General features: G+C 43.0%; 1 protein-coding gene across 1 annotated transcript; it reads right to left on the reverse strand.

Annotated features, from left to right (window-relative positions):
- Positions 1–12,880: 12,880 nt before the first annotated feature.
- CHB3 (DNA-binding family protein) lies at positions 12,881–34,401 on the reverse strand. Its single transcript, XM_086528692.1, has 7 exons — positions 33,698–34,401; positions 32,264–32,808; positions 15,628–16,191; positions 15,378–15,550; positions 15,190–15,281; positions 14,078–14,244; positions 12,881–13,989 (listed from the first exon to the last, which is right to left on the reverse strand). The coding sequence occupies exons 1-7, from the start codon at positions 34,128–34,130 to the stop codon at positions 13,615–13,617; spliced, it is 2,349 nt and encodes a 782-aa protein (XP_086384818.1). The 5' UTR covers positions 34,131–34,401; the 3' UTR covers positions 12,881–13,614.
- Between the last annotated feature and the right edge of the window lie 37,688 nt (positions 34,402–72,089).

Genomic DNA, 72,089 nt, shown 5'->3' on the forward strand with positions numbered 1-72,089 from the left:
GGTCTTGAACTTTTCTTTTCCCACCCTTATCTGCATATTTTCGATCATCCCGGTTACCTGCATAACTCTGTGATCGGCCATCCGAACCTTAAATGGTGCTGGTTTCAAGTTTGTGATACTCATTCTTTGTTGAAGGTGTGCCCCCAGGATGTTTACACCTGCCCCTCCATCCACCAGTATGACATCGGATAGCGGTTCCCATTGTTTCCTGACTTTGTAGTCTACTTGGATTACCGACACTTCATCATCTCTGACAACTTCAAGGTCAACTTCTCTAGCATTGGCTTTAGCCTTTCTTCACAGTCAATTTTGCTTCTTCAAGCAAAGTTTTTTTGATGTCTTCTAATTCAACTGTCAGTTTCTGAATTCTTTCACAGATTTTTACATGAATTTCTTCTTTCTCTTGATTAGAGTTATTATCAAAACTTGAGGAATCGTGAGTATCTTCGCAGTGCCAATCCTCTGTTTTGGTGTTTGCTTTGCCCACTTCATTGTTTCCCATTGCAGTTAGATTTGATTTGATGTTTCCTAGATCTTCCACTAGTCCCTGGACTGCAGCCAGCATGGTCTCAGAAAGTCCAGATCCTGACTGATCTGGCTCTCTTTTCTGAGAAGATTAGGCTCGTATCTTTTGAATGACTCGAGCATCAGAACTTTTTGGGTGTCCTGGTATCTTCTTGGCTAGATCTTCTGTGATCTTAGCCGCCAGTTCTCTCTACTCCTGCCATTCATCAACTACCTTCTCTTTACCCTTTGTCTTCCATACCTCTCTTTGTTGAGTCCATTTGCTAGTTTCAAGACTGACTGGTTTTACCGGCTCATTTGGGATTTCCTCAATGACTACCTCTTTACTGCGTGTAATTGCTCATACTGGAACTGGCTCTGGGGCTTTCGCCTCAGTAGCCGCAGTACTCGGTGCCTCTAGACACTGAGCCGCAAAGTGCCCATACTTGCCACAAGTATAACAATTAAGGCTTTGATTTTAAAAATACCACGACCCCGGCCTCAGCCAATACCTCCTTGGTATCTGTCGCACGCAGTACCAGTGCCACTGGTACCTGTTTTCTCTTCTTGGGGTACCCTGGTTGTCTCTACTCTAGCTGGTTCAAGATTGGTAAATGCCACTGCAGACATATCCTTCCCCTTCTTGAAGTGATGAATGCGTATGCAACAATTGTTCTATAAATGACCATACGCTTTGCAATAGGTACATTGTGGACGTTCATTGAAAACATGATCTTTAGATTTGCACCTTGAGTATCAGGTTTCCACTCTCCTAACTGGTTGTCTGGTCTGGCTGATTTCAAGAATCTGCCGGGCCATTTCATCAATCTTCATGGACTAAGACCCCTTCTTAGCTGTGTCCTTGCTCTTTTCAACTGAGCTGCTGGAGGTCTCACTAGAATCGGAATTCTCAGTGGAAGAACTGCTACTGCTGGACCTCCTCTTCTTGTGGCTTCTCTCGTTCTTTTTTTTTTTCCTCCAGAAAAAGATCCTTCTATTAGTTAATGAAAACTGCCCATAGGGCTACATCCACCTCTGCGAGAGAGGGCTACAACAAGCATGATGGGGAGAGACTCCCAATGAAAAAACAGCATATATACAATGAGGCTAAATCAAGGGATGGGAGGAGGGAAGAGCCACACAGGTGGACAGTAGTGCCATCTGAGCACCCCCTGGACTATGGTGTAGAAAGGCCCAGGGCGCCAGAGTCGAAGAAAAGCCTCGCGGCGCTCCCGCATGCGGTCGGAGCTGCCCTGTAGTCCCTCAAGCTGTCCTCTGAGAGTATGGATCAGCTCTAGCCAAAAGTCACGAACAGTCTCTGTTGGTGGCACAGGACGAGCCTCAAAGATGCGGAAACAGCGGGCCCGCCAGATGAACCAGAGAGCTAGGCCGCTGATGAGCTCCCAACACTCCTCTCTCTCACTGCACCACTCCTGTGGAGTAATCTCTGTAGCAGGCTGGAGTGTAGGTCGCCCCCCCTGTATCACTATCATCCTGCTGGTGGAAGATAGCTCAAACTGAAGTGCTGGGCCCGTGAGGGTGGACCAAGCCGCTGCCCCCCAAGTGTACTGTCGAGCCGTGGAGAGGGCAGGCATCAGTCGAAGAACACGTAGCCACACCTGCTGGGCCGAGGGACAGTCCCAAAGACAGTGACGCTGACTCTCCACCAACTGGTCACAGGCTGCACATGCGGCCGAGAGACCACTACGCACCAGCCAGCTCCCTACTGCTGTGGCTCTGTGTGCAACCAGCCACTGGAACAAGGTGACTCGCCTCAGCTGTCTGGAGTCCCACAGCCTCTGCCAAAAAGCTGCCAAGAACTCGACTGTGAGGCCCTCCTCCTGCCAATGACGTGCTGCAGCAGGGTGGGCCTCTCTCTGTGCTACAAGTATATGACGTCCAAGCTAAACAGTGTACTAAAAGAAGGGGACTCCTGGGCGGTCGGCAGAAGAGAAGGGGTCCCTCCATAGCCACTCACCAGGATCCCACTGTACTCGTGCCAGTGGACAACACTCCCAAGCCCATAGCCTCCAGTGTCCAGTCTCAAGAGCTGCTGGGTCAGGGTCTATGACGCAAGTCCTCCCACAGATGCCCACAACTCGGATCCTCTGGAAACAGCACTCTGCTACCTGCGGGGCCTCTACTGCAACTCGTTGTAATCGTCCCCCACCCTGAAGCTCGAAGAACAGGGCTGGGACAGTCTCTGAGCAAGCCCTGACTGAAATGAGAACCTCCAGTCGTGTGAAGGCTCCCATCCACCGGGGTGCTACTGGCTCGAGAGGCGTGAGCCACTCAGCTGGAACTGACTCTGAGATGTCCTGACACATGCTCTGCACCCCTCTCATGCCCTGCAACTGGACAGCCTGCACCTCCTCTGACAAACCTGTGAACTCTAGCCAGTCACCTAGAGAACGCGTTGGACCTGCCGCCATGGGACCCCAAGAAACATGAGGCCGACTCCCAACCAAGTGGCCTCTCTGAGTGCTAACCATGGGGTTCCAAACGAGGGGCTGCCGTAGGTGCTCCTCCGTGCACGTCGGCTGTCTCTGCTCTAGGCCACACCGTAAGAGCTCCCAAGATCGAAGCAAACTCACAGCGAATCTATCCTCCAGCCTCCTGCTCAAACCAACTCGGCGCAGCTCTGAAAAGATCCATTTGGTCGAAGGTTGCCAAGGGCCTCCTGACTGAGGCACCCCGGCAAGAAGCCTCTGCAACAAGAATTCCTTCCAGGGCTCCTCGCCTGGAAGAAGTCCTCTGACGACAAACTTCCCAAGAAGGGCTCTGCTCTGCTGTGCAGGATCAATGATCTCAAGCCCTCCCTGAGAACAAGGAAGTGTAATGACCGACCAAGCCACCTTGGCTCGGGCAATCTGAGTATCGCGACCTGACCAAAGGAAGTTCCTGATCAGCCTCTCTACCTGGCTGATACAAGAACTCGAGAAGATCCAGCAAGAAGTGATGTACCACATAGTCGCCAACAACACCTGGTTGGCAACTACTACTCTACCAGCCAGCGAAAGTTGTGCTGAGCTCCAATGTAACAGCTTTCTCCTGATGGACAAGAGAAGAGGAGCAATTTGCTGCTCGGGGGACAAGTCCAGACCAACCTGACACCTCAAGTACCGAACTGCAGTCCCTGGAGGAATCCACCTGAAACCCTCTCCTGGCATCCAATCTAGCACAGGAGCACTGCCAACCGAGAAAGCCACTGTCTTTCTCCAGTTGATCAATGCACCCGATGCACAGCAGAAGGTCTCCAAACCCTGCTCACATCTGTGCAGATTGGCCTCCTGGCCCTCTAAGTACAAGGCTGAGTCGTCGGCAAACTCAGCGTCCAGAAGCTCATCTTCCCGTATAGGGAGTGCTAAGCCTCTCAAACCAACCTGCTGTGACACCAAAAATCTGCTCATCGCCTCCGCATAGAACAGAAAGAGAAAAGGGGCAAGAGGACAGCCCTGTCTAACCGAACGTGTGAGCATGAAGCGCTCACCTCTACCTCCTGCCAACAGCACTTGACTGTGAGCCTCTCTGTACAAAGTTGACACCCCTCTGATCCAAGCATCTGAGAAGCCCATCCTGCGTAGCGTGCCCTCTAGAAAGTCCCAGTCAACTCTGTCGTATGCCTTCTCAAAATCAAGAAGAAGAATCACAAGGTCCTCCCCACGGAGCCGTGCAAGGGCAGAAGCCTCCCAAAAAGTGAAGAGGTTGTCAAGGATACTGCGTTCCTTGACAAAACCTGTCTGAGTCCCATGTATAAGGCTCTCCAAAAGTGGCTGAATCCTCAAAATCAGAGCCTTGGCAAGAATTTTGTAGGCTGAGTTGAGAATGGTGATGGGGCGCCACAGTCGAATCTCATCCAAGGAGCCACCCTCCTTTGGAATGAGGTAAATCAGGCCCTCACCCTCCTTTGGAATGAGGTAAATCAGGCCCTCACTCATGCTATCCGGCATCACTCCTATGTGCAGAATGTACTGAAAGGCACTACAAAGATCTGGGCCAAGCAGGTCCCAGTACTCCAAGAAGAAGCTGGGAGTCAGCCCATCCTCACCTGGACAGCTACCACGAGGAAAGGCCCTAAGAGCCGTGTGCAGCTCCTCAAGCTGAAGAGGTATCTCTAGCTTCTAGCGCATCTCCTCAGTCACAAGACAAGGCATCTGTGCCCAAACCTGCTCCCTGCATGCATCCTGTCTCTCTGACTCGGGCTCAGCCGACAGTAGCTCACGGTAAAAGTCAGTAGCAACTGCACGCATATCCTCTGGCTCACAAACAACTGACCCATCGGGTCTCCTCAACTGATTGACCTTGGCATGCGAGTGCCGAGGTCCCACTGTCTCAAAAAAAGGACCTGTCACTCTGTCACCCACCTGAGTCCACTTTGATGCCTGTCGGTGAAAGGCAAACTCATGGCGCCTCTCCTCTGTGCAAGCAAGCTCCTGTCGAGCTTGCTGTAACTGCTCCTCCAACCATGGACTATCTGGATGTTGCTCCTGCATCCTTTGTAGTGAAGCAATGCCTCGTCTGAGACGCTGCTCCTCCTCTCTCGCTGCAGCCCGTCGAGCCAGAGACTCCTAGAGAAAGAAGTGGCTAAGCTGAGCTAGGCCTGAGGCCACTCTGTCTGCAGGTGGAGCCTGGCTGTCCATGCCCTCTGTCCATAGAGCCTCGACCCTCTCTCTGAGTGCTGAGTCCAACAAGACCCGCTCTGGGATGCGAAGCATCGTGCTCCCACTCCTCTGCCTGTCTGCCACTGTGAGGATCACCGGTGCATGGTCCGAGAAGGATGTCCCTGCCAGGATGCCCACTGATCCCCCCAAGTCACTGAAGTGGTCACTAGTGTAGAAGCGATCTATGCGCGATAGATTCACTCCTCCCACTCTGCGGTCCGATCTAGAGAAGGCAAGACTCTCTGGAGGCCTCACAAAGCCAGAATGCTGCCATGTATCCGAGACCCTCAAAGTCATACACAACCTCTCCCAAGCTGCTAACTCGACTCCATGCACAGTAGCGTGGCTGCCTCCGATCTTGTCAGAAGGGTCCTCCAACATGTTGAAGTCCCCTCCTACACACCATTGGTCAACCTGTGGCAAAGACTCAACAATCTGTGACCAAAACTCTGCACGAGCACTCGCCACATTGGGTGCATAGATGTTCAGGAAACCCACAAGGCCACCTTGAACCTGCATAGTAATCCACTGAGCCCTGCCTGGCACAATAATCCCTCTGCCCACAATGGCCTGATGCAATGAGTCCGCAATAGTCATACATACCCCTCCCTGGATGCCTCCAGGTCCAAAAGCAGCTGACCAAAAGGTATCATAGCATCCACGCAAAATCTGGCCACATCGCCGAATGCGGCTCTCAGACAAATGGTGCTCCTGAAGCGTAAGGAGATCAATCTCTCCTCCCACAAGGCAACGCTGAAGCTCCTGACGCAATCGGCCCCGCTGTCGCTGAAATTGGGGCCCACCTAGTCCCTGCACGTTCCACGAGACGATCCTCATGGGGAGCGAGAGAGAACAGATGCTGCCGCAGTAGCAAGACGAGCTATCTTCGAGGCTGGCTTGGATGGGGAGTAATCCGCATCTGAGCGTCCTCTAGATAGGCGAGACTGCAGTGAGTGCTTGGTCCAAGCCCAAGCAGAGGGAGCCGTGCGTAAAGCAACCTCCTCTGTCCAGGAGTCCTCATGAATGTATACATAGCAAGGCAAACACTGCGTATCAGCAAAAAAGTACACCACAATGTGTCTACATCCTGCTGAGTCTGGGGGTGTCACCGCAAACTTGGCCAGTGGCCACAAAATCTGCAGCAAATCTGTAACGCCAAGTTCTCCCATGTGGTGAGAGAACTCGAGAACCTGTGTATGCAACCATCCCACCACTGAGTCGAGGGACCACTCTGTCTCAGTCCTACCACAGAGGGGGAAGGAGAAACCAACTGCTGAGTCCAAGGCCTCTGTCCCCCTAGCGGCGAGGAACAAAGTGTGGACTCTGAAGCAGGCTGCCTCGTGGTCTGCTGCGGAATCGCCGAGAAAGCGAGTGAACCCGTAATCGAAGAAATCCCAGCGGCGTCGGAGGTCAATGCTCGTCAGACCACAAGGGATAGCTGCAAGAGAAGATGTCTGAATCTGCAGAGGGGGCCGCATGAAGGGCTGACCCTCTCTCGCTAGGCGACTCGTGGCAAAGGCGCTGCCAAGAGATCTCCTAGCCGCCGGCGAGGGACCAGTCTCCTTAGCCGACTGTGGTACTAAAGCAGGAGGAGGGGGAGAAGGGGCTAGGGGGGGGGGGGGGGGGGGGGGGGGGGGGGGGGGGGGGGGGGGGGGGAAGAGAAGCGGGGTGGGGCGAGGTGGGGAGTGGGCGGGAGCATAGAGCGGGGGGGGGGGATGAGGAGGAGGAGGGGAGATCGGAAGGCGGGAGATCGGAAGGCGGAGCGGCTGGCGAGGGTGAAGCGGAGGTGGAGGTTGGCGTAGGGGGCTCCTCCTGCTCAAGAGGACCACAGCGGTTCCCCGTGGGAACCCACTGCTGCTGAGTAGGCACCTGAGGGCCACTCTGAGTGCCAGGCTGTCGCTGTGGCCCCTGGCGTCGACGGCCAAGGGCCTGCTGCCACCCCTCCTCCGTTGGAGCCTCAGGCTCGGAGGGTGGCGTTGAATCTGTGCGCTGTGTCCTGGCTGTGCCTGCGGCCCAGCCTTGGCAGGTTGGGGCTGAGGCTGAGGTGCGGGTCGTAGTCTCCTCCGTGGATAGGCCTTCACTAGGTGGCCCATCTGTCTGCAAATGAAGCACTGGTTCGGGAGACCCGAGTACTCCACACTCTGTCTAAACCAACCCCCACTCACCCGAGGCAGAAGCATGACCTTCGAGAGCGTGTGGGTATCTCTGACCAAAACTCGAACTGAATGGATGCCAGCCGCCTTGGTAGCTACTGATGCTACCGTACGAGGTGTCTCCAGGACAGTCCCGATGGCGGAGCCAATCTTGGAGAGAAGTGGAAGGTACTCCCTCCGTAAACCCGGAAAGCAGATTGAGATGGGGATGTCCGCCTCCTCTACTAGCACATCCGAAGTCGGGTCAAAACCATGTCGCCACTGTCGAAAGTGGGCGCGTGATGCTCGGATGGCCAATGGACTCATAGCTATGACCTTGGAGGCCATCTCGGAAGTCTCGAACTCAATCTGGTAGTACCCCCGTCCGAGAATCTGGACATCCAAGATCTTGCCCACCTCTGCAAGGAGGCGGGCCTGGAGCAAGTCTCGCAGCTCTCCTCTGCTAGGACGAGTGCCGAGAACCTTGCAGATGACAGAAGTCGCCTGCAAGCGTTCTACCTCTGCGGCAAGGCTCGCTTGCTCTGTCGGCGAGAGAGCAAGTCGAATGGTGGGCTCAGCGGGGTCGGGCGAGGGGGCTTCAGGCGAGTCCCTCTGTGGTGAAGCTGGAGCCTCCATCTGTGTCTACTGCTGAGTCGAAGAAGCGGGCGGTGAAGAAGAAACCTGCAAACAAGTCAACCAGGCACTTTTCCGAAGAGAAAGTGCTACCGAGCCAGGTGCAGAGGGCCTTCGGGAGCGAAGAGGATAGGGGGGGGGGGGGGACGGCGAGGGCAAAGAGGGCAGCCGTGTAGTGTGCGGGTGCACAAGCAGCAGTGAGCGGGGGGATGGAGTGCGGAAGGCAAAGCGAGAGGAGGGCAGCGGGCTGCGGGCAGCCTTTGGGGCAGCGCGCAGACAGGGGGGGGGAGCGGGTGGACTGAGGGGCAACGCGCAGGGGCTGAAGGGGGTGGAGGGACAGTGTAGTGGCAGCAAGGGGGGGGGGGGGGGGGGGGTAGCGATGGCGCAGCAAGGGGGGGGCGAGCAGCAGTAGTGAGACTGGCCCAAATAGAAAAGGAGCTTGCTTCTCTCCTTCTTAGCTTGCTGTTCAAGCTTCAAAGCTCTCTGCACCAAATTATTAAATTTCTTTGTTGGTGCAGGTACCTCTTGTTCTCTAAGCTTCTTACTGTTGTGGAACCGATTCAGAAACCATGTGCGTAGCCTCTTTTTTGATGGTGGCTCCTGCAACTGCCTGGTTGACTCCTTGATATTCTCTACATAACTTCTCATCACTGACAGCTTCCCTTGCCTAATCTTATCTAACTCGCAGATGATGTCCTCATCACCCCTGTTAGTCTGAATACTCCAGCTTGAAAACCTTGAGCAATTTGTTGTATGATCTGAGTTGGCAAGTTGGGTAATGATCATACCATTTCTTTGTTGTATCTTTCAGTGTCTGAGGAAAATATTCTCCCCATTCATCTTCATCAATATTCTTCAACTCAGCATACTGTTCAAAAGCTTGAATATGAACATCTGGATCGTCTTTCTTTCCTCCTTTGAACACTAGGATAGATGTCTTCAATGAAGAAGTATAATCATGCCGGTCGGCATCGTCTCTACTTCTTTTGAGCTTGGGAGCCTGACTTCGTCTTGAAGACTTCTTGTAGTGATCTGTGTCAACATCCCAGTCAACTTCTTCTTCAGTTTCAGTCTCTGTCTCTTCTCTGGCTTTTTTGCTAGAACTGTGACGACTGCCCTTGCTGCCCTTGGTCTCAACTACCTTGTGTGTGGACCGAGAACTCCTGGTTTTGCGGTCTTTTCGCTCAGCCCTTCTCCTCCTGGAATGATTGGAGTGCTAAGAGTCCCTGGCCTCTTAAGCATGAGTGTGCTCCTCTTGAGCTTTAGTCTCACTCTCAGGATGCTTCTTGGGATCAGACTCTCTTTCTGATACCTCAGGAATAGGGTCAACGCGGTTGGAATCAGTACCTAACCGGGTTGACGGTTTGCGACCACGACTGGCTTTGGGCGCCATGTGTTCAGCTGAAAATTCTAACTGAGAGATAAGAGTTTTCTGGTCGAAGAGCGAATAGCTCTTCCCACCGTGATCGCCAAAATGGAATTGGAGCTGGTCTCTTCAGACAACTGATTCCAGTGTTAGAATTTAGAGCTACTGGTTATGTCGTCAGTTCAGTTAGTGAAACTAGAACAGAGTACTGGACTGAAATAGAGAACTAAACTAGGATGTTATGCTGAAACGAGAGACATAACTGAAAGACTGAAAAGAGTATTTGCAGATTCAGATTAATAGCTCAAGGATAACCAATACAATGTATAATGGGTTTAAGCTCAGATAATTACAGGGTGAAATTAGAGGCGAAGAACTCGTAAACCCGAAAGTGCTTAGAAAGCTAAAGCCAAAAGACAAAAGTCAAGCAGCTAAGAAACCCAATTACAATGTAGCGGGTCTTATTTATAGCTCTCAGGAGTTATTGCAGTAACTGTACGCGATAATTATTGCCAGTGTGACTGCTTCCTGTTGGTCGGCCTTTCAAGGGGCAGTTACCGCCTGTTGAGACTGTCCTCGCCGTCTACAAGGCACCATGTTAGACGAACCACTTTCCAACATCTTTCTCACCACACTCGATAGACTTTAAGTCCTTCAAGTTGAGGCACCCTCCACTACCTTGATTCCATATGTAAGGGAACAAGTCTCTATCACATCCTTGTATGCACATCGATCAATCTTTGACTTCAAAATATACAATATGAACCACTGCCCAATATTTTTGAAGTTTCACCCACCCCACCACATTGTCAACACTTTAGGTGAGAGAAACGCTATTTCAAAATGATACTGAGAGAACAAGATGTTAAAGGGCTGAACTAGGAAATCCATGGTAAAAGGGGTGGATCGCGCGACCCGGTTTTTCTCTTTGATAGATTATGAGCCAGATCCCCTTTGTGGGTCCTTCCAGCTTTATGCCAAGGAGTGTAGCATATATTGGTCTCCTTGCAATTAATGTGATTTTGAAGCTGTTATGGCATCCTGCTCCGGTGCTAGCTTTCTTCCCTGCACATGCTATACTTCGTCTCTCTTTCCCACCGTTGGCAGTGGGACCCTGGGCTGCTCGGACCTCTGCGTTTGAAGCTCTTTGGTGCCGTGGCTTGCTCCATCCATTTTTTTGGGGACCTGGTAGTGTTACATGTATCACATGTAACAAAAGGTGCACTATAGCAGAGGTCGCACTAAAAGCTCCAAGAAGGAGACCTTGTAAGGAGCACAAGTACAAGGAACTTGAGTATCAAGAGAAGGTGCATTGCATACAGGTGGTGAAACAAGTTCCAAGAGGAGATTTTGAGGAGCAAGGATGCGAAGAATTGTACTATTAAAAACAGAATGTTTTTGTCAACTGTATTTGAAATGGGGTTGCGATATGGATGTTCAATGTGGGTGATGCTCTTTCGGAGGCATGTAGCATTTGAGAGGGTTAAACCAAGTGTGGATCAGCTTCACTCCTTGGCTCATGTCTAGAACAGTAGTGAAACTTTTGGCTTCACTTCGTAGTCATGTATTGTATTGTCTTGCAAGGGGGGATGGCAAAAACATGCAGTTAGCTCAGAGTCTTCTTAAGCAATCTGTTAACTTGATTCAACTAGGATTTTTTAGACATGGGTTCAACTAGAAATTCCACATAACTTGTCTACCGATTAGCTAGGTGCAATTAGGGGTGGGGGATTGCTGGCCCGAAGTCCATCACCCCCAACCGCATCTAGCTAGGTATGTTGTCCCTCGCTAGTAGTAGCTCATGATGTTGTCAGAAACCCCTATGTGGGAATTGTAGTGGGAATGTGTCGAAAACTTCTTATGAAATAAGAATGGCTAAAACAGATTTGCAAAGCAAGCTAACAAAGGTAATATTTGTACGGAGGGCTCGTTTGAAGGGTGCAATAGCTGCCACCTAGTAATTGCAATCGGTAAAGATATCAAAGTCTTTGGCCCTATCTATGGCCAAAAGTCTTTGGTATCATGAGCTAAGTTGCTCCTTTGAAAGACTCTTAGCATTGTGATCACCATGTGTACAAATTTCTTTGTATCCATTATCACCATTGCATATGTATGTGAGGTTAGAGCCTGTCCTTACAAGTTCGGAACAAAATGCTTTCTTGCTTGACTATGACATTCGTTGGTTTTATAAACTTGACATGCAACTACCAGCAAGCATCAGAGATTCTTTCAATCATATCAAAACTTTTTTTTTAAATACCATTGTTGCGATACTCTTTTGAGATCCTTCTAAAGATAAGTAAATAGATGATCAAGAGCATTCCAAAATCCTCCTGAAAGGTCAGCCTGCCACCATTTTGAAGGTGACTGAAAGACCTCAAGCATATCCCACCTCAACCTACACCCTCATTGCAAGAAATGTTGTTTCTACCTGAGGGTCGTCAGAAAGCTCGTCTTTCACCTCCTTAAATCCTCGCCAGACTAATCCGACTTTGCCTTCTCTCTTGCTCAATGGACCATACAAGCATTCAGTGCTTATGTCTCATGTGGGAACGTAAGTGTTGTATACTCCACTATGTGGAGAACCAATTGATGGACAGCTCCGGAAATTGCAATGGTCGACAACTATGGTCTCCTCCTTGGTCTCGTACAACTCATACATGCAAGAAAAAGACCACTCATCCTCTTCTGGCAAAATCAATTGATACTAAGAACTCCATTACCAAACCAAGATATGCAGGGAAGTATGGTACTGGCCATCAGAAATGCTTAAAATTAGATTTATGCACCAGTACTTAACACTACCTCTTATGACACTTTGTGCTCAGGAAAGTATGGAATTGGCCATCACAAATGCTTAAAATTATACTTAGGCACCAGTACTTAACACTACCTCTTATGACACTTTGTGCTCAGGAAAGTATGGAATTGGCCATCACAAATGCTTAAAATTATACTTAGGCACCAGTACTTAACACTACCTCTTATGACACTTTGTGCTCAGGAAATGTGATGACTAGCATGTAGAAGTATGAGAGTTGTTCACATTCCACATGCTAAAAGAAATCTCACATCCAGTAGCCAAAGAAATCGTGTACATTACTATTGCCAACATGCAGTGAACACATCATGATTATGCATTGCATGTGGTCTTTTCGACATTTACACATTATAGTCAGTGGGTATACGCACATGTGACCAACAATACTAGAAAATGCAATGACAAGTCACACCCTCATGCTCATTTTCTAACTAAAGTCTAGATACTTTCAAATCAAGAGAATGTATTTCACTTCATGCTTTAAGGCCCTCACGGTAATGATTACAAATGGTAACAAACTGCCCTTCCCACATGAGAAAAACTTCAGTACTGTGATAGTGAAGGAGAGAGGCTTTTCATTGCCTCAACATAGGTATAAATCAAACTTTCAAGCTATGGAAGCTTGAGCTGGCATGTCCTGTAGGCAAGTAGAATCACCTCTGCCCAGCCTAAAATCCCATTATGGAAGCAAGAACTTCGAAGTACCATATACTGAGTGTTCAGACCCAGTGGCACGCATTAAACACGAACAATTAGAAGCACAAGAATCAAGACCACTTTTTTGTATCATTAAGCTGTGTGATAAGCTGAGCAAACATGCGACTATAGTGAAGGGGGCCAGCAGACTGAATTCAAAATAAGATGGCTATCACACCCACAATTCGACTCAGGGTGTATACTACCCAAAACATACTGGGATCTTTACAATGGAGACGCTTAGCCTCTACACGCATCTCCAATCATTGAATGAGAAGCTTGTTTCAGGTGCCTGCAATTTAAAGTACGCCAACCGGTGGTTGTGTGTGTGTTTTCATGTTGTGCTGCTCACAAAAAAAAGGAGTCACGGCTCCACGCGTCAATCGGCCACAAGCGGCCATCCAAAACAGCAAATCTAGCTTTGCAAATGTAGCTTATCAATGGCACTATACAACATATAGTAAGATACACCGGGGGATTTCTGATCCCACTGGACCCTACAACCCACAGCTTCCAAAGCATGTCAGTCCATGCGAAGGACAGAGGCTGCCACTGATCTTCTCTGTATGGGACCAGCATAGATTAGCTCAACCATGGAGCCGCTTGGATATGAGAAGTCCACTCTGTAAGAGAGCTTCATCCCAGCTCAACCTTATACGGACAGTTGCCCAGCACATTCCAAGTAGCAAAGCTTTTTTGTGTCGCAAATTCCAAGCACGCTACCATGTTCGCTTTGGCTTGCTGCTGTGCAATCTCTCCTGCCAAGCTTCAAACTCTATGAGTGATCTATCTCTGTCAATTTTAGAACTGAGTGTTGTTGTAATAAACAGGCCGCATCGGTGCCATGCTCATGCCTTGAGGTAGCATTGGGGGGGGTGGCCCTCTAATGTAATCATTAGGTCCAGATGGACGAGGCCCCGTGGGCACTGGAGGCACAGCTACAAACCCTGCTGGTAGTCTCGACATGGGGTGGTGTGGCCTTGGACCACCAGGAATAACTGCATTCACATTTGTGTAGTGCGGGCCAGAGGCAGATGATTGGACAGCACGGGTGGCTGCAATTTGAGAGCGCTCTACAAAAAGCCTTTGCCTCGATCGCTCCAGCAAATTATGCTCTTTTTCAAGAGCGGCATCAAGCTCTCTAAACAGCTTCAACTTTGTCTCTATCTTCTTTGTCTGCAATCAGATCTTGTCATATTTCAGCAGGATTTTCTAGCAAAAACGCTGAGAGCACACAGAACCATTTCTTTTGAAAGCAGATTACCTGGCTGTCAACAACAAAAGCTGCTAGGCGCAAAATTTCCCATTCCTCTTGGTCTGCAAGAAATTTGGCTTTCACGGCAGCGGCTGCCAAAGCTGTAGTTGCAGCATTCTTGACGCTCACAAGAGATGAACCTTTTGTCAAGCCTTCTGCGTCAAGATTTGCATTTCCTGCATTACAGGACTTGCACCAGTAAATGTTATAGTAAAGAGAGAGGCTGCTGACCCAAAGCAAAACACGAAACTAACAAAAGCAACAGTTGAACCATCTTGACAAGAACTTGTGTGTTAAGCGTCAAAAATATGAAATCACCATCTCAAGCATAATTCCTGCCATCTTAAGAAGACCTTTTTCTGCTGCTCTTGTGATTCCATAAGTGCTTGTGTTCTTTACTATCTTATTGACCTCTCTGAGCGGCAGCCTGCTTTACATTGTGATTAGCTCTTTTCCTTGATCTTTTGATGAAATCAATTAATACCAGCAAAAGATAATTCTGATGCATAAGTTAGTATTAAGAGTGGTTTGAAATGCAGTCTTACAAATGTTAAATGCATGCATTTTTGTCTGATGATAGCCAGATTTGAAGTCAATCTTCCATGGCTGCCTTGAGTTCCTGAAGCAACTCATCAATATGAGGAATGTGATACCTACTCTTGATTAAAGAAGTTGTAGTCTATGCATGTCCTATAGGTTTTATTTCTCTGTCCACTAATAAGACCGGCTCTTAAGGGTGAACTACAAGGTTGTATCAAGTCTTTGTCAAGTATGGGTGAACCATAAGGTTGTATCAAGCCTTCGTCAAGTAGTTAAGTGACTTGTCTTTTTGTTCGTTGTGATTTTTCATATAATCTGCCTTATGAGGAGGTTTGACTGCCAGGAATAAGGTCTAGAAGAGGAGAGCCGTGGAGGGTAGTCCAAAGCCTAGACTTAATGATGGTCGTCCACAATTCACAAGGAAATATGATTACTATAAGCCTATCATCAACACGATAACTGACTAAATCATTCTGCACTATCTATCATTCAAAAGACCCATCTTTCTTTGAGTTGCAGACATACACTCATCCCTACCCAGTAATTACCCCCATTCTTGGAATTTCAAATTTAGATGTAACCTTTATCATCACGCTCGGTCCTGTCTCCACCTACATCTGGCGTGTCCTGCGGATCAGACTGGGATCGCAACTGTACAGCCTCTTCTGATTCCCTGAAAAACATTAAAACAAACTTGTTGTCATTTCATCCATGAGATAATTAGAGGAAAAGAGAGTTTAAAATAAGCAACAAATCGTATATGACATACTTATTAATATCTGATGCACTGGTTGCATCCGTTGATGGTGTTTCAAGCTCCAAGTGAAAAGAATTTTCATCTGCAAGCTGTAGTGCCGATGCATGATCAGCAAGGACCTTCAATGCAGCCTGGGCAGATGTAGAGACGGCATCTGGTTCAACAAGGGCAGCAAGAAATGCTACCTACAATTACAAACACATTTCAACATGTACCAGAGCATAAAGAGAAGCAGCTTTGAAACAATTCACGTACAACGTACCAACGTCATAACAGGATTGCTGCACTCACTCAAAGCTAACTGCTTATCCGAGGCAAAAAGCCCTGCTGCTTCAGCTGCAGCGATAATAGCATTCATGGCGCTTGAGCTCTTCTCATCATTGGCTGGCAGGTCCACATGATGTGCGTTTCCAGAAACTGAAATGCTGTCTTCCTGCTGTGCAGGGTCATGCACCAGGACCTTAGGATTCTCCTCCTGATCCTCCCCTTGGCAAGACTTAGCATTCGCAATGGAATCGGCCGCGGTTTGTGCATTAGTAGTATTGTTGTTTGCATCCACAGCCTCCAAGAATGGGTCCTCTATGGGAAGACGTATAAAATGTAAGATACATTGAGCTTTGGTCTTCGTTCCCACATGTTCTGCTATTTCACTGAAGTTGTCTCCAAACATTTCCAATGCCTCAAGAAGTAGCAATGTTTCTTGATCTGACCAGCCATCACTACTGTTGGCATCTGTGACTGCTTCCATAAGAATAAAATCTGTGCTTGTAATTCCAATGCTGAATTTTCCTCCATTGTAGCATTCCGGACATAAATCAAAATCTGCCTGCCAGATGGCCAATGACTCAAACTTCAAACCATGCTCACTCTTCTGCCTGTTTCGCTTTTTTCATATTTAGTATGGACCCATGCAAAGTAACTATGCGAATAGGCCTATTACAAATGTGACTGCAAATAAGAAATTAGGTAGAAGCCAAAGAGCCAGGGCGGAAAAACACCTTTCACCAGGAGAGGTAACCAGAGAACAATACACATAATAACCACATTACATAGTTAACCCTCAATTACATACTTAACTCTCACACCCTCCGACATTGTGGAACAAACTTCAAGCATTATTCTGATAAAAAGCATCAAAATACTATTTGAGCACCTCTTTGCATAATCACGATTCACAACAGAAACCTCTTTAATCCAAAGTCATGATCAAACTCACACAGCAAATTCACAGGTAAACTGATCATTTCACCTCTAACCAATCCTATCACAAGTGAATTTGCTTATATCCTTTTGTTACATTGTAATTTCTTGTTACACGTTTTTCAAGTTTTCGTTTTCACTTAGATTAATAATGAATCTATCCTTAATATAACACAACTGGATTAATATTAGAACAATCAGTGAAACTACTGATTAGTGACCAAAAGTTATACTAAACCTAACATTGGGTTGGAATATGAAAATTCACTTCCCCCCTAGATGACTCAAACAGGCACTTGTCGTCATACACTCAACCATGCCACAGTCTTGCTGCACATGAAAGAACTAATGCCCTGGAGTGAGGGCTAGATCCATGATAAAGACAAGGGAAAGTTACCAAAATACCCCTCTAATTTGTGGAAAATTCCCAATATACCCCTCAAATTAAAAAAATTCCCAAAATACCCTAGTATCTATTTTTGTTGGATCTTCAAGATTTTCTGATCTTTATTCTTGTTTGACAATTGAGATCGGTTTTTGAGTGCTTAGCATGTAATTTTTTGCAAATTATCTCCCAAACAAAAGGCAATTATGTATAAAAATAATGAAAAAATTCATCTCCAAAGCCTACATAACCAACTCAAATTTTAGTTTTAGCATCATGTATGGTAGACAATCACTCGTCTTATGAAAAGCTACAAATTTTTTTGTTTTTGGAGAAATTTACTCTCACAACCAGGGGTATTTTGGGAATTCTGGAAAATTTGAAGGGCATTTTGAGAATTTATGACAAATTATGGGGGTACTTTGGGAATTTTTGAAATTTGAGGGGTATTTTGGGAATTTCCACAAATTAGAGGGGTATTTTGGTCATTTTCCCTACAGACAACTACCATCACAAGCATGGTCCATTAGAAACATGCATCATAATCAGAGCTGACTGCTTATTATCAATATACATACATATTACATATATACAGCCGGAGAAATCCAAGATAAGCCTAGATTCACAAAGTGCACACTACAAGTAAAGAAAAGTGCTTTTTGCACAAATTGTATATAGCAAGTGATTTGTGAGTTTCTTTTCAACCCAGTGCCTAAAAATTTAAGGTCAGGGGTCAGCTGTATCTTGGATCTATTGTGTGGGTCCGTAAAAGTTTATCACTTCTCCCGCCGGTCCTGGCAGGACTGCTGGTGCCCCAGTATCTCTGAGGGCTGACCATAGGGAATGAGGACTGTTTTGTGGCTCATTTTTGGCCACTAATGTTTTGTCTGCTCTGTACTGCTAGCAATGTACCTCTTGGTGGCCCCAGGCTGAGAGTACTTTCCCCCAATTCCCTGTTCCATTGGATTGCACCTACGGGCAATGTTAGGGTTTTTTACCAGTTTTTCCAGGTTTCCACCTACATAAGAGAGAGAAGCTCTGAAGCGAGTTTGCAAGGGATTGCAGGTAGGACCTGGAAAGCGCGCCATTCAGAGAGAGCGTCAAGCAAGCATCTTTAGCATCCATCGCCAACTTCTTTGGCTGCATCAAGCACTCAAAAGAGTTTCTGAAGCAGAGAAGCAGCTCAGGGTTTCCTCAGATAGAACAACATGGTGGCTCGGTAGCTGAATGCTTGTCCAATGGCATGTCAAGTTCACCTAAAGCTGCTAGCTCTGATTTGCAACAACCTCACTTGGTCATTTCTCAGAAGAAAACAGCTTTCATGCTTTCAAGCTACCTAATTAACTCTAATATTGCCACCTTAGATTAACAAGCCAGCTTGAAAGCAGCACGCGAGCTGAGCGATCACGGAAGAAAGTATAGGCCATGCTTACCAGGCAACACTTGGGTGTCCAATGGATGTGAAATTGCAGCATGCATTGCATGAAGAGGAACAACCAAGAAGAGTAGCTCTATCTGGAAAGGTGGACAGTGGCACTCTATCAAAACCTTGTTCCTCAACGCTTGAGTAACACACAACATAGTCTTCCGCATCAAATAACCCCACAACTGTCTCCCCTCTCTCCAGCCGGTCAAAGATGTATGCAAAATCTGGATATGTGGCGTATTGATCAACCATATCCTCAAAGTTCTGATGGTGAATCGCCGAAATAGCCGAAATCTGTGGCTTGCAAGACAACACGTCTACCACCAAGTTCTTCTTTCCCTTGACATGGATGATCTAAAAGTGTGACTCCGACAAAATATTTGCCCATCTCATTTGTTTGTCCGAGAGCTATTTCTGGGACAATAAGTATCTCAAACTTTGGTGATCGATGAACACTATAAAATCAACTCCAAGTAGAAAATGGTGCCACTGAGCAAGAGCATGGATATCTACCAATAGCCCCTTTTCATAAATTTGTGCAACCCGCTTTGGTCGCGAGAACATCCTACTCTCATAGGCGACAACACGGCCCTCTTGCATTCAGACCGCCCCCAGATTGCGACCACACGCATCACAGTAAACCTCAAATGGCTTCTCCAAATCTGGTAGAACCAACATTGGACCAGTTGTCAACTTCTCATTTAGAGTCTTGAATGCTGCAATCTCAAATGGTCCCCGAGAAAAAGGAACCCCTTTCTGTGTCAAAATGTGTAACGGAGAAGCAATCTCCGCAAACTTTCGAATGAACCGCCGATAATACAAACACAAGCCCAAAAAGCTACAAACTTCATGTACATTCTTCAAATCTAGCCAATCTCTCGTGATCTCAACCTTAGCCGGGTCCATCTTTACACCCTTTGCAAAGACAATGTGTCCCAAAAAGTGTATCTCTAGAAAGAAAAACTCGCTCTTTTTCCCATTAACCACTAGTCGATGTTGCCGTAGTGCCTAGGAAACCAGTAACAAATGATATTTGTGCTCTACCTCACTCTTGGAGAATACGATGATGTCATCAAAAAAGGTGCCCACAAATGACCGGTACTCTCTAAAGATCCTGTTTATCATCCTATTGAATGTTGCAAGAGCATTCGTGAGACCGAAAGGCATCATCAAACACTTGTACAATCCAAAGGATGTCCAGAACACAGTCTTGTATACATCTCTCGGAGCAATCCTGATCTGATAATAGCCATTTTTCAGGTTGATTCTGCTAAAGCATGTCGAACCTTGTAACCTTCCAGTATATCATCGATCCTGGGCATTGGAAACCTGTTCTTGATGGTGATTTTGTTGAGAGCTTTGTAGTCAATGCACATTCTCCAAAGCTCTTTCACTTGGTTCATAATTTCCTCATTCTGGGCTCGACCGACTTGGTAAGGTGGCCGGTTCGGTGGCGTGCTGCTGGGAATCAAATCAATTGTGTGTTCTCATGGAACCAGGGGATTCCTAAAAGGACCTCACATCCTTCCAAAGGCATGATGTAAAAGTCCTCGTGCCCTATATACCCCTGACAATGCAACCAAAGTTTGCCTATGACAAGTGAAATGGCAACATCCCGTCCTGGTGCCGCTAGAATTGCTTCGGCCGGCGGTCCCATTTCTTTTGGCATAATTCCAAGTCGACCGCAATTCAGTTGAGATGAAGTTGGCCTGGCTCCTCCGTCAAAGAAGATAAGGGCTTCTTGATCTCGTACTTTGCCCCACGCCCTGCAAAGCTATGTAATCCATTTGTTTTGGGTCGGTTCCCACAACGGTACCAGTCCTCCCTTTGCCTTTCCTTTCTTCGCTCGCTGCTCCGCTGCTTTAGAACTCTCTAGCTTTTTCTATGCCTAATCATTGGATGTTATGTTGGGGCACTTGGCAAGCACATGCACTTATTCCCCGCATCCGTAACATTTGCCCTCTTGTAGTACTTGACGCACTACTCTGCTGACAATCTAGAGCCTTAGGGTTTCTTTTTCTATTGTTTTCCCTTCTTTTTCTTGTCCGGTCCTAACTGCTACAAGTACGTTTGTAGGATAGGTGAGTGTCTACATGCATAGCAAAAACCTATTTGATCCATAAGCCGTTGCATAAACTCGGACTTCTTCTGCAAACAATAACTCTGTATCTCTTTGAGGAGTCCACAGCAGAACCCCTCAATTTGTTGCTTGAAGGTTATTTTCTTAAAGGAAGAAACAGGCAGAAAAGTACACGAACATCTCTAGCAGTAAACATCCAGTGTGTCTTCCTTTGTCATCCTTAGATGATTTCAAGGGGTGAACACATCTTGTTCATATCCCAAAGTAAGCCACAAAGAGGTGAAAACTCACTTAACTACAACCACTTCGTCAGTGCTTCCCTATGTAACAATAGGGTAGACCACCACATCTAGGTATTCCCTTTGAGATATGGCGCCGCTCTTCGTACCTTGGAGTGCTCTGCGTAACACCCTCTTGAAAAAGCGATGTCAAACTGCTAGATAAAATCAAGGGCTCTCTTAAAGCCTGAGAATGTATCACACTTTAAAGCCTGCCCACTCTCCTTAAAATCCTCAAGGTAGTCGTACTCGTTGGCTCGATATAGATGCTTTCCCTTCGTTGCGTACATCGGCTCATCGAAATCTGAACTCTTAAGAGGACGAGGAGTCTTCATCCGAACTATCAAAGTGCTTCTGAAATTTCCTGCGAGATCTGCTCTTCTTGCCTTCCTGCCTTTGTTGTTTATCTGAGTCTTTCTCCGCTTCCAATCTTTTCTACCCTCATCACTCGAGTCAGAGGAAGAGGAACTCTCCGAACTATCAGAAGAGACGATGTTGAATTGGGATCATCCTCAAAGCGAACACACTTCTTTGGTTTACTGGCGGCCTCAAGAGTAGATTTGCAACCCTAGTAGTCTGGATAGTCTACTGCACAACTCTTTTTCCATGACTGCCTCTTGGTCTTCATGAGTCTACTGACTCTGTCGCTCTACAGCTTCATCAAATTCATCCTCTAAGTACACCCTTTGTCTTGGTACCACCGGCATAGGTTTCTTCTTTAAAGCCAACTTGAGAGACGAACGGATGGCAGCACACCATCGAGAGTGCACCTGAACAAGTGGATGCTTCGCTAAAATTTTGCATACTAGGGATCCTTAAAGTACCATAGCAATGAACCTCATTCCACACTCGCTAAACCGAACTCCCTGAGTTCCTAGACCATGTTGCTCACCTTGTGATTAACAACATGTGCCCAACAAAACCGTACCATACATGCCTATCATCGCGAAGTACAGAAATTGCCTGGTATACTACTTTACCAAAGTGTTTGCTCCATCATGACCTTGACATGTATAACCAACCAATACACAATAAAGGGCGGCACCAAATCTACAACCTGTTAATTACACACAGAGTACTGATGGAAAAAAGAGACTCAACACTTGCCTCTAGCGGCTAGAATGCCCTACGCAATGATGACCAACACCCTGTTGGCCCCAAAAACTGGCGCCCCTTGCGGTATTTCCTTGATTAATTGAGATGGGAAATCCCCAAGCAACTTTATAAAGCTGGTGAGAAAACGCAGAGCACTGTAGCCTCTAAAAATTTCCCGAACTCCTGTACAACCACACTCTAGCTTCCCCGAAGCTTCTGTGAAGTTATGGTGCACTTTAGGAGCAAAACCCTAAACCTGCAATTTTACACAGCGGGCTGTATATCTTTGTTTTGGGTCGTTTCGGACGGAGCTAACGCATCAACACGCTCCCCAAGACCTCCCGCATGCAATGGGTCAGTTGCCCTGTGATTTGGAGGAGTTTTCATGCGAGTAAACTCTCCAAATTCACGTTCCTTCGCGATGGGGCTGTGCATACCTGTGGGGGATTAGCAATTAGCTAATTTGGTTCCTGTTGAGAAGGCTCTTCCCTTAGCAAACGCGCATAAAACCCACAGATATATACATGATCATCTGAATAGCCCAACTAGTGGGGCATTACGATATGTGCAACAGGGAGAGAGATGCACGAGAGCATATCATCACGCTACATGAGACAGAGGAGAAGGCAAGCTTTCCATTAAAGTTGTAAACATGCACCCACTACTCACACACACTCTGTAAGTTCACTTACTTGCAAAATCAGCCTCAACTCTCAAATTACATGCCCCCACTTGCTAATGGAAGTGGAAAATCCACCTGGAGCCGCCATGAGTCCAGTTTGCCCCTTTTGAGTTAATTCTCTAGTTCCCACTAACTTATAAAGTTATAAGTGACTTGCCGAGTGGCCCAAATTCCATCTGGCGCACACAAGCTTCCATACTCATCAGAATTCAGTGCTAACTAGCCCGACCAGTCTCAGACTGAACGGCCTAGAGTCCCGATGTGAGATACCTGTTCGGCCGCAACCGTTTCACACTGGCCATGCAATGTCCACTTGCACCTTTTCAAAGGTTTCGTGGAAAACAAGTAAAAATAAAATAAATAAAAATATGTAGTACATATTTAGAGAAGGCAACGAAAAAATACACCTCCTAGTGACATCATGTGTCTGACGAGCAAAATGGAAGCAAGCATTGCACCATATACATCCTCTTTTGAAAACATTGAATCGAAGCATATACAAACACGAAAAAAAACAACCAAAGTACATACTTAGATTTAGTAGTCAACATTTATTGAGTGATTGAGTAATCACAAGGTGAGTCTTACCTCAAAATTGTGCTCCTATAGACACTCTCACTGCTATAGAGAAATCACGAAATCCACTCAAGTTGGAATCATATTCACAACTGGATCATTGTTAGACTTAAAAGTCTATAATCTTGGGTTCTTGTAGACAGTCGTGTTGTCGGAAATGCGTGCTTCATTTATATACCTTGGTATAAATAAGCCTATAGGAGTCGAGGATAATGAGAGACTCAACTTGATCTTCGCACTAGAAGTACATACTGCTAAAGCGACACCCAGAAAATCTGTAACGACAAGCCTCTTGCTTGTTCATTAAAGTTGATAGGTGCACCACTATATAGACCTGGTCGATCTTGAGAACAATCACCTGTGGATGAAAAACAACTAGCTCTTAGCCTTTCAAAAACAAATGACTCGTAATCCGCATGGCTCTTACCCCTTATGGCTCTTAGCCCTTATGCCAATTTGAAATGAGTATTCAGTCTACTGACCAATGAATACTAATTTTTGTGATGTCATCGCACCCCGACTCATGACTACACACAGCCAAAACATCTATCAAATACCTACTTCGAAGGTTTTCGTGAAAATATGTTTAATTTTATTATTCCTTCAAAGAAATAGAGAGAGAGAGAGAGAGAGAGAGAGAGAGAGAGAGAGAGAGAGAGAGAGAGAGAGCATGCTGGGTTGAGGAAAATTCCATAGCCTACTATAATATGTGTAGTCTGCGTATGCTTCTGTACATTCTACACCTGGCTTATAGCTTATCCTATGAGCATACAGTAATCTGCTTGCACGACGCTCTCTCATAGAGATTGAGCGAAAAACAAAAGTCACATCTTAACCCACCTACCTTGTATGGATCATGACTATACTAGGGTAACTTAACTATAGGACATTGCCTGTGAATTAAGTCCTTGTGATTTAGGTTCCCTTTTAGTGTTGTTGTGCATTAACATCAACTAAAAAACATAAATAAAAAGCATTTTAAACAATCAATAACTTACCTCGTCCTTGACAGAGTAGCTGATGTTATAGCGGAAGCGGAAACATTGATTCAGTGGAATGAAACCCATTGTACTGGCACACCATGCATACATATCAGAAAAATGAAGTGATAAGCCCTTGGCTTCAATGTGAGTAGATGCCATGCATGCCTTGCACGATGTGTACTAGCATGGATACATCACAGTCGGTCATTGCAAACCATAACTGTGAGCTTATATTCTCTTATTGCCGCACCTGTGTGCCATTATCCTTGATCCTAAGTCAATGGATAATACTTTGACACGGAATAGAAGCCTTGCTTCGTGCTAAGTCTATCAAAGCACTTTGCTTTGCACAACAGGGAAATCATGTCCAATTCAAAGATTAAACAAGAACTTGAAATTGGCTAAACTTGTCGCCCCTATGAGAACAGTTGCCTTCTCTTAAAGCTGGCTCGTAGCCATGTATGCTGAGAAAGTTAAAGCTGTTGGATGTACCTTGTATGTCCTTGTGGCTTGGTTCATACGGACCTCCAATAAAAAACACTTACATATTGCCAAGTTTCCCCAAGTTCGTATTGTCATGTGCACATCTAACCCTATGTGTACGTGGACAAGCTGTTCCTACTTCTAGGGTTCAAGTTAGCCTAGGAAGTGTTTTCGCACCCTTGTGAGCCTGTGCGCAAGCCGTGCATGTCCACGCACTTAGAATAGTTTCGTATCCTCTGATTGCACACAGCAGGATCATTAGCATGACATTCACTACCCATCATGAGCATTTTCCAGAGCATAGAACCCTTTTTGCCAAAGTACACATTTTTCACTTATTTATTAAGAAGTGACTTTTGTTGTAGGGCAATTTGCTAAAGAACTTTAAAAGAAAACCATTGGGCACTCAGTAGAAGTAGAAGAAGCAGGGACACAAGGAGGTAGGCACCCAGTAATCAAGGAGCACCTCAACAGGAGCCCTAGCGTTTTCTCAAGAAGCCACTACCACTAGCGTTTTCAGTTTCCAGCTTTAGCCTCGCGAGAGCCCGCATCCTCTGGTTGCAGATCCTCGCCAGATTCCCATCTAGTACAAGATCAGTCTAGCATTTTCAGAATTCACCAAATCAACCAGCGTTTTCAGATTTCAGTCCTAGTCCGACGAAGCAGTCGCAATTTCAAGCCGCAATACCGCCACAGCAACAGATCCCCAGTAGAGCATCTAGCGTTTTCAGTTTTCAGCCTTGACACCATTGCGTCGTCGACACCATCGTCATCGTCATCGGAGTCCCTATCTTAACGATGACACCTTCATTGCCATCATCACAGATCTCGGACTTGACGACGACACCATCGTCGTCATCGTCATAGTCTCCATCGTTGTCGACAAAGTCATCATCAAGTACCACAACATCTAGACCATTGTACCAGATTTGTGCAATCTATAGCATAGACCTCGCTCGCCATAGAGAGGGGGGCCCTTGGAGGAGGGTTTGAGAACCGTCTGGTATTGTATCTCTCTCTCTCTCTCTCTCTCTCTCTCTCTCTCTCTCTCTCTCTCTCTCTCTCTCTCTCTCTCAGTAGCATTCACTTTGTTTGTGATCATTGCACTTGCACTCTCTCTCTAAGAAGAACGGAAGGCTCTCCCTTCCGTAAGTAAAAGGAACCCTTGAGCATAGTTCGGAGCACTCATCCTGAGAGCACTATCAACATTCACTTCCGCTGCACCTTACATTGGCATCATAGCTTTTTGACAGTGTTCTGTAGACTGTATCACTCAAGGAAAGAACCATAAGAAATTTTTTGCTTGTTGCGATTGCACGTAGCCCAAGTCCACTTGGGCGTGTGGATTCCTAATCGTGTTTTTGAAGAGTGACAGGTAACCCAAGAAAGAAGGGCTTGTCGAGCCTCTCCTTGTTCCTCTTTTCACTCATTGAGAGCGGACCGTGCACTTAGCGGCCGGCCAATCGACGTGAGGTGGAAAAAAGCAACTTTGGTGTGAGCGCAAGGCCGCCAAGGGGTGCGCCCGCAGAGAAGAGTCGAGCTCGGGTAAGAAAAAGGCCTTCTCAAACACCAATTGCAAGCTAAGAACCCAAGAACCCAAGTACCCAAGATCTCCGTGTATGGTCATCACCCGAAGCCCGTGGCAAGAGGCATAGTTGGCCGCGCACCTAGAGGAAGCCGAAGAAGGCATGCCCCTTTCTTTCAATTGGGCCCACTTCCAAGACAAGCTCAAGGCGCGGTTCATGCCACCTCAGTACCTAGCGCAGTTGAAGGAAGATTGGCACAATCTCAAGCAAAATGGTATGCTAGTTATGTCTTTTTCTAACCATGTTTTGCAACTCGGCACCCAATTACGCAAATCGGATTAAAAGCGCAAAGAAGCATTCCTTTTCGGGTTGGACGAGTATATCAAGTTCGATGTCGAAGTCCTCGACCCAATAGATCTCAACAAGGAGGTAGCAATTGCTCTCGCGCAAGAGATGAAGCACAACAAAGGTAAGCCTAAGGAGAACAAGTCTTCTCACAGTACCTCTCAGAATTCTCAGAACCCGTAATTCTCCTAATCAATCTTCCTCTATTTCTAAAGCACAGAATTCTGACAATGAACCTAAGGGAAAAGGAAAAGCTAAAAATCAAGAAAACCCTAAGTTGATGCCTGATGAAAAATCTGCTCAAGGAATTTTAGGACGTTGGTTAACTCTTGAAGAAAGAGTCGAATATGCAAGAGATAAAAGATGTTTTGAATGTCACACTAAAGATGTTTTGGATGTCGCACTAAAGGTCATATGAAAAGAGATTGTCCTAAGTCCTCTGTCAATGCCATAAATGAGAACACTAGTGTGTCCCAAGTTTCTAATGATCATCTAGCTAATGAGTCTCTCATGAAGTGTTATGGTCATGTGAATGGTCAACGCATTGTGATCTTATTTGATTCTAGTAGCATGCATGATGTGATTGGTGACTCTCTTGTAGAAAGAGCCCGCTTGGAGGTTAGCCAGACAACCCCTCTCAAGGTGTCGAGCTTTGCTCCTGGTATGGACTCTCTCTATCACGAGTGTCGTGATGTGTTATTCACTGTTCAGCAAGCTTTCTTCTGTAAAAGATTTGTTGTGTCTCCTCTCTCAGAATGTGATATGATTTTAGGCATTTGATGGTTTCATGAACATAAACCTCTCATTGATTGGGCAGACAATACGCTCACTCTAAATGCCAAAAATGACTCTCCCATAATCATTCATGGTGAGGAGGGTCTTCATTCTTTACCTCTCATTTCTCCTGTGCAGGCGAAGCTTGACAAGAAACATGAGAAGGAGACTCTCTCAGTTCTTTCTTCTCCGAAGCACAACACATTTTTTGCATAATAGAGATGTGATTGTTCGCAAGGATGATGGTTTGAATGATGATGTTGCTAGTGAAGCTAACCTCATTGCAGATACGATCAGTCATGCAGGACCGATCTTGGCTCTCGAGTCAAGGTCCAAAGAACCCACTCAGGAAGTATTGTGTGTTCGCATGATTAGTCAGCACGCATTGTTAGAGTTTCTCATTCGTGACGGTTTCTTGTATTTTCGTCTCCATCCTTATGTGTTCCCTTTTCACAAGCATGCCGTATTGTGCGATGCACATGATTCACTTACGGATGAGCACGGATGTATGCAGATCACTCTCGAAAAGAAAAAAAGTTTGCATTCAAGGAATTCACATTGTTTCCCGATTGTCCGGTTTTGTCAATTGCTTTTACATAGTTCTTCCTTGGCATGACATAGTCTCAGAAAGAGCACAAGCAACATTGTCCTGCAAGCATTGGCATTTCCGTTGTGATTTGCCACAGTTGATAGGTTTAGGTCGAAAAGTCAAGTTTCGATCCCATTTTTTGCGCGTGTTTGGTGAACGGTTTGGCACTCGTCACTTTGTTCATCTGCATTGCATGCACAATCATTTAGGGAGAGTAGTATTTTCCAATTACTCTACATGGAATGGGCATGTTTATGGTTTTGTGTTGAAAATGGTTTCAAGAATTTTCCTCCTCACAGATTCTTGAAGGTGGACCCACGACCATAGCCGAAGTTGGAGCATTGAAGCCGCAACAGATCATTTTGTGTCGCTTTCGGCACAACCCAAAGAAGCACGCATTGCATATGCACCTTCATGAAGTTCAAGTATCGCATGACCCAAGCATCAGAGTGGGCCGGCAAAGCGTTCTTTGCAAGATTCTAGGAGTTGTTGGCGCACTCCCTCGACGCCATACAGCTCGGTACCAGTATCTCACTTTGAAAAGGAAGGGAAGTCACGTGCACATCTAACCCTATGTGTACATGAACAAGTTGTTCCTACTTCTAGGATTCAGGTTAGCCTAGGAAGTGTTTTGGCACCCTTGTGAGCCTGTGCGCAAGCCGTGCATGTCCAAGCACTTAGAATAGTTGCATATCCTCTGATTGCACACAACAGGATCATTAGCATGACATTCAGTACCCATCATGAGCATTTTCCAGAGCATAGAACCCTTTTCGCCAAAGTACACATTTTTCACTTATTTATTGATAAGTGACTTTTGTTGGAAAAGTAAGTAGGGAATTTGCTAAAGAACTTTAAAACAAAACCATTGGGAACTCAGTAGAAGCACAAGAAGCAAGGACACGAGGAGGTAGGCACCCAACAGTCAGGCAGCACCTCAACAGGAGCCCTAGCATTTTCTCAAGAAGAAGAAGATCAGCGTTTTCAGTTTCCAGCCTTAGCCTCGTGAGAGCCCGCATCCTTCGGTTGCAGATCCTCGCCAAATTCCTCATCTAGTACCAGATCAGCCTAGCGTTTTCAGATTTCAACCAGATCAGCCAACGTTTTTGCATTTCAGCCCTAGTCTGGCAAAGCAGTTGCAGCTTCAGGCCGCAGTACCGCCACAGCAGCAAATCCCCAGCAGAGCCTCTAGCGTTTTCAGTTTTCAGCCTCGACGCCGTAGTCGTCCACACCATTGTCTTCGTCGACATCGTCATCGTCGTTGCAGTCCCTATCTTGACGACGACACTTTCGCCGCCATCGTCACAGAACCCTGACTTGACGACGACACCATCGTCGTCATCGTCATAGTCTTCATCGTCGTCGTCAACAAAGTCATCATCAAGTACCACAGCATCTAGACCATTGTACCAGATTTGTGCAATCTATAGCATAGACCTCTCCCGCCATAGAGAGGGGGGCCTTTGGAGGAGGGTTTGAGAACCGTCTAGTCTCTCTCTCTCTCTCTCTCTCCGCACTCATTCACAGTAGCATTCACTTTGTTTGTGATCATCGCACTTGCACTCTCTCTCTAAGAACGGAAGGCTCTCCCTTCCGTAAGTAAAGGAACCCTTGAGCACAATTCGGAGCACTCATCCTTAGCACTATCAACATTCACTTCCGCTGCACCTTATACATATGCTAATAGCATATTCCAAACTTTGAAAGCGTACATGTAATATGCCATGAAGTGAAGCCTTGCTTCGCCTAAGTTCATCAAAAACATTAGACAAACCACAGCCGGAGTGCTCATAGCTAACAGGTGCTCTAGGTGACACACAAAGGTCAAAGCAAGCACCAGCCTTGCCAAAACATACATCTTATTGAGAACCCTTAGAGTACCCAATCTTGAAATAGATAGCTCAGGAAGCTTAGCTATCAAAGTTTATCTTAATTGCCACACTTTGCTTGACTGAAGCAACATTCGCTTGTCAAGTTGGCAAGGTAAAAAGTCTGCAAGATTGAATAAGTTCAAAATTTGAAACTTAAATTTAATGTACTTACCAATTTTTAGAATCACCGCCCTTGGCATCGAAAGTCGTAGCACCTTGTGGCATGATTGTGTTTTCAATGTACTCTGTGTACTTATTTTGCCTACACTCAGGCAAGCTGTAATTGCTTTGGAGCGAGTATGCACCCAATGCATATACATAGATATGCACCCAATGCATATACATAGATATGGAGCCATGCTCTTGGAAGCCTTGCTTTTTCCCTTTCCGCTTGGTAGCACAAATTGGACATATCAAAAAAGATATTGATCAACAAAATTGATGGCCCAATCCACTTACAACCGTGTTGTAACTCAATGCAAGCCATGTTTGTCTTAATGTTTTGCAAAGTGGAAAAAAACAATCCATGATGGTATGTAGAAATCCACTCTTGCAAACTTCAAGCATACTTCAGATGCATAATTCATATGCATGCGTAAAACTAACGATCATTTCTACTCGCGAGTCCATGCAGATGAATGGAAATTGCTAAATCTAGTCACAGCCTTGCTGTAATGACAAGCAAACCAAGCTTTAAAAGCTTATGCATACCCCTTGGGCGGTAATCATTGCAAAACCAATTTGAAATTGAAACTGAAACTAGAAATTGAATCTTGTCGGATGCACCAAAAAGCCTCCCCATATGCCCCAACAATTATCTTACATGTATGTAAAAAGAATTGGGCCCGATTGTGCCGTACACAATTTGTGAAAAAGATTTGAGTTTATTCCCCAAATCTTTGTTCGATACAAACCACACGCATATTCCTTGTCAACTTTGATGATCCTTGAAACAAAAATCTCGTGGAAAACTTCAAGCTCAGATTGATTCTGATTGACTATGGTGTACTCGAAGCCGTGCTCCTCCAATCATGTGTTGAACCTGGGATTATCGGAGTTTATAGAGCCTTGAGTTGTTGAAACTTTCCACACCGAAGCTCGAAGTTGATTTTCTACACCTTGCTACTCGCATGCCTTGCATAGAAATTTTTTTATTTCTGCTCTAGAGCTTCTGCAACCTTGTCAAAAGCCCCGATCCCATGCGACCACATTATGGCCTCTTGTTAACCACCGAATTCCCTAAGTGTGGGTATCCCACCGTGGGAACCCAAGCTTGGCCAAGTTATTGGCCTTTAAGTGTGAAAATAAACCAAGAAGCATGGCGAATGGCATCGACAGCGCAGAGCAGTTCCAAAGAGAGTAGGGTGAGAGCTACAGGCGCCCTCTCGCCTTGCTCAAAAGACAAAATTGTTGCCGCTCAGCCTCGCGATGCTAACGAGCCTACATGCAAGCCACTCTGTGCAAATCTCCCTCACGGCCTCCTTGTGTGCAAGCGACCATTCCCGCAACAATATCCTCTTAGCTCTCCAGGCCCAGGGGAAGCTACACACAACCATGCCTCGAAGCTTCTCCAACAACCATCTTGCAACACACCTTCCTTGCATGTTTCATGCCAAAAGCAAATAGGAAGATAGATAGAGAGAGAGAAAGAGAGAGAGAGAGAGAGACTTTGGAGAGACCATGCATCGCCATTATCTCCACACCTTCCCCCTCTTGCTCCTCCTTGCCCACCGAGCTCTGATACCAATATGAGGCAGCAGTGTGGACAGGCATACTGATCTCCTCCCTACTTATAGCCCCTTGGCTCTTGCAAGTAGGACCCCTTAACCATATGCCCTTGCCCTTGGCTCCTAGCCATACCCTTGTCCTGACAAGAATAAACGAGAGAGAGAAAAGAGAGAAAGATACTATTGAACTAACCAATTGGGCTATGAATGAGTCTATACAATGGGGGCTAGGCCCTTTAAGTACCCTACCCAAGACTTTGACAAGTAAGTAAAGCAAACACCTAAAGCCAAAATAAATATTGGGCCATTCACTTGAGATGCTATAACTTTAACAGAAGCTGGCGCAACAGAAGCGACTTGTACTGCACATACATGTACATGCTTGCTAAGCAAGTTAAAACGACCACAGCAAGAGATCTCACACTCTATTATGTCAATTTGTACAAAGTTTACAAAAAATGAGGAATTCAAAATGGACACAACATGATTCCATGACCTTTCAAGAGACAATTGCCAAAGGAGATGGAGTAGGCGAACAACTAGAGGTAAACAAGTGAGGATAAGTCTTCAACCTGAGCACATCCTAGTGATATGTGATGTTATGGGTGGATATCTAGTGTGTGATTAAACTGTTCAAACAATGAAGTTTACTATTTCAAATTGTACAATATAATTTGCTTCTTCCCTTGCTCCCAACCGGTGGTTTTCAGTTTCAAACATGCACAATTGTAAGCTGAGACACTCTCTATCCAAAAGATCACTTTAAGATTTTGAAAAGGATAATGATAAAACAAAGCATGTACAAAAAGACGATATCAATTCTACTTTCCAAAGCTGTCATACTTATGCTTACGTCTGACAAAGAAGGTGAAACAAACCTGCTTTTGGCAATGGAAACGTTTCTTGGAGCAATCTGCAGAACAGGAATTGCAATGGTATTCAACTGACAGTCCCTGCTCTCCCCCTTGTAGATCTGCCGCTGTTGTTTCTGTCATTACAGCGGGTGGCACCGTCCTTTGAAGCCTGGTCAAACTCCTTGAAGAGTGAAATGCGATAGGGTTGTCGAATTGATACAAGCTTGAGGTCAACGACCATTGCGGCTGCCCGGAAGTGTCTTCAATAACAGAAGCCCTGGACTTGCTAGGCTTTTCTGCCTCTGCATGTTGTAGAGCTCTAGAATTCAAGAGACCCCAATGATTAAGGAACTCAAATATTCGCTTAACAGCCTCTAAATGTCCTCCTTTCTGGTCGATAACAACATCAGCCAACGTGAACACCTTGTCTGGATTCTCCAAATATTTTCGCATCAGAAGATTTCTGTATTGCATGTAAAGGGCAGGAGTTTTCAGCTTCGACTTTGTATTGAAAAATTCTGGAAGCCCTCGCCGTTCCACAGCATGTATGGAATTCCAGGAGAACCATCCTGCCAGTGTGAGTCAAATCTTATGGTTATGTAAAAGAGAAGGTAACAATATCGATTTGTTGTCTTATACGTATGACAATTTCACATAATAACTTTGTTGAACCCATGTGAGTCGAGAACTGCCATCTCCACTTGTCCAAGTGCAGCACATAACAAATAGCACATGATCAACCACTGGAGGTGCTGAAAAAGTTATTTCAAAGCCAAACCTCTAAATTACGAATTTCAACTCAAGTAAAAAAATCAAAAGCCTCTGAGAACTCTAGCATTTTACAGAAAGTAGTCCTCTCAAACCTATGATTCTGACTTCCTAATTATCTTGATTACTTTGATGTTTTTATCCTCACTTTCATTTCGCTGAAATTCATTTCCAAATTGTGGTTTAAAGGCCAACCTTTGAGCACTCAGGGCCTTTCAATTGATCAAACTAGTTAACCAGAGAAATTACAAAAGTTTTAATTCTGATGTCAAGTGACAACCTCAACCACTACTACATAAGTTTTTGCCTGTAATCATTGATTGCACCCCCATTCTATATACAGCCCCTATTTTTTGTATGCACTTTAATGTGCGATGAACATTTTTTTCGATTAAGGTTTTGGTTTTGGCTGATATGTTCTAGAACACTCTACAGAAGTTACTATTATGCAGACCTATTGATCAAACGCATAATTTGAGCATGGAATAAAGCTATCCAAAATGAAAAGTCACAGCTTAAGGCATTCATATCACGCTAGTCAAATGAATGCATGAGAGGAAGGCCGTGAGAAAAAATTTGGAGATGGCCTGCAACAATGTGAAACTTGTCAAATATTTCCTTTAGGATAAATCCAGGTTAACTTTGCAATGAGGTGTGTATCCTACTAGAGTAAGAATGTGTAGTGCCTACCTGCATGGTTGGGTGTCAAAGGACCTAAATTATTTGCATGTAAGCTCTCTGGCAGAACAACAACAGTGTCTGCTTCCTGGTCCTGGGAATTGCTGGGCTCCTTGTCCGAGATCATGAGATTGTTAAGGAGGGCACTCTTTGTGTCGAGAAGGGAGGAGGAAGAGGTTGAGAGGTGTGGATCCTCACTTGTTTTAGCTGCAGCAGACACTCCATTGCAGAGGGGCTCGAGAACTGGAGTAGCTGCTGGCATGGAAGCAGCAGCAAAAGCAGCTGACGAAGAAAAGGGGAGCACCAAGCTTTGGGCACTACCAGCAGCCCTCCTTCCTGTATAACCATTAGGGACAGCAGCTCCGGAAGCATCCTCCCGTGAAGGTCGCTTGTTGGAGGCAGGGGAAGCCCCAAGGGACGCATTCTTCCGTTTCAAGGACCCCATGTGCCAGATCGGCGGGGGGGATGGAGGAGCAGGTAAAATGGGTTGAGGGCAGTGTGTGTAAGATAGTGTGGGCAAAGGAGCGGGGTTCGGGGTGAGGGTGGGTGAGCGAGGATGCGTGAGGGAGAGAAAGGGGGGGAGATGAGTGATGATGCGGCCCTCCTCCCCACCTGCTGATGCTGCTGCGTCTCGACCCGCCTGCGAAAACAACAACAAGTGCACCCCCAAAACACCATCGTTTTGTTGCTCTCTCCTTTTGCCTTCGTAAAAATGTACACTACCTCGTGTTCATACAAATTTCCTTTAATTGCACCCACCCCCATTTTATACACACAAGCCTCCCCCACACTTAACAAAGAAAAAAAAAACCCACTATTTTTAATATTGAACTTTTTCAAAAAAAAATCCTCACAATTCATTTGCCAACGGCTTGCTTGAATTTTGATTGATTACACACACCACCACCTTTTGTGGCGGGACAACAAGCAACTTTTGGATTTCCTTTTAGCCTTCTCTTTGCTAATCAAAATTTTAATCACTCCTTTAGGGCTCTTCATGTATGAGCCATCTCACTTAGAATTCTCCCAATTACACATGGCAAACACCTTCGACCACTTCACAACACTTGGAACTCTCCAAAACAAGTTATCGATTCAAAGTGCAGTGAGCTAGCTATAGTAAGCCTCTGCACACGATAAAGAGAACCTTGTTGTAAATGGTGCACACTAAGCTAACGTTATGAAACTCTTTAGCACATATACATGAACACCTTGAAACCTTTTGTGGAGTGTGAGAAGCATGAACACATGTACGACTTTCTCGCCTTACACTTTTCCGATTGCAAATTGCTTGCAAGAAGTTCTACAACTTCTCTTAACATCACAGCAAGTGTTTGTGCTCACAAGTTAATTCACAAGAGTCATGAGAGTAACTAATCGGTTGTCCAAAAGAAAAACCTCTTCATCGCCCTTACACAAAATGTCCTCAGTCTTTCAAAATCGAAAGAAGCCATTGAGAACCTGGAATCACTAGAGCCAACCTTTTGTAGTTTTGGTTGAGCACAAGAATCATCATGGCACCTCATGTTTGATAGAGTGGAGAACTATTGTTGTTTTACTTGAAAAAGAGATCCATTTGTATGTTTTAGCATCAAATTAAGCAAACCATGATAAATGATACCCAAGATGTAACTACATTTCAATTAGAAAATGCAAACATGTTTCGCTTGGTATGGTGCAAGCATTTTTTTTTTTAAATTACTTTTTTAATTACAATAGTCTTAACAAGAAACAATTGGGTAGATAAAGTTTAGTTACTTGCTCTTGCTACAGTCTTGTATTATGCATTACTTCTTTCATTAAGCATGTTTTGTGGTGAGGGCATGAGGAGGATAGGGAACAATTATCCCCGAGGATTCACATAAGGCAATGGGTCTTATATATAGGGGGGGCAAAGTCTAACTATATAGGGAGTTGACTAAGTGGAGCTTCAAATGTGCAGATCCCACATTGCGTCGAGGCTTCAAGATCCCACACTGTGTAGAGGCTTCAAATTTGCAGGTTGAGGGCATGAAGGTCGTGGCCTCTCATCAGTCTCATACTAGTATCAGAGCTTTATGGTCTCGAAAAGCAAAAGAGAACGGCTTACAAAAACATTAGCAAGGGTTCTTATGGCTTAATACATTGCAAAACTACATTAATTAGGATAAAGAATCTTTGTTTTTGTGTTGCATGTCTGATCAAGAGATTGCATGACTAGTAGAATGGCAAATTAACATTTTCATCCTTAACCACATGCTATAAAATTGCAATCAATTGAATGCTTGATTAAGCAATTGCATGCTTTAGCATATTAAGATTCTATGATTTGTGTCTTAAAGTTGGGCACATTGTAGATGTAAGGAATTGCTTTTGTATATTGAATTACTCATTGATCACTTGCTTTCAAGCTATGTTGTAGGCTCCATTTTATGGTTCTGTGGTGGTACATTTCTCTAGCTTAAGAACAACATGCATGATCAAGCATTCCATTCACATTTTTCTTATGTTGATAAGCTATTTTGTTAATATGAATTACAACCCAATCTTATGGAAGTTTAGAGTTGATACAAGTGGGGGAGCTAAATGAGAGAGCTTCGTCCCATCTCGGTCTCCATAAGCTCTCTCTATGTTTGAGCATTCCAAGAGGTGTACATGTTCCTATTTTTTATCAAGTGATCATTCCGAGAAGAGGGATAACCTCGTTGCAATGTGTATTGCCAACTCTATATGCCATCAACAAGAGCCTATAACTGCAACAACTAGAAGTGTGATGCCTTGCAAAATAACCACAAAAGCATAAAGTAAGTGTGTGTGTGTGTGTGTGTGTGTGTGTGTGTGTGTGTGTGTGAGAGAGAGAGAGAGAGAGAGAGAGAGAAAGCCATCACCTCTTTCTGATCCAATTGTTTTACCCATTTTTATCCCAAAGAAGTCAAGACATGAAGCCTTTTTGCCAAACCACTTCGAGTTTTTAGTGGTTTTTGTTAAACAAGAATGAAATCTAAGATTTTATACATGTGTCACGAGCATGATCATCATCCAACTAGTACCAACAAGATTATTTGTAAACCTACTATGCCTGAGTGATCAGAAAAGGCCAAATTCAAAACTTGAACTAATAGTCTCAATTTATCAATACCGTATCATTATTGCATCACAACATTAGATTTTACCAATGTGGGAGTTCCCAAGCTGTACAAGAAGCACATTAGCCTTAAAAATTAAGCAAAATTTCCCATTGTGCTTAATCTAGAGTAACCAATCTTTTCAAAAAAAAAAAAAACTCCCAGTAGTACTAAAACTCCAAAAGCCTAAAGCAAACAATTACCCTTTCTTGATTTTAGTCCCTATCTAACATAAATTTGATCCAAAAAATTAGTGCAATACACTTGAATAGTTTTAGGAACTCCAAAGTTTATGAACTATCAATATTTAGAGTTTAATCAATACCTAGTCAAAAATACCTAGCATTAGCCAGGTTCTACAGTAGTCTTCATTATAGTATGCACAGACATAAGAAAAGGTTTGTCAATAAGCAGATAACACATCCCCATTAAGACCCTAAGGGAGTAGATGATCCAAGAAGACCTCATTTGAACCTATCATACGGTATATTATTTCAAAGCCCAAAGGCAACATATATTTTGTTTTAAAAGTGGAAAGTTCCTCCCAAGCATTTCTAGATAGAAAGTTTCTTAAACGCTTACATGTGAGGCTTACCTAATCAGAAATTGATCAAAATAACTCAAAAATTTACAAAGCAACCCAATATATTGACAACCTTGTCAAATGTAAAGTTTTTAATGAAAGAGAAGCTTAAGCCTAGGAGTAGTACAGATTTTTGAAATTTCAGCGACAAATGATCGTAGGGAAGGAGCACATATTGCTCAATCAATCCCAATGGTCTCATCAGTCGTAGAAAAGTTAGAATAGGCAAAAACCTGGTTCAACACAACTACCACTTGATCGACAGAGAACATAGGTTTAATCAGTAACACATCATTTGTTATGGAATTGATATTTATTATTTATTGCAGGCGATAGGTGGAAAAGATTGGACCGATCTAGGCCTATGCGAATGGAAATATATATATTGTACATCTTATTATTCAAGTGCTCTTTTATGAGCTTTGGCCATTGGCCAGCCAGTTTGTACTCACTTTGACCATTCAAGAAATCTATAAATGAAATGTGTGCAAGAGGGAAATGGTCACTCTTGCACGGGGGGAGATTGCACCCAGTGCATGTGTACTTCTTCTCTCCTCTCCTCTCTTCCCTCTCACCATGCCGGTGTAGCACTCCGCTCTAGGAGGTGCGCCAACGTGTGCTCTCTTCCTCTCTCCCTCTCTCTCTGTTCGCGTACGACGTTGTTTATGTGCTAAGGGATTTGCCAAATATGCAGATTTGTGTGTTTCATGGTTGCAGTATATGGTTTATTATTGTTTGCAGGGCCTTCCACGCCATCCGTTTGCAACAGTGGTATCAGAGCATAGGCTACGCTCCAAGACTACAAATAAGCCGCAACTAAGTATTTTGCTTTCTTATGTTTGTAGATTCTGTTAATAGCCTTAATTGGTAGTAATCTGTGTTGATTTCATGATATAATTGGTGATTTTTTTTTTTGGAATTAAAGAGATTCCTTCTTTGTTGTCATGATATAGTGATTGTTAGTGTAATTATGTTTATAATTAAACATAATAATAATATGGATTAATGTAAATAATACAAGGATACTCAATGATGAAAAAAAAAAGAAGAGGAAATATAGTCCATAGCCCTAGAGAGGATATTACAAAGAGCAGATGCAACGAAAGAAAAACTTTAGTTGTCTTCAATGACATAGAAAGACATGTACTGATCTCTTTCTTGGTAGGGAGTGAAAACACTGTAGAAATTTCTTTAGATTAGAGGGAGAAGATAACTAAAATTATAAGAAGAAGACGAAGGAATAAGCGAATTTCAATCAACTGGCTTCGAGTTCTATTCGACAAGTCTTGAAAACTCACGATCAATAGAGTAAGAAGGGTAGGAGATAAATGTCGTAAGAACAATTACAATAAAATTTTATGGCCTACCTCCAATTCAATTTGGTTTTCAACTTAGATTTGTGCTACCCATCGAATTTGACTTCATGGGAAAGGCGCAAAAACAAGGCGAGGGAGATCAAATTTGGTTGGGTCACAAGAACCCACTTCAAATTGGCTTTGAAAAAGTCAAAAGTAGATTGATAGCAATGAGTATACGGCCGATAATGAGCATGACAATGTGCTCGGCAGTCGCAGCGGAAACAACTCCAACTAATGAGAGGAATCCATCCATCGTTATCGTGATCTGACGGCCTGAGTGCTTCGTAACATATGAGGCACCAAATGTGGAGATAAGACTAGCGAAGTAAAGGGCTGAGGTGAAGGCTTATAGCCCCTGATCATTAACTTTGCAGTAGGTGCTCTTTGTTGCAACACGGTTTTCCACGATCAAAGATGGGGGGAAAAAAAGCTCTGCAAGAAGTTTTGCATTGCTGTCACTCCACCGAAGATGCCGATGTTGTATCCAAATATGAGGCCGCTGCAAGAAGCAATGAATGTAGAGAAGATGACATAGCCTTGGCTTACGTGGTCGCCATCACTGGCTGGCGTCCAGGTCTATCCGCCTTATATGGTGGGTGGGTAAAGCTCAGGGCAGTATCCAAATGACGACGGAGTCGTGTGCAATTGTTGACCGACCACGACAATCCGCTTCAAGCCAGCACCCCCTCATCCCCACGGCTCACCAACCGCCATGCAGGCCTTTGTCGACTAGCTAGTCGTCTACTCTCTCTTTCTCTCTCAACCTCGCTCTCCCTCGTAAACTCTCTCTCGCTCTCTTCAGTCACCGTCCAAAAATCTCTCTCCCACTCTCACTCACATTGCAACGCCTGCCAACCCATGCAACGCCCACTAGTCCTTTGCATGCTGAGGATTTTAACGAGGGCCCAATAGGAATAGTGGCAGAAACCCAAAATTCGAATGGCCACCAACGTCATGAGTCGTGACTCTTTCATATTCTCTCTCTCTCTCTCTCTCTCTCTCTCTCTCTCTCTCTCTCTCTCTCTCTCTCTCTCTCTCTCTCTCTCGCTCTCGCAAAGCGGTGGGCTTGAAAAGTTGGCCACTCGCAAAGCGGGAGATCTTCAAGGTATCAAGCCGGAGATGATCAAATGGACCGGAGATTTTACCCATGAGTGGATGTGTGATATGTTCAACCTTGCACTTCAACATGGTATGCCTTATGATTGGAGTACTAATTGGGTTAAGCCTTTGCATAAAGGAGGGGATGTAAAGAATGTAAGCAACTACCGAACTATAATGATTGGGTCTCTTATGGCAAAGTTGTTTGGGTGCATAATGGAGATGAAATTGAGTGATTGGGTTGAAGAGAATGACAAGCGTGCAAAGGGACAAGCAGGTTTTCGTCGATGCCATAGCACCATTGATCATCTTGTCACTCTTCGTGTTCTCATGGAGGAAAGTCGGTTGAAAGGCAAGCGATTGTATTGTTGTTTTGTGGACTTTAAGAAAGCCTTTGATATGATTCCACGTAACAATTTGTGGAGAAGGATGGAAGAACTCCAAGTGCCAAGTGAGTTTATGCTTGCGGTTTCTCGAATCTATGAGAAGGTGATTTGTCAATTGCGCATGGGAAGAGAAATTTCAAAAAAAATTGTAAGCACTATTGGGGTTAAACAAGGATGTCCATTGTCACCAACTCTCTTTGGTTTATGCATCGATCAATTGGAACAAATGGTACTTGACTTTATGCAAGAGAAGGCATTGAAGAGGTCACTATTTGCAATGCGGTAATCATGCTTTTGTTGTATGCGGATGATGTAGTGCTTCTAGCACACACTTTAGAAGATGCACAAAAGCTTATGGTTGTCCTTGAGAACTTTTGCTTGCATAGTGGGCTGATTGTAAATGAATCCAAAACAAAGGTTATGCTTGTGAAAACCAACCATAAGGAGAAGCCATGCATTGTGTACAACAACGAGACACTTGAAGTTGTTGAGAGCTTTAAGTACCTTGGCCTTGAGGTTCCATCCAATCACAAGTGGCATGAATGTGCTATGCGTCGTTTGGAAGCGGGAAAGAGAGCATATTATGCATTTGAGAACATGTGTAATGCGGGAAACATCAAGTGTTGGGTTCTCAAGAAGTATCTTTTTGATGCATTGGTGACACCGGTTCTTCTTTATGGAGTTGAAGTGTGGGGCGGGATCATCTCAAAGTCTACTTGGAAAGAGTTTGAGAATGTCCAAAAGCGTTTTCTTACAAACTTTCTGCAAGTTAAGACACAAACACCATATATGCTCCTACTTCTTGAGTCGGGATCTCTTCCAATTGAGGTTATGGGCATGGAAAGGGTTGTGGAGTACATGATAAAGATGCGTCAAAACCCCTCACATCGACTTCCTACAATTGCATGGGAAGCGAGCAAAAAAGTTCAAAAGACGCATAAAAGCAAGATCTTGAGCACGGGATGGATGCAAGACATAAAGAAGTGGTTTGGGAGATGGGATGCATTACACTTGCTACATGATGCTTCAATTGACTCTCAAGTGAATGAAGCTTTTCTACAACGCCAATGTATTACGGCTTGGGAGAAATCCGGTGGGTCACGCTTCATACATTACACCACCTATATTGCCCCCAACTACAAAACCATGTTCTTCGCTGAGAGAGGAAACCGTACTCACACTTACATGCTTGAGCCTATTCCCTTGTCCGCGATACGCACTATCGCAGCAATTCGGTTTAGCTCCCATTTCCTTCGATGCGAGATAGGGCGTTGGGGCAATGGAGAAGAGTCAAATCGATTGTGCACATTATGCTCACTGCAAGTTCGAGAGTCTGAGTACCACACACTACTAGAGTGCTCAGCTTTTGATCACATCCGAACTTGCTTCTCTCACATTTTCAGCCATAACTTAGACCTACACACTTTCCTCTCCCAGCCAAAGTGTGGGCTCTCCATTGCGACTCTCATCACTACAATTTTGGAGCATCGAGAGTCACTCATCAGCCATACACATACTACATCACATGTAACTTTGGTCCCATAGGTCATATTTGACCTCCGAGGACGATAATAAAATCTATCTATCTATCTATCTCTCTCTCTCTCTCTCTCTCTCTCTCTCTCTCTCTCTCTCTCTCTCTCTCTCTCTCTCTCTCTCTCTGGATGCACTGTTTTTGCCAAAAAAAGACCCCACACAACCCACAATCTCTTCATCCCCCCTTTGTCTCGTGCTGTGATGAATTGCTATATTTTTACCTTTGTATGGTTTGCTTTGATAGATCTCGACAAAGCCTACACACTAGTCATTAGTTATTTCATGATTCAAAAGCTACAATTAGTGACACTGCGAGCCTTTTCAACTTCAATCCTTGCCTAGTACCATAGACCACCCTCTCGAGCAAGATAAGTCCTTTCCTACTTTTATATGTCAAGTTTGTATTCGGATAGAAACAACCAGGAATCATGGACTTAGAAGGTACTATCTGACACTAATCATAATATAATTTACAGTAGCTATCTTGTATAACTTAGAAGGACCTTCAAGCAAGCGTCTTACCTTCATTAACTCCAATTAATCTTTAACTAAGTTTTTTTTTCTATGTACAATTATACTATTATAGACGTTAATTCGCATTGCTATTCTTTTCTTTTTAACATAGTTTAATTGTCACATATTGTTTTATCTTAAACAGGATGGCACATTGTTTTATTTCCAAGTCAATTATTCCTACAAAATTAACACTTTTTGATATTGTTACCTACACTTTAGTACAAGTTTGATATGGTACATACTTTTTAGATGCCTATATCCTTCAATCATCTCTTGCATTATGTCTTACACTTGTACTAAATGGACTTTCTATTGACATCATTGATAACGAGATATAGCATGAGTTTATTTGATTTGGGACGATCATCAACATTTGGTATACACTGCAGCACGTCTACTCTATTATAATTTGGTACCAGGTAAATGTTTTGTATTTTTTATGCCTAGCCTAGTCCATTGGTCACAGACACACAGATTCGTCGATTCAGGCAGTGTGTAGATACTCATCTTGGTGCAGATCCGTCAATTTAGGCAGCACATTGATTAAGTGCAGATTCATGATTTATAAGCAATATCAAATGCAGATTCGCCGATTTAGGCAGCATTAGTGTAGATTCGCCGACTTAGGCAGCACGTTTTATTGGTGTAGACTCGCCGATTGAGGCAACATTGATCACAATATCATGTTGCAGTGGCTGGCCACCACTGTAACTGGTGTGATTTTGTTCCCTGGGGATATAAATGAAGGATATTTGGATTTGGATTTGAAATGGGTATATGTTGGCAGATGTTTGGATTTGAATTTGGAATGGATATATGTTGATTTTCTCTCGCGATAGTATTGAACTTGAGAATGATGATAATGGATTATTGAATGATGAATGTGACCAATAATATCCTGATTCATCAGGGTATAACATATACTGCTTATTCTAGTGGTATGGAACACTAGAATAGGTAGTATGTGGATGACGGCAGGCATAAGCAATGTTGTCTCATTTTATGGATTTTTCTTTTACTATTTGATACAGATTTCTAATCCTTGTTTTTGACAAGTATTGTTTGCAGATTTTTATCTTTGCAAGTGAGGACAGTTGCTTTCCAATGGAGAGGTATGTTATGGAATTGATATTTTATTATTTATTGTAGATGACAGGTGGAAAAGACTGGACCGAGACCAATTGGGAGGCTATGTACCTAGAGTATCATATAAGTGGTACATGAATTGTTGGGGGACATTGATATGTGTAAGCTACTACAATAGTGACAATTGTGTGTGTGTGTGTGTGTGCGTGTGTGTGTGTGTGTGTGTGTGTGTGTGTGTGTGTGAGAGAGAGAGAGAGAGAGAGAGAGAGAGAGAGAGAGAGAGAGAGAGAGAGTGAGTGACATGTGCACCTCCAAGAGAGGAGTGCTACACATGCACATGATAGAGGTAGAGAGTAGAGGAGAAGAGAAACAACATGACCATTGGGTACAATTTTCCCCAATGCAAAAATGAGCTTCTTCCTTCTGCACGTCATCAAGAAAATTATTGCTTAAGGGGAGACCATGTAGGCACTGGGTCCTTGACTACTATGAGATGAGTCGAGCTAGTTTATGTAAGAGCGTAGGACAATATTTAATTTTAAGACTATAAATGATCGTAGAGAAATAGAGATGATTAGAATAGAATTAGGAGCCAAGAAACTGTAACTTGATTCAAAACCAAGAACCCAATAAGCCAAATAGAACCAATCAACCGTATGCTTGAAACCCTATCGTCACACACCTTGACAAGTTTACCCTCAAGATTAGATTGCTTGGGTAGGAACGATTAGAATTAAAACCCCCAGTAGATTATGATTTTCCCTCTAAGTTCTGCATACTAAGCACAATCTGTAGATGACACTTTCTTCAATGGAGATCAACTCTAAAATTTTGCAATCAATTGCCGATCAAGCGAAAGATTCCATCTCTACTTCACCCAATACTTACCTTCTTCTTTCTCTTCCCTTATCTTTTCTTCCTCCCAAGTTCTCATACCACCAAAATTGATAATAAATTTTCAAGAACCGAAAATAGTTATTATTTTTAGCTCGCACATGCAATGGACCCACACTTGCCCAATTTTTCCATCATTGAGCATGCATGTATGATGAGGTTTCATAACTCATGGGAAAAACTCCTTACACGGGTAGCCACCCATTAAGGCTACCAAGTATGAATCCACGACCCTATGGCCATAACGTCCAATAACGAATGACCATATCACACCAACTATAAAGCCTAGGGTAGCTAGACCTTAGGATCCTCCTCCCAACCTCCCATTATAAAGGCAGGCTCCTAGCCTTTTGCCCTAGACGGATCCCCTATCCACACTACCTAGCTTAGCCCCTGGCCGTAGTCTGTGACTCCCTGGCCTTGCCCTTGTCCTGACATTACTCCCCCCTTAAGGAAGAGTTTTCATCTTCGAAAACAAAAGTGGGAAACTTCTTCTTAAGAGCACTAATGTTTTCCCAAGTGGAACCTTCATCAGATCGATCTTTCCACTTGATTAAAGCTTGTCGACGTACATGATGACACATATGCGGTAGGGTAGATGATTCAACAAAATCGACCAGAATCTGTTGGTCAATGACATTGTTGTCCCCATGTAATCACTTACGTAAACGGCTTACATGAAACATCGGATGGACACGAGAGTGTGTGGGTAACGATATTTTGTAGGCACGATCATCAACTCGCTTGAGTATTTTGAAAGGCCCATAATATCTTGGAGACAATTTAGGTGTTGGTCCAGTTTTTAGACTTTCTAAATGTTCTGGCACACGTAAAAATACTTCTTCCCCTTCCTCAAACGTAACTTGCCCACGTTTCTCATCAGTGTACTTCAAATACCGATCCTGCGCTTGTCGGACATTCTGACAAGCAAGTTTTAGCATATCCATATGGTCTTGGAGAAAATCCTTAACCTGTTGGAGTTTTTCGGTTGCCAACCCCACCGTAACGGGTGACCTAGGTTGAAAACCATACATGAGCATGAAAGGACTAAATCCACTCGTAACATGCTTAGCACTGTTGTAAGCAAACTCAAGAAGAGGTAGATAGTCTTCCTAGTCTTCCTGGTCTGTTTGTTTCTTGCTAGCGTATGCGCATAGCATATCCTCTAGCACTTGGTTAACTCATTCAGTCTGACCATCCGTTTTGAGATGATCGGTTGTACTGAGGTTGAGTTGTGTACCCAATCGTTTAGGTATAGCCCTCCAAAAATGACTGTTAAACTTGGGATCACAATCACTCACAATGTTACTTGGCAAGCCATACAACTTGTATAGATTGTTCACAAATAACTTTGCTAATTTTGGAGTCTTAATCGTTGATTTGGTTGGAATAAACTTACAAACTGGTCTACGACCACCTATACTGAGTCATGACTTCGTATAGTGGTTGGTAAACCCACAATAAAATCCATAGAGATACTTTCCCATTTCCCATTGGGAATCTCCAAAGGATGTAAGAGTCCTCCTGCCTTCAGGCGCTCTACTTTGTTAACTTGACATTTTTGGCAATGCAAGACATAATCTTGAACAAAGCCATGTAAACTTGGCCAGTAAAACTATCGTCATATGAGAGCATAAGTCTTTTTAATACCCGGGTGCCCTATACTTGGACTATCATGATATTCATAAAGTATTTGGCGTCGCATGTCGATGTCTGTCGGTACACACAAACTCTCCCCTTGTGGAGTAGGTACCCATTGTCAATGGTAAAATTCTTCCATCGCTGTAGTTCATCACTCGATAGAGGAGAACTATCTGTGGAGGTTAACGATACACTACCAACATTGGAGTGAGAAGGATCCCTCATTTGCACATGGCTCCACACTTTGGAATATGTGTAATTCTGCTCATATTTGCCCTTCAAAGAGTTCAAAATTCACTGCGAAGTTCCGTGAACAAGAGAGAATTGATCTTAGGCATACGACTAAGAGCATCAACCACCACATTGTATCGTCCTTTACGATACCGGAGCTTTGCGTCATATTCCTGAAGAATCTCAGCCCACCTGGCTTTTCGACCCTTCAAGTCGGTTTGTTGTGTAAACCATTTAATGCTTTCATGGTCAAACACAATCTCAAATTGAGCGCCAAACAAATAATGTCTCCATGTCTTCAAGGCAGACACTATTGCATAGAGTTCGCGTTCATAAGCAGAATAATTTTGCTGTGCTGAATCAAGCTTCTTGCATTCAAATGCAATTGGCCACCCTTCTTGTAGCAGGACTGCTCCAATAGCACGGTCACTGGCATCCGTTTCCAAAGTGAATGGTTTCAAAGGATCTACAATAGCTAGAATAGGAGCTGTAGCTAATGCATTCTTGAGCATATCAAAACTATGCTGCTGAGTGGGCCCCCACTGAAAGGTCTTGCCTTTGCCTTTCAGTCGGTCCATCATGGGAACAACAATATTAGCATAGATTTTAACGAACCTTCGATAAAAACCTGCAAATCCCAAGAAAATCTGAACTCTTCCAGATTTTTAGGAGAAGGCTACCGTCGAATGGTATCCACTTTGGATTGATCCATGTATAGCCCAGTAGCTAAAATAACATGCCCAAGATAGTGAATTTCCTCCTTCAGACAATCACACTTGGGTTCTTTGGCATATAATTGATTTGTTTGTAACAATTCAAACACCTGCCTCAGATGCTGTAAGTGTTCTTCCTCAGAAGCACTGTATACTAAAATGTCATTGAGAAAAACGATAACAAATTTGCCCAAGTACGATTTCAAGACACTATCCACAAGTGTCATGAATGTTGCGGGCGTATTGGTTAACCCAAAAGGCATAACCAAAAACTCGTAGTGTCCAAAATTTGTTCGGAATGTAGTTTTGGGTATATCAGCAAGTCGAATACGTACTTGGTGATAACCCGAGCGCAAGTTTATTTTCGTAAAAATACGAGCATGAGTGAGTTTGTCCAATAACTCATCCACGCGTGGCAATGGGTACTTGTTCTTAACAGTAACCGCATTTAAGCCACGGTAGCCTACGGACATGCGCATACTACCATTCTTTTTCTTCACTAATAGGATAGGAGAAGCCCATGGCGAAGAACTAAGCTGGATAACCCTCTGTTAAGATAGTCAGCAAGCTGACATTCCACCTCAACAACTTCAGAATAACTCATTCTGTAGGGTGGTTTACTAATTGGTTCACTGCCTGCAACCACGTTGATGCTATGTTGCATCGATCGTGTCGACAGTAATCCCTATGGTAGATCATTAGGAAAAACATCGTGAAATTCCTTTAATAAATTTTGTAAGTTACTAGCAACCTTTGCTTGTTGAGAATTAGCCATTGGTGGAAGAGGCGAGAGAGAAGCATGCGGCGTTAGGAATGTTCCACAGATTCAACATTGGAAAGAAAGTGAGACAAAGAGTAACACACGAAAACTTTATCTATTTCATTATTAGAAACGAGTTGCATAAGCTCGGCTGTACATATCAGTGGTGAGGAAGGCACATCCTTCTCTCCTAACAACAACACATGTGCGCCATGGGATTCAAACATCAAGTTGTTGTGCTCGTAGCTATGCTTCAGTGATGGTCCTAGGCTACGCAACCATTCCCTACCAAGTACCACATCTTCCCTCTCTATGTTCATAACCTAAAAATACAAGGATACGGAATAGCCTTGTATTTCCAACGGTATAGCTCGGTCTTGAGTATCCCATATTTCGGCATCATAACCATTCATCATTGCTACTTTGTAGCGGTGGGAACTCGGAGTTTGGGGCAATTTGAGTTTTTTCACTAATGCATAATTAATGAAATTGTGAGTGGCACCGTCATCTACCAAGATGCGCACCTTGTACCCTTGAAGAGATCCGTGCACACGCACTAACTCATGTGGACCGAAGGTCTGTTGCCACATGGAAGCTGTGATACATCATTCATGCACCACCTTGGTGTGTGTTACTTCCACTGTAGAGAATTGTGAGGAAGACTCAAGAGGCAGCAGTTGCACCGTGTGCACTGCTTTCTCCTTGCTATGAGCAGTGGATTTCCCCTTGGGACAATCCTTTTTGCCATGGCCGCTTCCCAAGCATTGAAAGCATAACTTCTCTTTTTTAGCCTTATCAAAGTCCTTAGGAGAGAGAGGACCACGGAACCTCTTGGGTTTTTTAGCTGCTTCAAAATTGGCTACTATAAATTTTCTTTTATTGTGCCCATACTCTGTGTGCGAGTATTACCACGTGTATTAGCAAGCACGTGATTATTATGTGATTTCTTTTCATCTGGATCATCATGAATGTGTGCTTTCACTATGGCCTTCTCGAGTGTTTTAGGGTCCTGAGTTTTGACGTGCTTCTTAAGCTCAGGTGTCAGGCCGCAGATAAACCCACGTACTTGTTGAAAGGTGTCTAGTCCTTCCAACTTGAGGATAAAATCCCGATAGTGAGAGATATATTCAAGTAATGATGGGTGTTGGCGCATGGATCACGTGTCCCGAGCCGTCCAATTTTGATCTGCCTCATTTGTAGGCAGAAATTCTTTTCAAAACTTAGCCTCAAAGGCTGGCCAACTCTATGGTATGATATTCTTCTCCTTGAGAGACATCCACCATTTGTAGGCCTTGCCTTCCAGAGTCAGACTTGTCTGCAGTGATCTGACTGCATCCGGAGTACACCGTAAGACGTGAATTCCATCCCACTTACTGAGAAAGACATTCATTGCATCCTTATTGCGATCTTGGTCTTCTCCCTTAAAAGTCGATGGTTTGGTGTTTTTCAGCAACTTGTCCACCTCCTTTGCAGTGAGAGTGTGCAAAGAATCTCGAGATGGACCTTGTCCATGATTAGAAGGGCCTAGCCCCTCATTGGCAGTGTACTCATGCATGTGTGTCACCAGGGCCCTTGGCCTTCTGCTGCATAAGTTGTATCACTAATGTGGATAATTTAGTGACATTTTCATTTAAAGATGCAAAATTTCCTTCCATTACTGAGATACGTGTCTGAAATGCACGAAATTCGTGAACATCAAGCAATTCATAAGCGTCATCACCTCCCGTAGCGTCGCGGGCACCCTCCATGAGAGTATCTAGCCGCGAGCCGCCATGGGAAGGATTAGGTGTATGATACTCAAAATCAAAGGTCATATTGATATCTGAATCCATGGCAACACCATGCAGTGTAAGAAAGAGAAAGAAGAATACCTTGATTCAGAAAACAATCTCGTAGCCATAGAATGCACTGCAAACGGTAATTAGCCGTGCTAATTACATTGGTCGTCAAAGTATTAACCAACCCGTAAGTCCACCCGTTCACGTAAACTGCTTGAACGTGTTGCCGTTGATTCTAGCGTCTGAAGAAAACAAGTGATGTTGGATACTTGTTTGAAAACTTACAAGCCGTCGTAGATTAAGCTCGATGCAATACTGCAATTTTATATAGTAATTTCGACTGTTGAGTGCGGAAAAAGACCCGGCCCTTTGCCGATGGTGGCCGAGTACGCCTTTGCAGGCTGCGACCACTATGGGTACTCACCCTAAAGGCATTTTAGGTTTGCCCTAAAGTTTTTGGGTGGCCCAATATGGAGAGGCCCAATCTTGCAAATGCTGGTGATGGTGGGGAGCGGCTCGACTACGAGCAAGAGGGAGAAATCAAGAGAGAGCGTGCTGTGGGGCTCAACCAGGGTAGCTCCTGTGACGGGTTTTGCCCTCCCGCCTTGCGCGCACCTGTCGAGCTCGAGGGCGCTCAAGTTGGCCCTCCTCGCCTCTGCTCACTCCCCTCGATAGGGTCGGATCCCACGGAGGCCAAAGTCCTTGACGCTCCCTGCTAAGCTGCCATGCCCGCTGTTTGGCTTCCTGTGGCTTGCATGACATGCAAAAAAGGGTGCAACTCTCCACTCCTGTGTGTCCCAAAAAAAGAGTGGCTCTTGATACCAGTATAAAGCCTAGGGTAGCTAGACCTTAGGATCCTCCTCCGAACCTCCCATTATAAAGGCAGACTCCTAGCCTCTTGCCCTAGATGGATCCCCTGTCCACACTGACTAGCCTGGCCCCTGGCCGTAGTCCCTGACCTTGCCCTTGTTCTGACACCAACATTGAGTGCCCACAACCACCCACACACACAAGGAGCGCCACCAACACAGATCCACCATAGCTAAGGAGAGGGGACATCCCTCAAGGGAGTTCCTCCCTCTTGTGATACCAAATACCATATTCACTTGCATTATTTATTCTGTAACTTTAGAGACACAGTATGGCATGTAGGATTTAGGGTGCCACATGGCACTCACCCATGCCATGCCCCCCTTTCAAAAAGTACATAGAAATTAGCATTCTTGGGTCTAAAAATCAGGGCTCATAACCCATCATCTTAGCCTCAATCTCACAGACTTCAATCTTGACTCTTGCAAGGCTTCATTTCAAGCCAATCCACCACTTTGACACCATATTTTTCATACACATTAGTAAAAAAATGGTCGACTTTGGTAGCCAAAAATCATAACACAACTCAAACAAAAATGCAAAATCCTTTTCCCAGTTTTCCACCCATGTCCACAATGTGCCATGAAAACATTTTTTTTATAAGATGAATAATCGAGCTCACAATAGCTACAATCCATTGAGTTAAATATAGGAATTGACTAGATACTCTATTTGAGAGAGACATATAACTGCTATAATAATAATAGTTTGCATCGATACTTGAAGCCATAGCCAACACATCATGCACCTAAACCACTGGCCAATCTACTAAACAACACCACCATACCATGTGATCATATCAATCCTCAATTCACCATCAGTAAAACCAATTCCAGATAAACAATATTCAAGTATCAAATATAGATCTCCATTACATACCATGGGATTAAAAGACAATTGTTTCAATGTTTACCAAAAGAAAACTAATGGCAGTGGAATGGTTAGTAATTGTGTTGCATAAACCAATGAATCTACACCAATGGGCGTGCTACTTGAACTAAATTTTTTTCACTTGTGTTGCCCATTTTTCACTTGTATTGGCCATTTGCTTACATCCTCACACTTTATCCTCTTGTCCTTCCTTGACAAAACTGCGAGGTTGTGTTACATAAACTTCCTCAAATATGTCACCATTCAAGAAAGCAATAACAATGTCTGACTGAGGTACATCCCAACCAAAATGAGATGCCAAGGCACATAGAAAATGCATAGTAGTCATACCGCAAGTGGGAGCAAAAGTCTCTTCATAATCTATGCCTTTTTGTTGTGCAACCCTTTGCAACAAGTCAAACCTTATAGCGATCAATCTCACTATCTGGCTTGCATTTCAACTTGTAAACCCACTTTATACCAATGGCCTTTTTGCCAGGAGGCAAATCACATAAAGTCCATGTGTCATTTTCTATAAGTGCATCATATTCTGATTGCATGGCAGCCATCCAATTTTCAAAATTGTGTGGTTCATCAAAAGAGAGAGGTTCCTCAACATCATGTAAGCTAGACATAGCCAAAGCATAACAATCTGATGCATAAGATGCATGGTGAGAACCTCAACGAGTACGACTAGACAATGGTGCATCCAATTTACAATCATGCAAAGTATGCACCAGCCATTTAGGCATCCTCTAGCCTGCTCATTCTCAGCCCTTTCCTCATCAAGTACATTGTGCACATCTGCATCAGTAATAGGCTGATCTGTAACATTTTTAGAAACCCCCAAAGGCTACATTTACATTTGCCTCATTGGAATTTACATTCAAACTTCCACCACTAAAAAGAGGCAACAAAGTTTCATAAATGTCATGTGAGCTTACATTACTGTCTCTAGTACATGCCAGCAAGGGCTGGACAGAATCTTCCACAAGCACAACATCTTGTGAGACCAAGATACACTTTACGGATGATACAACCTGTAACCTTTGCCTTCAACACTTTAACCAACAAAAATACATTTGACAGTCTTATCATCCAATTTCATGCGTTGTGTTTGTGGCAGCAAAGCATATACCAAACAACAAAAAACATGCATGTGCTCAATAGAAGGCTTTCTATCGTGCCATGCTTCATATGGAGTAATAGACTACAAAGCTTGACTTTTGACCATACATCCTGTCCATTTCTGTAAGTGACATGTTTTCTCTCTTAGCAACATCATTTTGCTGAGGTGTATACGGCAATATACATTGGTGTTTTATCCCACGACTAGCCAGAAATGCATTAAATTCATGAGACATATACTCCCCCCCTCGATCGGAACAGAGGGTGCTACATTTTGAGACATTTTCAGCCATAGCCAGAAATTGTTTGAAGCACATAAACACTTCGGACTTTGCTTTAAGCGGATATACCCATGCATTCTTGGAGTAATCATCAATGAAAGTCACGAAGTAAAGGTAATTTCCCAAGGATGGAGTTTGCATGGGCCAACAAACATCACTATGCACAAGGTGCAACCTACATGTGGCCCTAATTGAACCATCCTTTGGAACAAGAGGCAGCAAAGAAGCAACCATATAAGATTTTTGTAAACGCAAAAAATGGCAAAATTCAGATGTCCAAAACGTGCATGCCAAAGTTTTGCATCTAAAATAGCCTTAGAATCCACAAATGTATTTGCAAAATTCTACCCACACTTGTCATACAAAGTGAGCTTATATAGACCACAACATAAAATGCCAGATGCAACAATGTCATCACCAAAACTAAGATCATGTACTGTACATCTGTCATCCAACTTAAACTTTACTACAAGTCCAAGTCTAGCAAGTGCAAATACAAACAAACGATTCTTCTTGATCCCAGGTACATAAAGTGCATCAAGAAGTGTGAAAGAACTGGCATTTGCAGCAGTAAGCACGATCTTTCCAACTCCTTGAGCAGGATAAGAGGCATTGTTGGCACAAGTAATTGAATCCCCATGAGGGACAGACTCAAGAGAGGTGAACAAATCACGATGTGAGGTAATGTGCTTTGTAGCACCGCTATCAAAATACCACACATGTGAATCTGCAGCAACTGACATGCATGCATCATGGACATGAGGATTATAAGTGCACTCTGCACTAAAAGCCCATTCTGCATCAACATCAGCATCACAATCTCCTTTCACAGAAGACTCAACAATAAATGCATTTGTTGTGGAACCAGCATTAGTAGCCGAACGAGCCTCTTTCTCCTTATCCTCTTTGGACTTTAACTTAGGACACTAGTCGATCAAGTGATCATTAGCTTTACAGTAATGTCAACACATCTTATTTTTGCCCTTATCATCCAAATTTCCAAACGAATTGCTTCCAACAGAAGCATTAGAAACAAGTGATTTTTCACTCGCAGAAGAACCATGAGAAGTGGCTACATTGTTGTTACCACCTTTTCTTTGAGCAGCAATAAAAGCTTGTTCAACTGCACACTGTCTAGTCCTGCTTTTTTTGGAAAGTGACTCTTGCAACAGCAATGTACACAATGCATCAAACTTGAAAACTTTAGGATTTCCTTGGGTCATAAGTCTGCAAGTACTAGCAAAAGTCTGGTAAGAATCTGACAAGGCATTAAAAGCAATCTACACAAGGAGAACTGTCTGAAATGACTTCACCTACAGAAATAAGTTGCTTATTGGTATCCTTGACACCAATAAGGAAAGTGTCCATATCATCTTCCTCATGCATAATCTTCGACTCTAGCTCTTTACACAACAATGTAATTTTTGCCTCATTGCGACTTACATAAAGACCAGCCAGAATATCCCAAGCCTATTTTGTAGAGTTCATTGAACGAATGTGAGGAGTAATAGTGCGCTTCACAAATAATGAAATCAATGCATGAGCCTGCGCATCCTTTACATCTTAATGAGCTTGCTCAGCCGTAGGCAAAACAGATATGGCAGTAGCAATCCTGCCACCAAAACCTGCAACATCCTCAACATCACCTACATCCTTAGAAATAGGACGTACATCAATGCCTTGCACAATGTTCCAAATGCCCTTTGACACAAGGCAATGTTGCATCATGTAAGCCCACATAGGGTAATGGTCCCCATCCAATCTGTCCTCACCAGCAAACATCTTGAACACATCTGTGTTGTTGTCAGCCATGGTGGATGTTGCACCTCTGATGTGAAAACTACCCAAAAAGAGAAAAAATGAAATAGGAACAAACCGTAGTAGATTCTACGGGATTTGTTATGCAAAAAACGGCACTGACAAAATTTCTACACAAAATAACGAAATAGCCTATGCAGTACTACCTGTAGTGGAAACGAAGGCTGAAATGAGCCCAAATAAAAAACAGAGATTGAAAAGAAAGTGTGTGCTGGAGCTACTGGCAACTAAGCTTGGGAGGATGCAACCTGCTCTGATACTAATTGTTGGAATTAGGGTTGGGGAAAACACACATGGCTTGGAGAAGATGAAGGAAGCTCAAGGCACACAATAGAGAGTGTATTAAAGATAGATAGCCCTAGAATGATGGGGTGTATATACAATGCACTATTGGGATTTAGGCCAACTGGCCGAACATCCCACTTACTACTAACCCATCTACTAACTTAACCATTATATACTTATTCTTTAATACAATAGAATAAGGAGCTGCAAAAACAAGATAATGTTGTTGTGCGCTCCACCCAAAGCAGGTCTCTCTCTCTCTCTGCTCTCTCACTTGCACTCGCACATGCTTCCCGCGGCACCTTCAACTGGTATCAGAGCAGGGTTTGTGCTTGCCGTTTTCGCATCCGTGCACACGCACTTTCAAAAGTGAAAATAGGTTTTCAATTTTGGCATTGGCAAATTCAGCGATCCGAGAGCGTTTCCATCAGGTGTCCTGGAGTTTTATCCTCCTTTCGAAGCTGTTCATGCAGTCGAAAGCTACATCCGAGCTACGCTTCAGGAGTTGTATTTTTCAACTCCACTTTTGCTATAGCTACAAGTACATGACACAGGTGCAGGTTGTTCAGAGACTATTTTGGGATAGTATATAGCCGTTTTATGGCTATTATGTGTTATTGAGATGGTGTTTATGAGATGATTAGGAGCACTTTTCGGCATCCATCTCCTCATAGGTTCCTACATACATACAAGACATCCAGGTTTCTTACAGGTTGCAGTGTTTAGCATCAACATAGATTTCAGTGGGAGTACTTGATGTGCATATGATTGTTTTGGCACTTTTGATAGTGCTTGAGCTCTTTTGAGAGCAGTTTTTACTCCCCACAAGGATTTCTTTACTGATTGCACATTTCGTTTGATGCCTGTTTGAGCGCGTATACTGCACCTTGCAGTATTGTTGATAGTGGATGCACGTTGAGTTGCGGAAACTAACATATGTACCTTTTGTGGACCCGATTTGGCTTGTTTCTGGTAGTCCCGACCGTTTCTGAGACTCGGTTCAGAGGCCCTTTCTGAGACAAGGCCGGTTTCTTGTCTGCATAACCTTTGTGAGGGTCGATAGCGTGAGGTTTTCTTGAGCTGGGGCATTCTCGAATGTTGAGATCCTTTCGGTGATACAGGTTGTTGGAGTACCCCTTTTTTTGTGGCCTCACCATAGGACATGTATAGAGAGCGCTAGGTGCATTTGATGCCATGATGGCAGTTTTGGGTCAGATTTTGACTTTTTATTTTTTTATATATATATTTTTAATGCACAATTAGTGGTTGATGCGTCTGTCTTATGCTTTGAGAGCATTACTTTTGATGCGTTACTGATCTCTTGTGACAGTTTTGGATTGAGATTTTGTCAGTTTTTTTGGGAAAACTCTGTCGAATTTTTCCCAGAATTATCAGTGTTTATCGCCGTATTATCTTTAGTTTGCAGCCATGTCATCTAGTGATGAAAAGGATAGTTACAATATCCAAAAATTTGATGGGATGAATTTTGCTCCTATCATGGAGCGCCCAGAGGGCGAGTATACAGATGTTGAGTGGGAGAAATGGATAGGTGATTGGGGTCTTAAGTCTCTATGCATTGGGTGTGTGTTGACTTCCTTATTCACCATATTGTAAAGTGTCAATCTACTGAGATTTGTAAGAATTGTACCAAATGGCTATCCAAACCATAAATGAGGGTTTGACATTGCAACAACAAAGTTGGTTGGTTTGCTGCATCATGTTGATAGATTGTTTGTGTATCTTCGATACATATATATAAATGGTCCTCCCATTTTTGCTTCAATTTATTTAAGGCATTTAAAATATGGACTGATGTTGGCTACATTTGAAATGCATAGAGGAATTCCTTCTTCATATCCTTGTATGTTTGCACAACCATGTGTTGGGTTACCCATGCTTGCTGCAACACATTAGTCATTGTTGTTGTAGGTATTCTTTGCACTTCAGCTCCTCATATGTTTGCACTTCCATGGGTTGGGTTACCCGTGCTTGCTGCAACACATCACTCATTGTTGTTGTAAACATTCTTTTCATCCACAAATTTCCTATCACCATCAAGCCAGTGATATTTGCTGGTGGATTGTTCTGATAATATGTTTCCTCAAAAATTATGTAGCGATCATTTAGATTCTAATATGACACCACCAAAAAATTTGGGTATTTAAGATTTTTCATCTTGACCATGATTGATGTGGAACGTGCTAGCAAGGACTGGCCAACATGAGGGTGTTATGGGTGTGGTAGGTAGTGCAACTGGCAAACTAGCTGACAAGGGCATACTTGGTAATATGGTAAATAATACTTCCCCTAGGAGAGCAGATGTCATCCATAGGCTAGTAGGTTAGGGTGGAGTGGATATCAATGACGGCATGTAGGTGAAACTTAGGTCCCTAAACCCATTGTAGATGCTACTAGTGAACTAAATGGTACTATAGAGCCAGGTACACAATAGGGTCTTATACAAGATCGGTCTGACTCAAGAACTCTTTTTTAGTGGATTTGGCTCTGTGCTTGGAGTGGATATCGGGTGAAACTCAGTTGCAATAGTCCTTTCCTAAATTGATTGGAGATGAAGCACAATGATGGCATGTGTGTGGAACCTAGGCGCAATAGTCCTTTCCTAAATTCATTGTAGATGAAGCACTGGGCCAATCCACCAATGAAAGAGTTCTTGAGTCAAATCGATCTTGTACAAGTCCATGTGGTGTAGCTGGATCTACAATGGCATCTAGTTCACTAGTAACATCCTACAAATTGGGGATTTCCTCCTTGGCCATGACATTGTGCTCCATCTCAAATACTTCTTCATGACCCTTCATGGCTTGTGATTGGGATACCCACAATGTTATTGTTTGGTGTGCTGAGAGGGATGTCTCACACATCTTGCATGTGCTTGCTCTACATTTTTTATCACTATAGTTGTGCTTGCAGACTACAACTTAGGGCTCGTCATGTCTATTTTGGGTACTAAACATCAATATCGAATGCATAGCTAGCATGGAAATCCTAGTAGTCATGGTTCTAATAGGTTTCCCTCCCTAGTTCCTTTTTTGTTTAGTGCTACAACCTTTACATGAGAGTAACCCTTCTTCAACACTGATTCTCTTTAACGTTTGTACTATAATAGTAGCTTGCTAACCGTGTGTTTTGTTAAGTTGCCTTAAAACTTAGATTATATTAACACCATGTTGTGCAAGAAAAATAATATTTGTGAAACCTTAATTAGCTTTAGCTTGCTTTATACGTAAGTTCACCTTAGAATAGATACATTTTTAGGTGCATAACCAAGGATCATTTCCACATGCATATTCATATTAGCATGCTTATAACTAAAATTAAGGAAAATATTATTAACATGGGACGACACAAGATTGAGGGGATGATTTCATAAGGCCAACCCCCCCTCAAAAGTCTTTTTAGTATTCACGCTCTTGGAGCTCTTTACAATAAAGAGAAGCTTGGATATACATAAGATCTCCATGTCCCAAGCAACTTAGCGACTTCCTTGATCATCATTGGTCATTCTCCTCCTCTTCAAAGCATCAATGAATGCTCAATATAAGTATATAGTGAAGAAAAAAGTTGGGAATTCATAGAGCTTTGATCATGCACTGACAAGAAGAAGCTGCATTGAATAGTACTATAGAGAATACTAGTTGAGACTCTTGAAATTTTAAACAGTCTCTAAAATTCCCATCAAATGTCCTCCGTAACCTTCAAACAAGCAATTTATTTTACAAAATTGTAGAGCTTGAAAAGAGCTAATTTTTTATGAAAAGTCGTGCAATCTGACCTTGTATGAGGGATTTAGGCCCAATTTAATAAAGACTATTTTTCCTCTCCCTTTGGAGAAATAGTAACTTTGAGTTTCTAGGAGGAGGTGGAAGAGTCCAAAGCATGGATATATGAAACATGGAGGTTTAGACTCTTTTGGAATCTTTGAGGGGTTATATGAACTTTCTAGCCCCTCATGCCCATCCACATGCCCTTCTATCCATTTTGCCTCCAGTTCCTACCCATTTTAAGCTGTATTTTGTCCTTTTGAGTCTCGTAAAGGTCTTGTGAAATCTTAGGCAAATTTTCCATGCAATTATAAATTGGCATTCATCTTTCGGCACTTACTTAGGCATGATTGCACTTTCCTTGCATGCCTCACTGTCCCTCAAAATTTACTTTCTTGTGCTTTCTCTCTCTAGTAAAGTCATTTCTAGAGAGAGAAAGGCCATGGTAAAGCTTAAAATTCATCAAAATTTATTTTTTATGACATACCCCTCCCTTGAAATCATAGTCATCCTTAAGGATGAATGGATCAAGTGGAAGGTAGTCCATTTTTACTTGGAATTTTCATTTAAACGAGAATACTTTTCTTAACCTAGATGGCAAGCCCAAAAGGAGTTTTCATATTATCGCAAAACTTATTCCTTGAAAACATTAGTTTACACAAAGAACAATTCAATGCACATTGAGAGAAAGTTAAAATTGCATTAAATCATTGAACATTTTGTATATCGATATATTAGTTATACATTTAAGCCATGAAGGAACTTGTAGTCTTGCAATAAAGGAAGAGAATCCTTTATTTGGGGTTCTTGCATCCATTTACCATCTTCAAAAGGATAATTCATAAACTTAATTAAATATCTGCATATTATGTTTTTACTTTTTAAAACGTTGTTTTCACGTTTAAGGATAGCCTCAAGGTGTAGGATCTCCTCTTGTTCATCCAACTTTTGATGATCCTCTTCAATGGGGTCCATTGGAAGTGTACCCTTAAACGGCTTAAGTAGATGCACATAAAATGTATTATGCATATGCAATGATCAGGAAACTTGAGTCTGTAAGCTATTGTAACATTGATTCTTTTCAAAATCTAGAATGAGCCATAGTATCTCTCAGTGAGTTTAACATAGAACTTTCGATGTCCTGTGGGTTTGCCTTGTCAGTTCTTGCCCATCTTTTGAGATAATCGAGCCTTTAGTTTAAGGTAGGTAAATAAATTACCTAAGGAATTGTGGGTTTGCCTTGTCTTCTTGCCCATCTTTTGAGATAATTGTGCCTTAGGTTCTTGCCCATCTTTTAAGAAAATTGGGCCTTAGGTAATTTACGAAAAACCCATTATTTTTTCTTAAATTCTAAAGGTATTTTATGCCTATCAGCAACCCATTTTTGCTTTTTTTGTGATGTTTAAATAGCTTTTTTTCATCTTTTGAAAAGCCATCTTAACCTCATGTACATTTTCATCAATTGCAAATATCTTTTGATGCATTTAAAAAATAGGTGGAGGCTTGGGATGGCCTTCAATTATCTCAAATAGAGACTTGCCTATAGGAGTATGCACCATGTTATTGTATGCAAACTCTAGCAAAGGTAATTTTATCTCACATTGATTACCTTGATCCTTCTCACCAACATAGTTTTTGAAAAGATCAAGAATAGTCAAATTTGTGATGTCACTTTGGCCATCCATTTAAGGATGATAAGTGAAAGAGAAATCAAAACGTGTGTCCATCTTTTCAAGTAGCCCCCTCCAAAAGAGACTTGTAATACGTGGATCTCTATTAGAGACTATGGAACTTGGCATACCATGGTACTTTAAAATTTTAAAAAAAGAATAAAGTAGCCATGTGATGTGATTTAATACTCATTTTAATAGGAATAAAATATTCATGTTTACTAAATTGATAAAACACTATCCAAATGTCCCATACTTCCATGTATGGACTTTGGCAAGCCAGCGATAAAGTCCATAGAAATACTCTCCCATGGAGCTTGTGGGATTAGCAAAGGTTGCAACAATCTATTTGACCTTTTGACATACTATGCATTGCTCTACATAGCTTTGAATATCATGTCACATAGTGGACCAATAGAAATAAGTTTCTATTGCTTGGGTTGTGGCTGGAATTCCACGGTACTTTGCATAAGGAGATGCACGAGATTCGTACATAACCTTCTCACACAGATTCTTTGTCATGCACAGTTGTGAACCATGCAATATAAATTCATCCTTTAGTGGGAAAGGTTCATGAGACTTTTCATTCTCTAAGTGAAATACTACACACAAAGTGCGAAATGCTTCATAAGCTATCACTTTCATGAATTTGCATGCCACTTTAAACCAGCCTTTGCCAAACACTGATAACACCTAGTGTGCATGCATGCACTTAGCATAAACGAATCCACCCCTGCAGTTTCATGACTAAAATTGCCAATGCTGATGGGGGATGTGATGCTCATAGCACACATGAAATAGGAGGGTAAGTATTTCTACAAGAACTAAATACTTTCAATTACAATCATTTTCAAACCTTGCTAAAATATTTGAACCATAATAGAATGTGAAACAGACATCACACCTAGGTACAAAGCATGAAACATAATGCATAGCCTTGATCTATGCATAAACAACCATTTGTTAATGTTGTTCAACAACACTTATAATCTTAACAAGTCTTTCTAAGTATTCGGCAATTTTTGACTTTGAAATTGTCCCTAATACTACGTGCTTAAAATGGTATGTGAAATGGAATTGACCAACACCTAGGAACTTTGTCGTGACAAATAAAGATAAACAGATACCAATGTCAGTCCTAGAGACTCATATTCTCCACATGTGGAATGTGTCTCATATAATGATGTCAAGTAAAATGACATCCAACAAGTATGAGAGGTACTTGTGTGAGGTAACTGTAAACACTCTTTCCACATGTCTCATATAATGATGTCAAGAAAAATGACATCCAACAAGTACGAGTGGTACTCGTGCAAGGTAACTATAAACACTTAATGATGTGAGTGAGAGGGGACCCTCATAAACCTTGCTCCACACTGACTAAACCAAACTCCATGAGTTCCTAGACCATGTTGTACCCTGTGTGACAACATGTACCAAACGAAACCCTACCATGTAGGTCCATAACTGTAGGGAGGGTGCAAAAATGTACCTGGTACACTCCCAAAAAGTTGTGCTCCTACATGACTTTGTCATGTGTCTGAAGAGTGAAATGGATGAAAGAAAACTAACATATACATCCTTCTTGGAAGACTCAATTAAAGCATATTCAGAAATGAAATGAAACCAAAACATACTCTTACGTGGAGGTTGAAAATAGTTTCCACTTACTCAAAGTCAAGTGGACTGCTCAAAGTTGAAAGTTATTAAATTGGTAATCCTGGGTGTTGTCTTGGCAATTCTAATCCCCTAGTTAGATTCTGCAATTTCCAACCCTTGGTTGGATTATGCATGGAAACTTCATAAATTAGTAGTTTCCGATGACCAACACACTCTACCATGTCCAACAATGAACTTATTCACTACCCCTCGGCAGATTGAGGACTTCTTTCCTTGAAAGTACAACTATGAAGAGGTCAATGACCATCAACACTCATGGAATGATTTGACGTTATCTGGGTCATACCCCAAAAAATACTACTCCTATAGGTACAATCAATGCTATAAATCAAATAATAGATCCTTTCAAGTTGGAATCTTATTCACAACTGGATCTTGGGTGTTCAACAAGAGATTACCTACTTGGAAGATTTCTTAAGCTATTCATGTCGTCCCATGAATTGGTTCTAGAAGCGAGGCCATGCCTAATTCCTACCTATAGAAAGCATCATCTGTATTGGTTACACCTTGTGCACAGGGGCAATGATGTAAAATGCTCACTGTTGTAGACATATACAACGATCACATGCAAATTTACCAGCCTCAACTCTTCCTGAATAGAGTACTTGATGTTATAGCAAAAGTGTAAACAAGGATTCAGTGGAATGAATCCCACCGTATTGGTACACCATGCATGCACACAAAAAATAGAGTGGAATGAATCCCACCATAATGGTAGACCATGTATGTCAAAAAAATAGAGTGATAAGCCATATGTGCCTTGCACAAGTTTTGCTGGCATGGATACATCACAATTCATTGTTTCCAAACAAAAACTGTGAGTTTATATCCTCTTATTACAAATGCCCCAACCCTGTCTACCATTGCTCTTGTTCCCATCTCGATGATCAATACCTTGGGATGGGGTTAGAAGCCTTGTTTCTCATATGGCCTGTAGAGCACTTTGCTTTGCAAAGCAGAATGTCTTGCTCAATGTTAAAATTCAAAACACAAAAAAGCCCAAAAGACTTGAATTTTGCTAACCTTGATGCCCAATTGTGGTAATTGTCTTGAAATTCAAAAATAAACTCTCGCTTGAGAATGAATTTTAGGCAGCTTCTGGTATTTGTATGTGAATCTGGCTCATAGCCATCTACGTTGATGAATCATGCCCTTTTGGTTTGGTTCATACCGAACTTTAATGAAAAAGCATGCATATCTTTTGCAAAGTCCTCCCAAGTTTTTATGTTGATAGCATATTTCAAACGTTGGAAGTTTATATGGAATATGCTTGAAATTTAAGCCTTGTTGTGCTTCGCATACATAAAAAATAACACAAGAGGGAGCCCGTGCTCATAGCTAACAAATGCTCCTAATAATAGACAGATTCGATCATGTCGAGTTTTCAGCCTTGCCGAATCATGATCGAAAGAGATAGCTCACAAAGATTAGCTATCAAACTTATCTAACTGCCAAACTCCAAACTCTTCTTGGGCGAAGTGACCTTTGCTTGTCAAGTTGGCATTGGAAAAGAAATTGCAAAATTGAATAAGTTCAAAAATTGAAGCTTAAATTTAAAGTACTTACCATTTTTTTGTAATCACCACCCTTGGCATCATAAATTGTAGGACCCCGTGATTTGATTTTGTCAACACCGGAATCAACTCATATGTGTGGATGTCAATGTGCTTCCAATGCATATATATAGATATGGAGCCATGCTCCTAGAAGCCTTGATTTTCCCCTCTGCTTGATAGCACAAAGAGTACATATCAAAGAGATAATTGCCAACGAAATCTATGGATCCTTGCTCCTTAGTTAAAACATGACCGATGTATCGTGGTGCATCTTGTGGCATTATCATACTCGACATAGTTAAAAGAAAATTAATCCCCCCAATTGTCAACCTTGTAGAATAAGATATATAATGGAAGCATAAAAATACCTACAGTAATTGCATAAACAAAGCGTACTTGAGTTGCCAAGTACTGCTTGCATGTACCCGTTGCCAATTATACTTGAAAACCTGTCAAATTGGACTTGTCGACAATGGGTTGATCATGATCATTTTTTACTTCATCGAGTTCAAAAAATTTGCCTAGGATCCATGCCCTAGCAAATCCAAAACTCTGAACTAGAGGGAAAGATGCATGTCGGCCTCTTGGATTCCAATAACTGGTTGGCCCTGTCGAATATCTTTATTGTACAAGCATAGGCCTTGCCTGTAGTTACCATACTGCAACTGGAATTGGATAACTTACCAATTGTTGCTAATGATTCTTTACCTCTTTGGAGAAAGATCTTTTGAAACCTTGTCAATTGTCCTTGCTTCTTGTCCCAAGAAAGCCCCAATTGTTGCCGAGAGTTTGCTTGTACAAAGCATCCGAGCCCTTGGATAAGCTAAATTAGTTACGAAATTTGATTTTGTAAAAGCCAATCTATGCATGATGATGCATACAGACTTGGTCAAATTTCATATTATAGTGATGTTTTTCTTTGGTTCATCTCGCGTATGGTAAGTGCGCATCGTACATAATTACTTGTGACCAAAGTTGTACTTGGCACAAGGGATATCGTATAGCGAATTTTTCTAATTTCAAAAATTATAGAGGTTTTGCATCATCATAGTGACAAAAAACCTTTCCCACACTTGGGCGATTCCATTGAAGCTGGTCTTGTCCACTGCGGTGCAAGTCGATTTGGCACCCCTCTATGTAAGAGCCCCTGCCCATTCCATGCACCAAGAAGAGGAATCTCCTCGTAAGGGGCTCTACCCACTCTTGAAAACTTGAGAGAGAGAGAGAGAGAGAGAGAGAGAGAGAGAGAGAGAGAGAGAGAGAGAGAGAGAGAGAGAGAGAGAGAGAGAGAGAGAGAGAGAGAGAGAGAGAGAGAGAGAGAGAGAGAGAGAGAGAAAAGCATCATTCCAAGACTTCCACGCCCTGCTTTTCCCTCCTCGTCCATGGCTGCTCCTTTACCCTGAGCTCTGATACCAATATGAGGGACATGGAATTGGCGCATGCAACTCTGCAACCATCTATGCCATATATATGCCAAATATAGTCCCCTTGAACTCCATGAGCATCCGTGCCCCTGGCCTATCCAGTCCTACCTTAGGCCTGACACATTTATTATCAACAATGCTGATTTTCAATGCCCAGTCTCTTGTGTGACTACACTTTTGGAGTGAATCATTCATGCTAAAAAATTCTCCCCTATAGTCCAAGATTTTCTCTACATTCCCATGGCTGCTCCTCATTCACAGTCTTCAATGTAATTGTCCTTCATTTTATTGCCTTCAAAGGTGAAATAAGATGTGATTGTTTGACATGCTGCATGTACACAACAAAGAACAATCATTCATTCTCGAGAATCGCATGTGATTCTATAAACAACTTTCGTTCCTTTTTGTGTGAGGGTTCTCAAACATGTATCATGAGAGCCTTGACCATCTCGTTCGCATTCCAGATGTTTGAAGGTGGATACTTATTCAATGGATACAACTTTGCCAAATTGTCATGTAGAGATTTTACTATTTTTGGCAAGAACCTTATACCGCTTGATTGATCAAGCTCTTCCAAAAACTCTCAACATCAATTGAGGATGATTCTTTCAGTAACCATCCCACCAACTTTTGCCTAGAATTCCATTTGTGAAAAGTGTGTGCCTAGCCTCTCACATTTCTGTAACCTTGAGCATAAGATCTACAATGGACACTCCTTGTCCCAAATTGTACTTGAGAGATATCCGTTAGATATTCCATTAGAGAAAAGCCTTTTCTTCGTTCGATTTAGCAGCATGGTCAAAGGGCCTCATCTCTTTTTGCATGCTTTTCCCTCTTCCTAGTTTGCACTTGTAGATTTGCTTATGCCGAATTGGATTGAACATAGTTGTAGAGAAAGCCCCTCCTCTTGATTTGTGAGTGCCTTGGCTATGTCCTCATTTTTCCACGGTAGAATAGTATGCCTTGCCAATCTCACTGTTATTTTTCTTACTTTGTCTTCATAGAGGTTTGGAAGTTGTTGAGTTGGTGTAGCTATATTTTTGAGTCCCTTGCTTAGGGAATATAACCTTTACTTGACGTACAAGGGGTGGGCTTCCTCTTGTGGCTCTTCCTTGCCCTTTCATCATTTGTTTTTCCGTGACTAGGTGAGATGATTGTGCACTGATTGAGGATGCATATATACCTTTGTTGTTTCTACTTGGCCTTGCTTTGCTTTTTGTCATGACCTACAAATAAGTGAAAATGGAACTCAATATGTTTTATTAACTAGATTTACACGAGCTTGGTACATTACATAGCCATAACCTATTTATTTCTTGAACAAAGATCATTAATGTGATAAAAAATACACTTAAATATTTATAGATAGGATGATAAGCACGATGAGCTTGCTTCCTAGACAAAGATCATTAATATAATGAAAAATACACCTAAATCTATATAAGCAGACAATAAATTGAAAGTTACTTTTTGAAGAGCCAATTAATCCTGAATGTCTTGAAGAGGGTGTTTGAACTCCTTGATTGAAAACTTCTTTGTCCAAGCTTGAGGTGCGATCTCTTCAAGGTCAGTCGATAACTCTTTCAAGACATGAGATTTGATGATTGGCTGATCTCTTTTGTCTCTAAAGTTACTTGTTTGTTAACTCTTGGTGGTGAGACGTGGGCTTGATTTTTGGGAAGTTTGCACAGGAAAGAAGGCTTTACATACACCTGTACCCTGCCACAACAACAAACCATGGTGATGGACATGCATGTCAGTACATGGGTAGTCGGCTAAGCTGCAAATGTTTTCGAATCAAGCAATGCTTACATTCACAAGGAGCGATTGAGGCCATGAGTGGTAAATAGCTTTCTTCTAGGGTGTTCCATGTAAAGTTTAGTTTCCAAGATTGTGTGTGTTATAAGTGTGGCAAGTAACATATCTCAATTGATTTTGTTTCAGAATCAAGAAATAACATATGTATGAATTACTTTGAAGGTTGGGCTCCTAGTAAGTTGGGGTAGGTGAGGAAAGTGGGATGGCTAATAAGTATGTAGTTGGTTTTAGCTCAATCTGCTAAATTAAGATAAAAATATTAATGGATTGATTGAAAAAATCTTTATCTTCCTCTTTGTCTTCTTCATCCTCTTCATAATCACTTGGAGCAGAATCATCTTCACCACCACCATCACCATGATCGCTAATAAGTATTTAGTTGGTTTTAACTCAATCTACAATAGAGTATAATCCCATTATTTATTGTGGCTTTAAGGTTTATATTTTACTTATTTGTCAAAGTCTGGGTACGGCAATTTACTTAGATGGGTATATATGCAACCCATTGCCCCCATTGTACATGTATCAGTTATTCATTGCCAAGGTTGATTGGTTCAAGAGAGTCTCTCTCTCTCTCTCTCTCTCTCTCTCTCTCTCTCTCTCTCTCTCTCTCTCTCTCTCTCTCGTGCACGCTCACTCCCCTTGGTATCTACGCTTCTGCATTGTGACTTTGTTAGTGCAAGCATCCACGTTCAAAAGCCTTACAATGATCCATCATGTACACATCAATTTCCATAACCCCTCTCAAATAAGACAATAACAAAAAGAAACTATTTTGAAGTCTAGAAAGGAAGCGTCATGAATTATTTGTTGAAATAGAGTAGCTTTACATGCAAAACCTTATGTGACATAAATACATGTCATCAATAACCTTGTTTTGAAATTCATTATCTCTAGCAAATATGTCCTACACATTTTAGAAAATAGCCAATAGGCAAAATCTTTTGAAGATGCTTTGTTTGATCAAATAGCAAAGCCAAAGGCGCACGTCGTGGTGGGTGACAAGGCGAAGGAGCGGGCGCATGGCAACGAAGGTGGGAGGTAGGGGCAGGGCCCGCTAGGAAAGAAGATTGCTCATAAAGAAATTTGCACGTGAGCCTTCGCGGTGGGTCGGCTTAGCTCAGGGAGCTCTACTTGAAGCTATGCATAGGAATTTTGAAGACATGCCAGCCTTGCATTGTTCGAAATACATCAATGGGGAATCTTGAAAGATTCAACAAATAGAATTAGAAACGAGCCAATATATAAAATTAGGGGTTATTACTTACTTTCATTTGATTACATAATTTAAACAAAAAAAGTTCATAATCATTAGGATTTTGTAGAACAGTCATTGCATTAGGTGAAATTTGGACCCAATTTGGACCTTTTAAGACTCTAGGGATTCTATGAAATACTCTGTATGGACGGACTAGTGAGGAGAAAACTTTCGTCGTGCAACTTTTGAAGTTACTTTTTGGTGTGAATCCTATAACTTTTGCATAACTTCTCCAAATTTGTTGGACATTGGCGCATTTCTGTCCTCTCATTGAGATCTTTTCAATCATATGTACATGATACAGTTTTGAGCAACCCAAAGCATAGTTGTCAACAAGCCTTGTTTATTCTAATAGAGTAGTGACTTGGTAATTCTTACAAGAACAAAAATGGAGTCCAGATCCTGCATATCCATAATCTACAACAATCATAAGAATACTTCAATCTTTGCATCTATGACCTTCCTCCATCTTTTCAAATCTGACTCATTATCTTTCAAAGAGAAAAGATCGCGTCAGATGATTTTCCCCTTCTACAATGGAAGTTCGGTCCTTTAGTGCCTCGAACATTCCCATTTGTAAAGGGGCACAACTCTGTTGCATCCCTTTTGCACATATCCATATCTTGACTCCCAGATTTGAAGCTTCCAGTTGTCAAACTCCTGATCGTCCAGGCCACCATGATGTTGCATTACAAGCCCATTTAACTACATCTTGTACAACCAAGTACCCAGAATGTGATTGTTGGCAGAAACACTTACGACACAAGCATGCAAGAATGCAAGGGACTGAAGGAATACCGCCGCATGATGCTTGGATATTTATTGAGGTGGGGTATTGAAACGGAGAGAGTGGATCTCTCGGCCACACGGACCGCCGCCTACAGACACGCATCCGACGAACCACCCAACCATAGCCACCATCTCGCAGCTCCACCGTGCTGGGGCCAATGTCTGAGGACGTAGGTGTGCACTTGTAAGATCGAGTGTCCCATACCACCCGGCCTCACCTCCTCGAGGTGACCTCACACACTCCTAGCCTCGCGGGCTAACCACTGGCACTCTGCCAGGGGGGGTCGATGACTACAAATGAGGCATTGGCCTTCCTTTTATAATAATAGACGGCCACACTAGTCGTGTTCACACTATGTCTGCCCGGACACTCGACGCCCATCCCGACGGCGTCTAGGCTGGATCCCCTCTCCTATGAGCGGGACATAACATACTTCCCCCCTTAAGAACCATTGATGTCCTCATCAATGAAGTGGGGATACTGAGCTTGTAGAGCTCTAACTGGTTCCCAAGTAGCAATCCTTTTAGATTGACCCTTCAATTTCATTAAGTACTCGTCATAAGCCTTTTGGCGTCAATGACGGGTACGATGATCTAAGACCGCCTCTGGTTCCCAAGGAATATAGTCAGTTTTCATATCTTGCCATACATTTTCCTCGATAGGCACGACAACATCGGCTTCGCCTAATTTTACTTTAAGGCGGCTGACATGAAACACTGGATGTACACTAACATCCGAAGGAAGAGCTAGTTTATAGGCAACTTGGCCAATTTTCTTTGTGATCAAGAATGGACCACAATATCTAGTTGAAAGATTATAATGCTTTCCCATTCGCATAGTCTTGGAATCCTTGGGTATCTTCAGATAGACCCATTGTCCCACATCAAGAGTCCTTGGAGATCTCTTTTGATTAGCATAAGTAGTGACTCGATCACGAGCCGTTCTTATACTATTTTTAGCCAATTCGAGCATTTCTTGCATGTCATACAAGAAATCACAAGCTTGGCATTCCTTGACTTTCTCTAAGCCAATAGCAATCAGGGATTTAGGCTCAAAACCATACATCAACATGAACAGGCTAAATCCAGTAGCAGAATGCTTGCTACTAATATAGGCAAACTCTAACTGTGGAAGATAACTCTCCCAATCAGACTGCCTATGAGAGACATAGGCTCTCAACATATCCTCTAACGTTTGATTCATCCTCTCAGTTTGTGCGTCGGACTCAAGATGGTTAGAAGACGACATAGTCAACTTCGCCTGAAGATGAGCAAACACATCTCACGAGAATCGGCCAGTGAACTTAGTATCTCTAATTGAAAATCTATAAATTACCCAAAGTAGGTTAAGGAGTAGGGTTTAAGCATAATGATGAAGTTGCAAACCTTTACAAAATCTATCAAAACAAGTATGGCAAAGAGCACTGCCTTCGTCTCACTACTCAAACAATTGTACAGAAAGCCGTGGCATTGGCCCATTTTAGAGATAGCTATAGAGGGTAATCAATCATCATATATGTTTAATAAATACACATGCAATTATTTTTCTAAAATTCATCGATGCACTTTGTACTTTAACTTGAGTGTAGATGCTTGATGTCAATCTGCATTTGTCTTGTTATGTTCTATAGGAATGCCCACCAAGCAAGACTAGTTCTCTGTTTTTAGTACAAAATTCCCAATGTGCTAGGAAAAGGCAAGATTCACACATTCCCCAGCGTTGGTGACCCCTTTCATAGAGAATTTAAACTGAGGTGTGCGTCTATTGCGTAGATCCTTGGAAGCCCCATTTAAATAATACCATGCATAGTGGAGGTTTCAAGCCAGGACTTTCTATTTTGTTGCAAGATATGGTGGATTCATAGGGATGGGGATGAGTTGGTACTTCTTTGGATCAGGGCACTACAAGGGCAAGCATGATGGTGAAGGAGAAGTTGGAATAAGAACCTGGCCCACATTAGGGAAAATATGAACCCTCAAAGGGCCCTTTAGGTTCAAAGATGTTTTTGGAATATACTCTCTACTCCAATGAGAATGCGTTTGGCCATATATTCCCACAAAATTTCAATTTTCCAATCACAAATAATAATCTTCACCCCCAAGAGACAAATCTCTCTCCTCACATGTATCCCACCACCTCCTGCTACACAGTGCATTCAACCCTCAAGTAGCACACATGTCATTACTTGCATCTGCATAAACTTTTGCAGACAAAGTTGAAACCAGCCGCATACTATATAGCCCACTTTCCCTCACCTACCCCAATAGGCTACTCCTCTGTTAGCCTTCTTGAGATGCCATAACTCTAACACCCTCTTTGCAACTCATAGTGGACATAAATGGTGAGACCAAGTAAATGAAGAAACTACCATGGACACCCTAGTAGAGGTATCTTCCATCGGATACACCTCTGATTTGCTACCCTCAACTTTGTACCTTAGAAGAATGTCATCTTGAGCATCGGTTGCCTTTTAGAAAATTGAATTGCAGACCACACTACGTCCAAGAATCCCCATTCGTGAATTGTGAACACATCACGTCCAAAATACTCCAAGATAATGAGCTTCGGAACACATCTTGTCCATAACCATGCCAACAACAATGGATTGGTGCACTCATCCATAGTGTTTTAGATACATCTGATTGGTTCCCTACCAAATGCACGTGCCTTGAACTCCGACCCACGGGTTCCAACATTGATAACTTGAACAACACAAGGGTCCAAATTATTTATAGGGAGCAGTGCTTGTCCCTCTCTGCCAATCACAAGCCTCTCTTTGGCTGAAGCTAGTGGCGGCAAGTGCCTCTTGACGAGAAATTTGGTGTCGTGGCCACTGTAGTCACCGCCATGTGTGCCATGCCAATCCCCACTGTCAAATCTTTATCACCATTCTTTGTCCATCTTGCCTTTGCCTTTGTTTCTTTGTGAGTTCCTACTTTTGAGTTCAAACTCATGAGGCAAACAAAGCATCATATCACATTTATAACAACAATTGTCGGACTACGTGGATACCGAGGCAGCTAACTGAGTACTAGTACTGTTGTCCTTGTCAAGCTTTCCTTTGCCTTTGTTCTCTAGCAAACTTGTGCATTTGATTTTGGATTCATAATCTCGAGCCAAACAAATCAATGGTCTCCTTGAGAACTTTGCTCGTGCATAGGCCGCTAACGAGAAACTATTTGATTGCCTTTTGTGGTTTTAGTAATTGATGTCATTGGCGCTCGAGCAAAGGGGGCCCATGTTGAAGTTGAAAGATCTGGAAATTTGTTCCTTCTCGCAGTCCAAAAGGATGGTCACACAATCCCCAAGCTGCTCTGTAAGGTCTCTGAAAAGTTGAGCTACTAAATCCTCTCCTTTGAGGCTCTTGCAAGCCATTTTTCCAAGGCCGGTTCGGAAAAACAAATGCACTCAGAGCCCTCAAAGATTCATTCAAAAGCCAATTATAGGAAACCAAGGGGCCTTCGATGCCCTCTAAACTTCACCCTTGAAG

This window comes from Adiantum capillus-veneris, chromosome 14, assembly GCF_014529385.1.
Source record: "Adiantum capillus-veneris isolate H3 chromosome 14, ASM1452938v2, whole genome shotgun sequence".
NCBI classification, from domain to species: Eukaryota; Viridiplantae; Streptophyta; class Polypodiopsida; order Polypodiales; family Pteridaceae; genus Adiantum; species Adiantum capillus-veneris.

Excerpts from the sequence above, each read along its gene's own strand:
- CHB3 (XM_086528692.1), bottom strand. The coding sequence starts at position 34,130 with ATGGGGTCCTTGAAACGGAAGAATGCGTCCCTTGGGGCTTCCCCTGCC. Across the intron at positions 15,282-15,377 it reads AGTGCATCAGATATTAATAA|GGAATCAGAAGAGGCTGTAC; the intron begins GTATGTCATATA and ends AATGTTTTTCAG. Across the intron at positions 14,245-15,189 it reads GACCGAGCGTGATGATAAAG|GAAATGCAAATCTTGACGCA; the intron begins GTTACATCTAAA and ends CCTGTAATGCAG.